Source organism: Spinacia oleracea, chromosome 6 (assembly GCF_020520425.1).
Source record: "Spinacia oleracea cultivar Varoflay chromosome 6, BTI_SOV_V1, whole genome shotgun sequence".
NCBI lineage: Eukaryota > Viridiplantae > Streptophyta > Magnoliopsida > Caryophyllales > Amaranthaceae > Spinacia > Spinacia oleracea.
The window spans coordinates 65613928-65678881 of record NC_079492.1 but is presented as its reverse complement, the minus strand read 5'-3'; the positions used below and the strand labels follow the sequence as shown (position 1 = coordinate 65678881).

The following is a 64954-nucleotide window of genomic DNA, read 5'->3' as shown; positions in this document are numbered from 1 at the left end:
ACGAGCTTTAACCTTCTCTCCAGCACTGAGGATCTCACTCTCCACCTTCTGCCTCTTGCGAACATGCTCATTTCCTCCCTTTCTGTGCCTTTTACTCTTCCCTCTCACCCTTTTAAGCAATAGCTTGAGATCTTGTTCAAATGATGAACTGTCATTGTCTTCATCAGATGAGCAGATGTGTGAATCCTCATCCAAATTATCGCTTACCTCATCAGCCTTTTGTTTCTTCTTCCTCATATCAACTTTCAATTTAGGCTTCTCCCCCTCAATTGCGCCTAGTACAGACCTCGTAGAACTCTGAAATCACAACACAACCACTGTAAGCATTTCTAATATCAAACATCTAGTCAATTGTTTTAGGGTTCAAATCAATTGTGAACCTCACCCCCCATTTTTTCCTGCCTCCCACCTCCGCTGGGAGATTGAATGGCCTCTTCATACTGGACCTCATCTCAAGATAGAAACCCTAGACAAACATGCAAACATGCAAATTACTTCACTAATCCATAATTCAATTGGGAAGTTACTTTCGACCTTTACTCCATAATTACCTTAAAATTCCCATGAAAAGCGCATGCAAAACGGATATCTTTAAATTCCTCGAATTTAATTTAGGGTTCGTATCAGAATTTAATTTAGGGTTCATATCAGAAATCGAATTTTAGGGTTTTCGATTTTAGGGTAATTTGCATATGTAAACTTACAATTTAATTAAATCAACATCAACATCATTCATTAATTTAGATGAATTGCAAGAAGGAGAGCGAAGTAGTAGGTTTGCAAAGTAATGAAATTGGAACTCATTAGACCGATACCAAAATTGCAATTATATTTTGGTATAATCAACATAAATGTGACAGAAATCAGCATAGAAGTAGACATCATTAAGCAAATTACATACCTTTGTTGATGAATTGATGAATTGCAGGACGATGGAACGAAGAACGATGAGAGAGAAAGAGGATAACGAAGGAGGAGAAAGAAGTAGATCCCCAAAATAATGAAATAGGAGAGAGAAGGAAGCAGATATTCAAAAAATTTGAAAATTCGAATTTCAAACTAAAACGGGATAACGGGGTCAAACATTATGCCGAAGTCAACCCCCCATTTCATTTTCTACCAGCCATTTTAAAGTTACCATAATACCCTTACTATCCCGTGCGAAATGATGACAACGCCCCCGCTATATGTTATTTCGCCAATAGCGGCTCTGTACCAGCACCGACTCATAACGAACAATTCTCCCTAGAAAACCACACCGTCCACTGCATAGTGCATACCAATGCTAATTATTGTACAAACTAGATTAGATCCCGTGCACGCACGGATTTTGATAATTTTTTCACAAATACTGAATATCTCCCAAACTACTACATAGTTATAACATTTTTATTTATTTTTTGGCAAGTAAGTGATAATTTTATTGCACACCAATCAACCATTTACAACAAGGCACCAGAAAGCCCAACCAGGCCAAACAGGAGCCAAAGCAACAAAAGGCTAGACACACCTAGCCAAAACAGACCCTAACCCCTAAAGGCTAGAAAACCAATCCATATCTCTATTACAAATTTTCTTGCTAAGTAAGTTTGAAATTCTACTGTTTACTTCAAACTGGATAGTGTTGACAGTGTGCTTGATAACTGGAACATGAGCATTCCAAACTGAGGAGTTCCTTGCCCTCCAAATGTGATAAACTAGGCAAGCTACTGCAGTGTACATAGTTGCCTTCTGAAATTTGTTCTTAGCATATCTGTGGATCCATTTGAGAAGTGCTGCAACTGAGTTTCTGCTGTTTTGGAACCCCAACCAGTTCATGATCTGAGTTTTACAGTGTGCACCAAAGTGACAATCAAAGAATAGATGGTTGATAGTTTCAGACATTGAACCACAAAGGGGGCAAAGGTCATCAGACCCCACCTTTAACTTATACAATATGTCTTTTGTTTTCAGCCTATCAAGCATAGTGAGCCATAGAATAAATCTGTGTTTAGGTACAGAAATTCTGTTCCACACATAATATTGCCACTGAACTTTGTCAACTTGGTGACACAGAGTAGTGTAGGTTCCTTTGATAGAGTATTTAGTTGCCCTCAACCATTGATGAGACTGGAAATGGGTGTTGCAGTAGTTCTTCACCTTGCATACAAACTTCACAACCCAACTTGCAACAACAGGGGGAATGAAGTCATCCCAATTCTTGTCTTTCACATAAACAGCATGGATCCACCTCACCCACATATTATCTTGTTTTTTAGAGACAGCCCAAGCCAACTTTCCCACTGCTGCTTGATTCCATAACAGAAGGTTTCTAAAACCCAAACCACCTTGTGCTTTTGGTAGAAAAAGCTTGTCCCAAGCCACAGGACCAGGTCTGCTATCATCATAATTCCCAAACCACAGGAAGGACATGCATATAGCATTAATTGTTTTCAGGATAGCTTTTAGGAACAGAAACATCTGATCCCAATACACAGTCACACTCATAAGGACAGTATTAACCAAAAGAGCTCTACCAGCAAAAGAGAGATGTCTGGAGCTCCAGGTTTTGATTTTAGCAGTCATCTTGTCAATAAGTGAATCACAATCACTAGCTTTTAGCTTCAAGGGGCTCACTGGAACACCTAAGTACTTGAAAGGAAGAGATCCAATCCTGAAACCAGTCATGTGAGCAAAAGAGGGGAGTTGGTGTTCTGGGATTCCACAACAGTAAAGAGAAGATTTATGGGGGTTAACCATGAGGCCTGTGGTGGTAGAGAAAACACTAAACCCATTCAGCATGAGTTGTACAGTTTCCTTCTCTCCCTTGCAGAACATGAGAAGGTCATCTGCAAAGCATAAGTGATTAAGCTTCAGATACCTACATCTAGAATGAAATCTGAAAGAGGGGTGATCTCCAACTGCTTGCATAGCTCTAAAGAAGTACTCCATACATAGAGTGAAGAGCAAGGGGGATAAAGGGTCCCCTTGTCTTAGATCTCTTCTGGGGTGAATCAGACCAGTAGGTGAGCCATTAAGGAGAATAGAATATTGGGTAGTGGTTCAACAAGTCATGATGAGGTTGATGAAGTGTTTAGGGAAGCCAATATCAAGAAGAATCTCCTCAACAAAATCCCATTCAACAGTATCATAGGCCTTTTTAAGGTCCAATATCATAAGACAGTTGGCTTGCAGTTGACTTTTTCTGTAAATCTTGACTATATCTTGGCACACAAGCACATTATGTAGGATGGATCTCCCTGACACAAATGCACCTTGATTGGGAGAGATGATATCAGGCAGAACACTACCTAGTTTTTCACATAGCAGCTTAGAAATGCACTTGTAGAGCACTGAACAGCATGCTATTGGTCTGAAATCACCAACAGAAGAAGGCACACTAACCTTTGGCACTAGGGTGATGGAGGTGACATTAATCTCTTTTAGCATTTTCCCAGTATGAAAGAAATCATTGATAGCAGCATGCATGTCATCTTTGATAATATCCCAGGTACTCTTGAAAAAATGGCTATTGAAACCATCCAAACCAGGAGCTTTAGTACTTGGAATGGCATCCAACACCCTTTTGACATCTTTCAGTGTGAAGTTGCAGTGCAGGTTGTTGACATGTTCCTCAGTAAGCCTTGGACCTTTGTCCATAATTTCCTTTTTGATGGGGGTTCTGGAATCTTGTTTTGTCATAAATAAATCTTTGTAGAACTCTAGAAAGGCCTTCTGAACACCCTCAACTGAGTTCACCCACTCTCCAGTGGAGGTTTGGATAGAATGAATGGTATTGTGTTTTCTTCTCTGCCTAATACTCTGGTAGAAGGCTATGCTATTTTCATCTCCTTGTTCAAGCCAATGAGCTTTAGAAGTTTGGTGAAGGAAAGAGAGGTGATTCTCTTTAGCAGTTCTGTAAGCAGCAACAATTGCTTTTTCTTCTGTAGCCAGCAAAGCATCTGTAGGGTCTGTGTGTAACTTGTTTTGAATATCAGCAAGCTGATGTTGCACCTGAATCTTGGTTGCTTCAATGTTACTATAACCAGATTTGTTGAGGACCCTGAGATCCTATTTTATCCATTTAAGCTTTTGGATTATCTTGAACATGGGACACCCATGGACATATTTTTGCCAGTGCTTCTCTATTATGGGGAGGAAATCAGGGGAAGAAGTCCACATGTTATAAAACCTGAAAGGTTTCTTTGACTGACAAGTGGGTAAGGTGCTCAAAATCATTGGACAATGGTCAAAAGTACCCTCTGGCAAATACATAGCTTCAGCAGTAGGGAACATGTCATCCCATGCAGTGTTGGATAACACTCTATCAATTCTAGAGAAGACTCTATTCTCCCCTTCTTGTTTGTTGTTCCATGTAAACTGTCTACCAATTGTTTTGACCTGAGTGAGGTTGCAGGTGGCCATACAGTTCCTCATTGGCTTGATATCAGCAAGTCTCATTGGTGCCCCAATTCTGCCTTCCATTTCCATGATGGAGTTAAAGTCCCCCATTACTAACCATGCTTGATGGTTTAGGTTGGAAAAAGAAGTCAAGGAGGCCCACAGGGACTCTCTCTCAGTAGGAGTATTGAAGCCATAGATGAAGGTGCAGAAGAAGCCCTTGTCAGAGCTTCTTGGGGTAACACATGTGTGAATCAGTTAACTTCCCATATGGATGATGTCTATTTGAAATACATCAGGATCCCAAGCTAGAACAATTCTACCATTGTAATGGCAGCTTAAGTTGGTGGTGAAACACCAGTTAGGACACACTGTGAGATACAGGTTACCCATTATTGGTGCTTTCACCCTTGTTTCCAGAAGGCTAAACAACTTGATGTTGTGAGATTGAATCAAATGTCTCACTGCAATTTGTTTAGAGTGTGTGTTTAGCCCTCTGACATTCCAACATAGAACTCTATCCATTAGACATACGGGATGTCACCCCCCTGTCTAATGGACTCCCATTGTTAACCTGTATCTCCCTCTCTTCATGATCATCTGCAGTTTCAGATTCAGATAGTGTTTGGAAAGAGTTAGTAATCACCACTAGCTTCAGTTGCTTGCTAATGGTCTTGCTGAACTTGGTAGCTTGAACAAACCCATCCCCTGGTAAAACATGAGGTGGAACATGGACAACACTAGGTTGAGTTGCTTTTTTCACCCAAACTCTCCTTACAGGACCAGTTTGTTTCTTATTGCAATGTTCATGGGTATGACCCATTCCCTTACACACAGAACAAGTGGTAGGCAACCAATCATAACTGACTGACTTATTGATCATGATTCCTATTTCATTCCTGAAGTGAATCACAGTAGGGAAATCTTGATCAACTTGAACTTCAATCAAGACCCTAGCAAACATCAGTTTGTCCCTATTTTTTGTGGCTTGGTCAACTTTGATCAATGACCCAAAGTTGACCCACAATCTTGCCTAGACTCTTCTCTCCCCAGTACTTAACATCCAACCCATGTAATTGTATCCAAATGGGCAGTTTCTTGATTGGTTCCTTGCAGAAATTAACATCAGCAGACCATGGTTTCACCACTAATGGTTTAGAATCAAAAAATTGAAACCCTCCCTGCAAAACTTTGGAGCAATTCTCCATTGTTGTGAATCGAACCATATAGATTCCTTTCCCCACCTGTGAAACTTTATCTACTCCATATTTCCCCCAGATTCTTCTCACATATCCCTCCATCACATTCTGGGGTGGATTAGCACCAATCACATAGCATACCACAACTGACTCCCAATAAGCAATTTCATCTTTAATGTCATCAAATTCAATTTGAACGATTGGGGGTTGATTATTAGGATCAGTATTATCATCATTGTCATTATTATGCACCTCATTGTGTTCAATCTCATTAGCACAGTCATTCAAAGAATCTAACAGAGTATGACTATTCCCGCCAATATTTGAATGTGATCGAAAATGGGTACGAACATCCTTACCGCTGTGTAATCCACTCAGCCACGCATTAAAGTCACCTTTGATCTGTGATTGTTGTTGCAAATCTCTCAGGCTTGCTTTTGGGGTCAAAATCTGATTGAAATCATCAAATTGATTTTCTGGGTTTGTCGAGTGCTCAGAGATGTCATCAGAATCCGCCATTGCAGCACCTTCAGTGAGACCGTCGCCGTCTTATTCTTAGACTTGCTTCCACCATTGTTGTGTTTCTTAGCTTGCTTGCGTGTGTTTGCCATGGCGTCGAAGGAGGAGGTCTCCTCTTCGAACCCGCACAACCGTATTTTTATTAAATTAGTTATAACATTTTTAACATACTCGTTTAATTTATTCATCTAATATGCATATTTAAAATGCTAATATGGTAATTTGACCAAAATATTGAGTAATATATTTTCCATTATTAATATAGCGATTTGACTAAAATATTACCAATTTAGAATAATTATTATTACGTCGTATCTATTATTGCCATAATTTTATAAACTAAAAAGGTAGAGAATAAATATAAAATTAAACAGATAGACTTTTTTGAAAAAGTGGTTTTTGGCGGGAAAAAACGCACCAGGAATGACACGTATTAATCCTGGTGTCTCTTTTAATATATAGTAATAGATACGATACTCCGTAGTCCGTATTACTGATTAAACTTCTCTCGAGTTAGCAGTGAGCCAGTGACTACTGAATTGGCCACAATCAAAGTTTTGGGTTCAGACGTTCAGTTTCCCGTCATTCTCTGAATTTCTCCCCAAACTCCCTCCTTTCTCTTCTCTTTCCTCATTTGCATGTCTCCATAGTTATGAAAGGTTCCTTCTTTCCCCCATTTTCTTCTATATTGGACTGCAATTCTGCAACTTCCGTCATGTCCTTCAAAGTCGAGGAAGGTATTTCTAATAATAGGTAAATTACGTTTTAGCAATGATGTATAGTATAATTGTTCTTGTAAGGAACATGATCGGAACAAAATTCTACAGAAAATGGAGGAAAGAAAGAAGTTAAGTATTATTAGTTGGTGATTTGGGATTTCTTTGGAAACCCTCATTGACTTCAAAAATCCAAACAAAGATTCTGATTCCCATTAATTAATTAATTAATTTGATTATTGATGTTTCTCATTTTTCTTATTGTAGGAGAATTCAGGGGAAAGGGAAGAAGTGGAAGCTATGGAGAGTCCATTAGGAGAATTGAGGACCCCTTTCGAGGTTTCGGATTCGCTCAGTCTTCAAGATCATGCGTTTAGTGCTGCTGTTGGAGGATTTTCAGGCTTGGTGGGTAGTTGTTCAACTTTTTAGAGTTTAGTTTCTGTACTTCGTAGTTTCATATTCATGTTGATGGATTTTCAGGCTTGGTGGGTAGTTGATGGTCTTTAAACTTTAAAGGGTTTTGAACTCTATAAGTGTGTATAGTTATTGGCCTTATTGCTATTTCTGGAACTGTTTAGAAACCTGGTCATAGTGGAAGCTAGGAATAAATGGGGTTAAGGCAGGAAAATTTATCATCAACTCATATATCCTGTGGGTTTTTTCGTTGAGCAACTGACTGCAAGTCTGCAAGTCTGCAATGGATTGAGATTTGTGATAAAAATGTGCTAGTGCAACTTAGTTAGCAACCTGTAGTGTATCGAGTGTTGACTAAGTCTATGAAGGGACATGTTTATATGCATACATATCAACATTGGGGAGTGTTCTTCACTTTTTCCCACAATACATACAATCTTTTTTAAGGGGGAGGTAGGACTTCCTTTGTTTGAGAAATTTTCTTGTTAACCAAGTTTCTCTTTATGTGTGAAGAGTATCCTAATGCAAATTTTCATTTCTACATTAACCTTTTTCTCCGTGGCTAGAGTTTCTCTAGTAACTAATTTTTTTCTAGGCTTCTAGCAGGTAGTATTATTGACAAAGTAGGTATACTGTATACGGAGTATTATTGAAAATCAGGAGTTGCTGGACCATATATCTTTTCCTGCTATGATAGTTCCCTTAGTGTAAACCTAGGAGGAATACATTGGAATGGTTTAGGCAAGAGTTTTAATGGGTTTCTTTAGCAAGCTTCAATTTTTTTCTTTTTTTACTTTGTTTTGAAGGATAACTCTTAGTCTTTTTTGTGCGTGCATGTTTGTGCATGTGAAACCGTTTATAGTAAGCAGAACTACTGCTATCAGAAGCCTGTTCTTTTTTCTTAGTGGTAAAAGACGTAGATCTGTTGTTGACTTATGATCTGCGGAAGTGGTCCTAATAGATTATGCTGGTTTGATTGTGGTTAGCAACAATCTAGCAAACTCTGTCGCTATGATGTTTCGAACCAATGGAGAGTTTGACAATAAAGAAAATAATAAAAATAGATATGTATGCAGTATGCCTATACATACTATTATTACCAAAAAAAATAGTTGCTTTTACTAAGGTAAGTCAATTGTTATAAATGCTTGGATTCCACTTTATTCCAGGATGGGTAGGTATTACACGGGAATTTACGAGAAACTTTATCAGCAAATGCTTAATATTAGGAATTAGGATCATGTCCTTTTCCTTTCATACTGTTGATATAATTGCTTGTAAGTTGACATATTGTCAAGATATGTAATCTTTTTGGAGACTAAGTAGTAAGTATGAGGTATGACAGCATCCTCGCATAAATTGCACAGTGGGAAATTGTAGAAGAACTAGTGTACTGAAAATCTAACCAACTTATCCAAAGTCTTGCAGTTTATTCCTACTTGCTTCTTGCCTGAATTATGGAGACAGTGAGATTGATTTTGGCTTTCAAATACTTTTACCCATTTGATCTGTAAAGCTAAGTATTAGGGATGCCACAACATATCTCCATAATGTTTTTAGCTCATTAGTATACCTTTTTTTTGGGCTTACCTCCATCCTCCATCCCCAAAATGAAAAGGGGTTGGAGTAGAGAACTAGAGATGTAAAAATGGATGGGGGTTATGTAATGCATGAAATACATTGCAACTGTGGTGAGACTACTGAAATTTGAAAGAAGGAAACTGTGGCCACCTTGTTCATATAAAGAAGTGTTAAGCTGCAGAACTCCTTGTGACAAAAGAATGACCATCTGTGGAAGGTTGTTAATTTATGAAATTTTTACCTAGTTTAATATACTGTACAACCTACTTGTAATTTTTATGGCCAACTCACTATTAGTGATCATCACACATATAAGATATTGCTAGTTTTTAATAAAGTTGAATCGGATCTTAATATTGTCAACTTGTAAGAAATCTTATGCTGATATGAATACAAGGGCAATCAAAATGAGACACCCCCAAGGCTGAACAACCCTTTTCAGGATAAAGGGATTGAATGTTTCATTTCTTAAATATCTGTTTGCTTCATATGGAGATCCTTGGGAGAGATATTTTGCAAAGTTGGTGTGTGTAGCTTTTAATTTTGAATTCTATAACCCCCAAATCATGGAGCATTGAATCTGTTCTGGTTTCTGTTATCTGTTCTATATTCTTTATGGCTTTGTCTAATTTGAGCTATAATCTTTTTGTCGTACACTGATCTTATTTCTATCATTTTTAAGTGGAGTCCATACAAGGTGGATTATTTTGCAATGTTCAGCAATGCTACATTTTGAGAGTGACGTACTTTTATATGCCTGTTCACAAATCGTTGAGTAAATTGCAGAAGAGGAAGTTAAAATAATTATTGCTAGTCTAATGTAGCTTAGGTTTGGTTTATTTTCTCGCCTTATTGTAAGAGTAGCTATTTGATGGATGTTTGGAACAGTTTCTACTTTCTACCCACAAAACACTGTAGTATTACTCTGAAGAGTCAAGTTTTCAAAATTCTGTAGTCTTTTTCTCTACAATCTTGGCACAACCCAGCCAAAATGACATGGCACGGAGATTTACTGAGATATTCTCACCATCACAGGACCACTGGACATTACACTCATGAAATCATATATTTGTGATAACGTGCTTTAATTACATATCCTGCTATCTTTTCATCAAGGTGTAATTGAGTGCAACGGATTAATATTTATCATCTTAAAGTTTTTGTGGTATTTATTGTTTCATTCAGGCTAGCTGGTCGGTTTGGAGGTTTTTTACTGTTATGGTGATTTATCGTTACCAAAAGAAGTGTTATTTATTGTTGTTTTTGAGCTAAGAGTAGATGATTAAATGGTTTTGTTAAGACAGTGGCAAGCCAAATTGGTATATAATTATTTTGAATTTGGGAAAAGCATCCCAATTTAATGAGGGTTTCGTTGATGCCTAATTACCCCCTCTGTCCCAGATTACTTGTTACACTTACCTTTGCACAAAGTTTTAGGTGATAAGTGGTTGTTTGGTTATCAATTGTTATTTTATTGACAAAAGATGTGATAGGAGTTAGTGGGGTATTTTTTTAATTGAATGAGAGAGTGTGTGGGGACCAAAAAAGTTTTAGTGGGAAGAGAGAGACAATATAATAATTGTGGGGTCATTTCTAATTTAGAAGTGTAACAACTAATCTGGGACGGACGAAAAAGGAAAGTGTAACAACTAATCCGGGACGGAGGGAGTAGTTAATACTGATGGGCTTTATACTTTTGCTACTGCATTTGTTTATTTGACATACCTTCTAAATTTATGCTCATTTGATAGTCTCTAGAATATTAGTAGCAGATCTGGCATTAACAATGTTGTTCTTTTAGGTTTCTGTCTTAAGGGGACAAAGAGAGTTTCTTGATCACTGACACAAGAATGATGTGAGTCGTGGATTTTCAGCACTGTTTACTTGCAAGGAACTTGTAAGGAACTGTGAGAGAAGTCCGTCCAAGTTGGTATCTGTCAGTTTGACTCAGTCCTATACGAGGTATGTTGTCTGCTTAACATTTCAAAGTATATTAAAAGGTATGTATCCATTATATGATGATATACTGGCTTATGCATTCTCGTTCTTTTTCATTTGAGTAAATGTTGCATCAGGTATGCCAAATATTCATTCTGCAAGTCTCTTACTTTGGCTTTGTGTGTAGCTATAGAAGCTAATTACAGTTTTTCTATTTCGGGAAGGGGGGGGGGGGGGGGGGGTGATTGGACTAGTGGACTTGAGCTTTGAATCACACATTATACTGACGTATGTTTCCTATATTCGCAATGTAAACCATCAGTGACTGACTATTCAAGACATGAGTTTGACATTGAATAAATTGTTGCTTAAAAGTTATCATAGTTCGTAAAAGCTCAATAATGCAAGCTTTACGTGTTTATACTTTATACTTGATGTTAAATTAAAATGATTTCCACAATGGACTTGTTTTATTGCTGAAAACACCTCACACTTTGCGTCAATTTATTTGGCTTTGTATTGTATACCATTTTGTTAATGTAATTTGAGAATAAATGTGAACTATGCGGAGACTTGTGAGCTTGTGGTAGAATAAAAATGCAGCTCCTTGTTCGTGTTCTTTTGTCATCATAGAAACAGGAACCAAAGTTCTATTGTCTATTTTATCGGTAGTAAGGTGTTATCAAACTCCGTTTTGGAGCCTTCTACCTTTTACAAGATCAATTTTTTGGATAAAGGAAACGGAAATGACAATTGCTAAATGTTGTCTTGGGTTAAGTTTTTTTTCCCTGCCTTAATGTTACAGTAGGTAGCTGTTGATGGGTAGTGCCACTTTATGATCAGTAATTCAGTAGTATTGGGATCTCTCTCCCGTAAGATCTGAAAATATTGTTGTGGTTTATTCTACTTCTTTTTATCGTTTTGGGGTTTCAGATTTAACTATGAGATCTAATAACTTTGATCACTCATGGACTTGGTGGTAAGATCAATTTGAAAAGGTGTATGGCAGACGAGCAGAAAATTACAAAATTATACGAAGTATTACTTTAAAGACCAAGGTAAAGATACCATAAAAGTATGAACAATTGACTTGGAAATCGTGACGCATTTGTTTGAATATGTTAATTGTTACATTCCATTTCATTTACGTGTTGTCTTCTCTTCATGCAACCCTATTTGAATTCGAATGTGAATCACTGTTCTTATTTTCTCGTGTATATGGAAGTAGTCAGCCAATAAATCATTGTTATTACTTATTAGGTTTTGGACTCCGTTATTTGTAGAATGTTTTTGAAGTTTTGCACTTATTAATCTATAGTAGCTGTTCTTGCTTATACATATTGGTCTGTGGTAAGTACACGGCACTGCTTCATAATCTAAAGTCTGAAATTTCTGGTTGAGGGGTGCAGCTAACACTGCTTCATAATCTAAAGTCCTTCAAGACTTCTTAGAACCAACTCGTAGTAAACTTAAGTCCTCTTACTCTGAAATACCCATGATTTAAGTTCTATAATTGCAGACCATTGTGGTCTGATGTTGTAAGACCACTATCTGATAGCTTGTTCTTAGTTCATCAAAATATTTGCTCTCTTTAAAGTCACAATAAAATATACAAGTAGTTTAAAAACATCAAAGTGTTGGAGCATATTTTCACGTAAGAAGGCCTGTGGTTATTACCTTCTGAAGATGTACATCGATCCCTTTTGATTTTTTTGACATGCTTAAAGGGTAAATTTCATTGAATCATGCTTTTTTGGTAAGAAATTTCTTGGTTCGCAATGATGATATTTGTTACCTTATCGACTTACCGTTCGCACCCCAAAGGATCTTCATAAAAGGAAGCATATCATGTCTGATTTATTTATTTTTTAAAAATACTCCGCATTTTAAATTTTGTATTTTATGTAATCAATGGGGTGCTTTAAAATTTTTAACCTTTCACATGTAAAATACCACCCACCTCAGCATGACGTGGTGGAAACTCTATGCCCTATTCCTAAACCCTAATTCATTCCCTATATATATGATGCTCACACATCTCTGAATCAGTGTGCTTCTATTGGCCATCCTTCTATCTCTCTCTTCTCTCTCTTTCTTTGGTTTTCTTTGTCATTGTTCTTCTGAGTAGCAAGTTAGCATGGCGATCCAAAAGGATCGAATTGCTTTCATGCTTGCTACCATGAAACGTCCAAGGAAGAAGAAAAGAAAGAAGAGATCTATGTTCCAACATATATCATATTGCATCAGCGATTTACCAAAATAGCCCCTAATGAACTGGAGGTATACCCATCCATCCAACTTCTCAATTGTGTTCAATTTGTACTTATGGCTTTTTTTTTTGCATGTGGTTGCATTTTAATGTTATGATGAATGCCTATATTTGTTGGTTCTTCACCTATGTGTTGCATTTGGTTACGGTACAAATTCAACCCTGCAAATTTTGACATGAAATAAGATACTTTCACAGTTAGTCTGTAATTTCTGTATGAGTTTATTGTCTGAGATTTCTTCACCCTCAGATTCACCGATTATGAATGGTTTCCTATAACTCCGTTCCACAATGATAGTTCCAATTTAGAGTTTTGACACTATTCACAATTGATTAAAGAATCTTTTAAATTCTTTTCAATATACATGAAAACACATATTCATGTGGGGTCTTGTTTGCTTCGTCTCAATGAGTCCATTAAACATATCATTTTATAATTTTTTTTACTAATGTATAATTGAAAATAAGAATGATTAAATGTCCATTGGCAAACGTGAAAAAAGAAACTGGTACATCATTATGGAACTGAGAGAATATTTGATACTGAAATGTGGGCTCTTGGGGTTTTTTTTTCCTTGAAGAAATTTCTAGTTAATATCCATTCCGATTACCGTCGTTTATTACCGTGTACCAAACAGTTGTTCATCTTACCATGTTGATTAATTTTCCTGCAGTTGTCGCCGCACTTGGATCCACTCTCCTTTCACCATGTCCAGATCCGATCTTTCAAAATTTCGTCATTGGTCGAGTGTTGAATGTTCTCTTACAAAATCAACCTGGCTGAAAACGAAACAAGATTGAGAATGAGATGGATTTGGTGGATCCCTCTGCAGACATGATCTCCTTCCTCGAGTACTCCAGTGAGATGAATGCAAGTAGTTCTTCAAAGGCCTGATCTTTGCTAAGAGTGATTTCAACTCGGCCTTGTTAACTCACCACCTGAAGTGACTACATAATTACATATGTACATGTCAGTGATTTCAACTCGGCCTTGTTAACTCACCAGCTGAAGTGTACATAACTACATATGTATATTTTTTTTTACGCAGAAATAGGAAATATATTAATAGGAGGTAACTAGGACCTCAAGAACCAGAAAGTATAGATACAAAGGTGCCAAAAGCAGCCCACAGCCAAACCCAAAAACTTGTAATCACGACTATGACTGAAACCAGGATAAAGCTTAAAATGTTTAGCAAAATACAAACGCGAAATTGGAAAATTAGAGTAGTTAGCAATATAAACACAGAACTTCAAACCCAAGTCGAAAAGGAACTCAAGGCTAGACAGCATTGACTGGGACCAACTCCTTCTCATAGGCTTCCTTTACATTAGCTGGAGGCTGAAAATGGTAGACCTTTGGAACAGTCATGATGCGTCCAATTTCAGCGAGGCCATGAGCAACTTGGTTAACATCACGTTTGACATGAAGGAGAGAAACACACCAGTTCCTCTTGAGGAGTGAAACAATATCATTGATGATAGGAGCTGGGTGATGATCTTGGTAGCCCTTTGGATTCTCTAACATGTATTTTAAAGCCGCCGCATCTATCTCCAATTCCAGATGAGTAATCTTCCTCTCCCAAGCAATCAGAAGCCCTTCCTTAACTGCAGTTAATTCCGCTGAAGCAGGACCAAGAGATTTGAAGCGAGTGGAGAAACCAATATGCCAAAGGCCTCTATCACATCTGATCACACCACCTCCTCCAGCATTGTCAATATCAATCCAGGAACCATCAGTGTTCAATTTGAAAAAAGAGACTTGAGGGGGAGCCCACTTCCTTGGTGAAGGAGGATTAGCGGAAGAGCTAGCTTCAGTTTCATCAGAAATAGACTGCACCAAAGTGTTAGAGAAAGTGTAGTCTGGCCAGAATCTATTATAAAGGCTAGCACTGCTTCCCATTTTCAGCTTAAAGACAGCATCATTTCTATAAGACCAAATGTGCCAAATTGCAATAGAAAAAATTCTTTGTCATTGATTAGACCCATTTAAATTATAAGCCACCCACTCATGCCAAGACAAGGAGTAAAATTTGATAAATTCAAGATCAAAAACTGAAGGATGATATTGAAAAAGCATAGACCAGAACGCAGAAGTACTATAGCAATCTCTAAAAAGATGTAAGTTGTCTTCATTGGAAGTGGTGCACCTGATACAGATAGGATTGAAATTCTGGATTTTAACAGCTAAAGTTTGAGCTACAGGAAGAATGGAGTGACAGACATTCCAAAGTAACATCTTATATTTGTAAGGAATGTTAATTTTCCAGAGTTTTTTCCAGCAAACATTAATAAGACAAGCATTGGAATGGGAGCTAGCAGTAGAATTATATGCTGACTTAATGGTGAAGGTTCCTTTTTTATCCAAAATCCATCTTAACGAATCCTTGGCAGCAGATAAAGTTGAGAGGGGAGTAGCCTTTATGATACTGCAAATATGAGAGGGGAGTAAATGCTGGATTCTAGTAAGATCCCAAGCGTTATTATTAATGATATGGGAAACCCTCAGGTGGGCAAGAGATTCAGGAATAACAATATTGGGAAGCTGATAAAGAGGACATTGACCAACCCAGTGATTGAACCAAAGCGAAGTGTCTTCACCATTCCCAATACTAATAATCATGCCTTTTTTAACAATTTCCCTTCCTTTGAGAATATCTTTCCAAATAGAAGAAGAGTTGGAATTTGGGAAACAGTCATTGAAATTTGAAGTTTTTAGATACCTAGAACTTAGGATTTTAACCCAAAGTTTATCAGGTTGAGTCAGGATTTTCCAACCTAATTTAGCCATAAAAGCAAGATTCCAACGTTTTAAATTTCTAATTCCCAATCCCCCCAGATTGATAGGATCACAAACTCTATCCCAACTGGTTCTTGGGATATACCTAGACCTATCCACCCTATTCCATAGGAATTTTTTGCATCTAGACTCAAGCTCTTGGATAACAGTAGCAGGGAGGATGCAAGTTTGCATTTCATATAAAGGATAAGCATTAAGAACAGATTTGATAAGTGTACATCTACCTGCCATATTGAGAAGTTTAGCCTGCCACCCCCTAATCTTAGAGGTAGTTTTATCTAAGAGGTTAAAAAAATCCTCCTTTTTAAGTCTAGTAGGGGATATATTGCAACCAAGATACTTACCAAAGGAAATAGTGTCCTTAAAGGGACACACCATACGAATAGAATTCCTAACATTGAAATTTGTTTTCTTTGGGAAGATAATGGATGATTTATCATGATTAACATTTAACCCTGATATTTTCCCAAATTCTTGTAAGCATTGAAGCATTACATCAATGTTAGTGGTGGTTGCCTTCCCAAATAGGAAAACATCATCAGCATAGAAAAGATGGGAAATAGACACCTCTTTAGATATGCGCAAAGGTTTCCAAAGTTTTCCAGAAACTCTACCTTCTATCATTTGAGAGAGTCTTTCTAAGCAAAGAACAAAAATATAAGGAGATAAAGGATCCCCTTGTCTGATTCCCCTTGAAGGAACAAAGGATTCAGTAATTTGGCCATTCCAAAGGACAGATATAGTTGCTGAAGAAATACAGCTCATAATTAGGTCAATCAGACTAGCAGGAAAATTGAACCAGATCAAGGTATCCCTAATGAAACCCCATTCCAGACTATCAAACGCTTTGCTAAGATCAATTTTTAGAGCCATACTTTTGTTCTTTTTACTAGCCTTATTGAAAATATGAGATATCTCCTTTATAATGATGATGTTTTCATCAATAGTTCTGTTCATTATAAAGCTGGATTGAAGAGGACTAATAAGATCAGGAAGAAGTGGTTTAATCCTGTTAGAAATGATTTTTGTAATCAACTTATAGATAGAATTGCAAAGACCAATAGGTCTGAATTCTTTCATACAAGAAGGGATATCAGTTTTAGGAATTAGACATAGATAGGAGTGACTAATTTCAGTAGGAATGCAGTTCGAATTGAAACAGTCTTGAACAAAATTGATGATGGATTGATTCAATTGTTTCCAGAACTTTTGAAGAAATAAGGGTTGAATTCCATCAGGCCCCGGGCTCTTAATGGGATTCATTTGAAATAAAGTTAATTTAATTTCTTCAGCAGTAGGAGCACTTGTAACTAAACTGGAGTGAATATTGTCAATGGAACAAACAGGATGAACATTCCTAAGGCTACAGATATGAGTTGAAGTGAAGATCTTTTGAAAGTAAAGTCTTGCCATAGATTTGAGTACATTCTGGTCATGGATCCAGATATCATCCTCATTTTTTAAACAAATGATTTTACTCCTAGACTTTTTAACTTTGGCAATGGTGTGGAAATATTTTGTGTTCCAGTCTGCAAATTTTCTCCAATTCAAACCTGCCTTCTGAGCCCAAATAGTTCTTTCCATGTGATAGATTTTATTGAGCTCAGCAAGGAGAGTTTTTTCGAGATCAAAAAGAAAAGGGGAGAAATGTCTTGCCAGGCTAATTTGGATACCATCAATCCTCTTCAATAATTTTTTCTTTTTTAAGGTGATGTTTCCAAAAATATTCTTATTCCAATCATGCACTTTAGATAAAAAGTTATTACGACCATTGATGAAATGCATACTTTCTTCCTTCCAACTATTAACAAAAAAATCAGGAAATGATTCATGCGAAAGCCAGATTTCTTTACAACGAAAGGGGAAGGGGCCAGGCAATTTATCATTAAAAACAGAAACAAGAACAGGGCAATGATCAACTACATATGTATATGGTCAGTGACTCACTGGGACTTTTTATGCAAGTAGGAAGGAGGGTATCATGGTCATTTTGTTGCTGTAAGTTGTTGTATCACACAGGAGAGAGAGTTTAGTGCACTGTGCTGGGTGATTTATTTATACTCTGTATGTATCATATGGATTTAAGTTAGGAGGTTTTGAGAGAAGACTGTCCTAACTTTTGTGTGATTTTCCTTTTAAAAAAAATGTATCAAGTGGATTGCAAACGAAGTTTGTGCCAAAAATATTGTGAAAAATGTAAGGTTTTGGAATGGGTTGCAAACGAAGTGTGTGCCAAAAATATTGTGAAAATGTAAGGTTTTGGAACGTTCTAACATATATACATATATTACTCCGTATTGATCTTTATTGTTTGTTAGTATTCTGTAGCTTTATTTTAGTGTATCGTTATTCGACGCCCGCGTTTTTTAAAAACGCCTGCATTTATAATAACAATAATAATAATAATAATGTTTGACTTTGTATCTCGGTTGCCCACTAATCATTTGTAAAATGTTTGACTTTGTTAGCATTTGATATAATAATAATAATAACAATAAAAATAACAATAACAACAAAAATAACAATAACAATAACAATTATTATAACAATAACAATTATTATAACAATAACTATAACAATTATTATAACAATAACAATAATAATAACAACAATATAAAAAAATAATAATAACAACAATATAAAAATAATAATAATAACAATAACAAAAAAAATTCAAAAATAAATAAATAACAATACGGAATAACAAAATAAATTCTAAAAAAGAAGAAAAATAAATAAATTAAATCGCCTTGTTCCAATGACATGGCTGTCGCGCACAGGGATTGCGCCGACGATACGACGACCGTGCAGATCTTGTGTGCGGGCGCCATGTCGCGGGGGCCATGCTTGTGCGCGGCAACCATGTGGTAGGCGAAAGGCCTGTGCGCAGTGCTCTGTTCATCGTTTTCGATTGATCAAGAAAATCTTCTATGGCGGCACTTCAAATAGTCTTTGTTGTAAGCCTTCTTTTCTCTCATGCTTTTACCTAATTTCTTATATAAATTCCATAATCCATATTTAGAGAAACAATTTGTGCAACTATATGATATTTGTATTTTGAATTACATGATATATACAAAAAAAAATATCATTTTTCATAGTTCGGTAATGAATTTGATCAAATTTGCTGTAATTTTTGGAACTGCTGTTGTTTTAGAATGATCAAAGAAGACGACTAGTAGAGTGCTTGACCGATCTGATCAATCTAACTATTGTTAAATAATACGGAGTAATTTTTTTGTTAAGATTCTTTTTGTTATTATTATTATTATTATTATTATTATTATTATTATTATTATTATTATTATTACTGTTATTTAATTTATTATTGTTATTATTATTATTATTATTGTTATTATTATTATTATTATAAAACACCAAAACGTTACAAGCTTAACAAGCTACAAAGAACAAGTGAACTACAAGAAGTTGGAGGGGAGCCGAGATACAATCTGGGCCCCCACTCCTCTAGCTATGGCGAACCCGATCCTGCTGAAAATGTGGGCAGCTGCCCGCGCCCCAATGTCCTGTGCCCTGGAGTACGCCTGGACCCGCTTCAGCAAAGAAACAGCCCCTTTCTCTAATTCCCCAAAAGAAGAGAAGGAAAAAGGAAAGAAACCGTAACCCAAAGCCCTACAACGTGCCGCATACTTATCCTGCTTCCGTTGCGCTGCAACCGCCACAACCCGACCCGGAACGAAGCCTGACAACCCCGATTGCGTCATAGGGGAAGACCCAGTCAAGTCAACACACACATCTAGACCGCCATCCCATGAGTAAAGCAAAATATCTGCAGGACGAAGTGCTCCATCACTCTCACTAGTCAGCCCAACATCAACCTCCTTGCGAGCAGAAATCCCCGACCGATAGCAAATATCCAAAAGGGTATCACGAACAACATTATGTCGATGTTTGATACCCACAATCCCAGCACAAGACACGGCATGATCCCCATAAATGTCCCCGTCGAAAACCCGAGAGCAAGCAGAACACGGCGTCGAATCATAGAACAACGGAATACCCAACCGATAGAAAAGAACCGAACGATAAGTCTTAGCGTTCATAGTCTGGCCTAAACCCGAGATGGGGACTGCCCGCAACCAAGCTGAGGAGTGATCCCCTTGCTGTGATTTCCATAGGGCAACAAGACGTGAAGATAAGGAGTAGGCGGATTCCGCATCAGCAGTAACCTTCGTGAAATATATGTCTGCCAATTTCTTCATGAGTGTGGGGGCAGCGATCTCACTAGGGCTACGCATAAGGTCGGTCCCCACGGTCCTATTGAAAAGACCAAGAGCATCATCAAAGGTCGGTCCCCGACCATCAACACCTGAAAGCCGAAGAAGCGAATCCTGCAAACCAGAAGACTGCAAACGGGATGCAAGAAAAGCATAATGGCGAACATCACCAGCTGAATAAACACCCAATCCTCCATAAGAATAAGGCAAGGTGGCAAGGCGCCATTGCCAGTCACCGAACCCAGGTCCCGAAGCAGTCACGATGCGCTCTAAAGAAGCCCGCAGAGCCACATCAAAAGATAATTGGGCCGCTTCGAAAAGATGAGGTGGACAAGTGCGCATAGCAAAGTAGAGTTTTGAAACTCCAGTACACGCACGAAGAAGCAACAACTCACACTGGGGATCATTAAGCTTGGCTACAGCATCCATCAACACAACAGTCTTCGCCACACGCTTCGAAACCAACTCCTTACAAAAAGAGGAATCCGTACTGACTGGGCCACCAAGCAACTTAACACCAAGCGCAGGACGAGCAATATCCGTAGGATAGACACCCTCTAGACGACTGCGTGGGTCCTCCGAAGGCCAGAAAACCTCCGTCTTCTCAACATTAACATGGAGACCTAAATGAGGACCCTCCTCCAAAATCAACTCCAAGACCTGTCCAACCACCAAAGTGTCACCAACGATAGTGCCATCATCCAAGTACCAAGCCTGAAGAGATAGATCAAATGAGTCTCTGATTCGACACACCAATGGATGTAGAACCAGAGAAAAAAGCAAAGGGCCGAGAGGATCCCCTTGCTGCACACCCTGACAAGACCACAAGGTATGCTCCCCATAATACAGCCGCGCTGGAGAAGAGTAGCAGAATTCAACCCAACGCGAAAGAGCAGGACAATGTAGCCGAACCTCACGCAACAAAGCCGATCGATCAACTAAATTGAACGCATTCTGAAAATCCACCAATAACATAGAGAGGCCAACATCGGCCCCACGAGCCTCAACCAACCGATTGACAGCATGGAGAATGGCCTCACCACCTGCTGGAACCCCAACTCCAAACTGAAGACCCCCAAAGTAGTTTCCTAAACGCGGACCAACCAAAGCAGCCCCGACCTTAGAAACAAGGCGCCTCCAAATAGTGCCCACAGCAATAGGCCGAATACCCCCACCAGGCTTAACAAGTGGCGTAAGAGGAGCACTAGCAATATATCCTCCAAGCTCAGCAGGACACTTTCCAACAAGAAAGAGATTAACTACCTGAGTGATAGCATCCACCAACTCATCAGAAATAGCTACAGCAGCACCACCCAAGCAATCCAAAAGGTGTTGAGCACGCAAGCCATCTCTACCGCACGAAGTACCACGCGGAAAGTCCTTAATCTGCTCCAAAACAACGGCGGAGGAAGCAGTAAGGTGATGATCAACAGGGATATCCGGTAAGGTAGGGACCGGAACGGAAGGGTGCTTTGCTTGCAAATCTGCAAGAGTAGCACCATTGTAAGGGGCAAGACCTGAGGAAGAAAGAACCCTAACGGCAGCAGTGTAGTGACCATCAGAAATCTTCCTCTTGCATTGCTTAATATTACGCTCCGCCAAATCATGGTCTTCGTCAACATCCAATAGAGGGGGAGACACGCTAGCCAATGTGTCTATGACAAGTTGCTCAGAACCACCGGGCACACCCCAAGAACGAATAGCATAGGTGATACTCTCTTCCTGTTGTCGCCGCCTAACACCGGAGGAACACTCACGATTACTTCGTGGAGAAAAAGTCTTGAGGACACAAAGAGGTAACACGAGCAACTGAACCCAACAAGCAATGTCATCTGGTCTGCAAATCACCTTATCAAGCGCCCCTTTCAGAACTCGCGAAAAACCCAAACGACATTTGGGAGGGATGGATTTCACAGAACGCAGCCGCTTAGACCATAAAGTGTTTAGAAGTGCAACATCAAAAGAAAAATGATGTTCTCGAGGCGCATCAGAAGTAGACAGCTCGGAAACAGGAGCTTGCGATTTTTGAATACCGAAGAGAGTAAAACGAATAGTACCATCCCCAGAATCAGGTGGGTCCACAAAAACCGTACTAGAACCACTGCCATGTCGACACCTGATACGAAGAGTATGCGTCTTGAAACAATCTCCACATAGCCAAATTCCCATACGACGAAAGGTCACCTCAGCCGTAGAAAAGACCTGCAAATTGGTAGTAAGGGAATGACGGGTTACATCCCGCACACCATTGCAACAATGACGATCCCGTAAGTGAGTGATCAGAGAACTCCTGACCAGACCACGCCCACCTCCATCCTGGCACCCGCTAAGACCCACAAAAGGGCAATGAAACCTCTCAACGGAACTAGCCATAGCAAAGCACTTCAACCAAAAAGTAACCACACCAAGTAACCACACCAAAACACCACTGAAACAACCAAGATCACCAGACAAACAAACTGCCAAATATCGTACACCAACCACGAAGCCTGCCACCGACAACCACACAAACAGCAACACAAACAACCGCACAAGACAACCACGTAGCCAGCCACCGACAACCACACAAATGCCACACAAACTGCCACACAAACTGCCGGCCAAAGCAGACCACCAAACTACCTACCGGCGTCAAACAAGCCGCCGACGAACCTCCTGCACCCTGCCAACACCCTGCCAAACAACGCACACCAGCCACGTAACAGAACCTCCTTCGAAACTCCACCAAACCAGATCGTCGCCCGCGAATTCACGTAAACCAGACCACCAAACACCGGTTGAAAAACCCTGCAAAACACCCTGGAAAACACCCTGAAATACCCTGCAAAACAGACCCAAACAGCACCTGAAAACCCCCTGGAAATCGCACCAAAACACCCCGTGAAAACACCTGGAAACCGCCGACGAACTCCTACACCGCCGCCGACGCACCACCTGGGAACCTCCTGCACCGCCGTCGACCGTACCTCCGAACACCGGGAACGTGGAAAGTGCCCTAAATGATCCTGCCCTAATCGCCCTGTTTGAGAGAAAACGGTTGCATTATTATTATTATTATTATTATTATTATTATTATTATTATTATTATTATTATTTATTATTATTTATTATTATTATAATAATAATTGTTGTTGTTGTTGTTGTTGTTATTATTATTATTATTGTTATTATTATTATTATTATTATTATTATTATTATTATTATTATGGGTCAACACTAAAAGGGCAAAATCGTATTTTTATGCACTAAATGCGGGCGTTTTTAGGAAAATGCGGGCGTCGTTTAAACACCCTGTATCGTTATTCGACGCCGTGTACGCTAAAATCGCTCACATTTTTAACATAAAGTACAATTTTACCCTTATAAAAATATTACCCCCTTCCTTCATTAAACAATTATAAAGCATAAATTATACAATAATAATAAAAACATAAAATAAAACATAAAACACAAATTAAATTTCATAATAAATCTGAAAATCCATACATAAACCATAAGTGAACCCAAACAAAAACATAAAAAACAGAAAAATAATATTTACATCCTGCATCCCGCACAAGGCTTTTGTGTGGAGGTCTTGGCCGCCGCGCACAGGTTGTACGCCGGCGAAACGGGCGGCGTGCACCACATCTGCACGGCCACCGTCGCCGGCGCACATCCTGTGCGCGGCTTTAGACGCCTACCTTTGGTCTCCGGCTAGAAGCGATAAGTTCGATGATGAAAAAAAACATCCACTTGGCAAACGCATTCCTGATCAAGCAACGAACATTCTAAGACTGACTAACTCATTACTACAACCCAAGTTTCTATTTATAGTAACTGCTATTTATAGTAGCTGCCTCTCTAAGTATCTGCTAAAAAGGGTAAGCTGTCAAGATAGATTTGTGTCAAAGGAATTTGAATTGCATTTCAATTAAAATTCTAAAGCATAAAGGAATTTTAGTGGCACTGCAATTAATTTCCTAGAAAATATTGAAAAACATAACGGAATTTTAATTGCATTCCAATTAAATTCTTAAAATGTCCTAAAAAATAGAAAAATGATTAAAATAGAGTTTTAGTTGGAACTAACTGAAAATAAGGATTAAAACGTAAAAGAGTTTTAAATACGGCATAAAACCGAATTAAACTCCATACAAAAGAGATAAAACGCGTGAAAAATCGATTGTGCGCAAGAAATATCTTGCGCACAGGGCCCAACGTAGCTAATACCTCGCGCAAAGAAAGTCTCACGTACCCGTTATAGTCCAACTCAAAACCAAACTCTAAAGTACATTTGGCACCAACAACGGTGCGCGAGACATTTCTCACGCATAGGTGTTGAGCACGGAAGATTTGTTGCGCCAAGATGCTTTTCAGTGATCCTCAAGTTCTGATAATTCCTATATTTTACGACACTTATTTCCTATAAATAGGGCCTTAATCGGCCGAGTGAAGGACACCAATTATTAATCTCATACTATCCCCAAGCTATAATCCTAAACCTAAGTTCTCTATACGTTCTTATAATCATCCAGTATGCTAGCTCGGTATTCTTCGTAGTCCCGCTGTAATTAACTCTTGTTAAGAGGAACTCTGCCGGTATAAGCACTCAAATAATGCCTGGATCCTGCCCAAGAGTCTGGTCAAGTCGAGGAAAGTTCGTTGCATAAAAGGAAAACGAGTAAAGCAAAGTGGTTAGTTTTCTGAGAACCGCAATATAGCAAAAAAAACTATATTGTAAAGTGTCTTAATCTGATTTATTGCTTTAATCACCATTATAAATCTGTCAAACTTAATTTTATTGTTTATAACGCCTAAAATTATATTCTTTGGACAATACGGATTATTGTTAGGTACCTTAAATCAACCTAAATCACCATTTGACTATTTTTAGTTAATATTTGTGCATTAAAATCAATTCAGATTAGTAATATAGTCTAACGCATGTCCCGTCTTCGTTACATTGAACTAGTAATGACCGCTTCATGGGCTAGTACGTGGCACTCCACATATTAGTAAATGTCCCCCAAACCCTCAATATCTACTCCGCTGGATGTATGTTGAGCGATTCCCACACCAGGAATTACAAGGGAAACTAAGGCCGTTGTGGTCAAATACGTTGAGTCTGGGTCTCACAAGCTTTTACTCACGCATCACAATAACCGGGTTTGGTCAGTTTAGTAAAACTGAATGCGCGACTCCATAAACTAGTAAAAAGAGGCAAATTTCCCACAGTTAGTCCGATTTTACTTAATATTGCTTGCCATACATCCGCGAGGAAAGAAGTACGAAAAGATCTTAAACCCGTCTTTTCCAACCCCCCTCAAAGTGGCGACTCCGTTGGGGAGTATGTTGAAATACTGGCGCAAGTAGTAAGGGGACCTAGCCCAAGAAAAACATCTACCACTACGCCGCTATATTTCCTTATTAAGTTGGGACGATTTGAAATTTCAATGTAATGATTAAATCGGACAGAACCACACTGAATTCTGGCTTCCTTGGCATGTTTCATCTCGGAAGTTGGGACTAAGGACACCTACTAGCCCTGGGGGTGCATGCGCGTCGGATGTTGTCCACTCGGCACTCCGCATCGTAGCACATCCACGCAAATCAAATCACTTATCTCATAGGTCCATTCTCGATACGCGCCACTCCAGCGTTTATGGGATAGGCCTTGATAAAATTCGGCATGAACCCGACTACTTTGACAAAGAGCCTGTCGGGGAGTTGGCGATAGGTTTGGTACCTTTTGACACCAAAGCCTATTTTTGACCATAGATACTTACATAAAACTAAATGCGTATATTTGAATTCCGCAAAATCATGTTCGTCGTTAGTTCCATGTAGAAATTATGTGCTATTTGCGAAACTAATTAACCAGACGCAAAGTTTAAAGTCAACGATATTATAAATATTAATAAAAATTCTTAAAACGTTGAAAAATAAATAGTTAGCTACGAATCGATTAATAACGAAATTAATCAGCCTATGACCGAAACTGTGCGCAAAAATTCTTCCACGCCAGTCTGGTCAGCGCAAAAGAGCTCCAACGCGCATAAGATGACACAAGAATTCTCTTACGCAGGGACCATACTTCTGATGCACAAGAAATAAAAGTGAGCCTGCAAGTACGCGTGAGAATTCACTCACGCAAGCAGGCCAGTGCAACACAACTCTTGCGCACAGTGCTTTGCGCGAAAAACCTTTTGCGCACAGCACTGCGCGCAAGATGTCATTAACGCTTACTTTATTTTTCCAAAATTAAATTTGTATGTTTACGGAGTCAAAAAAAATATGTCCGTGCAACTAATTCAAACGACCAAAACGCATTCTCTCTAAACGATATGTTGGTTTAGTTAAAAATGTCCATAAAAAAGAGAGTGCAAATTCCAAATTGCGCCAAAGGCATTTTTATGGAATTATGTTAATCGAACGAGTCATGAAATTAATCCAAATAGCATTTACAAATTTTCCCAAAGGCTAATACGCACAAATTATACTTTCGTGCTGGAATGCTGAACGTTTGAGTGCACATACGCTCAAGCAAAGGGCCTAATTCAGTAAAATATAAAGCTACGGAGAAATTGGAATGACTAAAAAATAATGTATCAATAAGCAGAAAAAGACCTGCCGGCGCAAGATCCTTCTTGCGCCCAACAGACCAGCGCAACTGTATTCCTGTGCCTATCATCTAGGCGTGAGAATTTTGTTGCGCCTTGATGCTCCTTTTGTGCACTGACTTCTTAAAACATGCACAATAAATAAAATCGATGTAGGTAGTTATTAGTTTCTTAATAACACTAATGTGCGGCCTAATATCGTCATGCTAAGACCATTTTCAACGTTCAATAAAATAATTTCGACGTTCACAAAGCAAAGAAATAAAGGAAAGTTTTTGAAAACCATTTTCAATAGAAAGAATCCCGAGTCTAGACTAAGTTCTGCCCAAATACAATATAAAATCCTAAATTTAGCCTGTCTTATACATAGGACCGGTTCTGCAAGCCAACGACTATCGCGTCTCGAATCCTTAACCCCAGTGCAAGAGTCAGTAATACCAATTTCAGTTCATCATTCTCCTTTTCTAGGGTCTCCTGTCTTCCAACCTCAATTTGATCCTACTCTAACTGTAGTCATGTCGCTCGAAGATGTGCAAGCACAGCTGGAAAAAAATGGTTGTCGCTATGGAGCATTTACGCTTGGAAAATCTATCCTTGGCAGCCCTGTAAGTAAAAAATGAGCTAGATAACGAAAAGAAGATCGAGAAAATGGTGTTTCAACAAACCATGGGGAGAAAACACTTCTCACTCGATTCAAAACCCCTTTCTGGAAAACTACCAGAAAAGTTCAACTCATCGGACTTACCAAAGTTTAAGGCGACGGATAACCCCCGTAACAACCTCTTAAGATTTTTAAATGCCATGAACCTCAAAGGTGTGTACAAGTCAATGTACTTACCCGCCTTCCCCATACCAACTCCACTTTGATGGTTTTATCACCAGGACCCCAAAACCTTCCTCACTTGGAAGGATTTTGTTAACATCTTCATCCAACAATACTCATCTAACATGGACTGCCAAGTAACCATGCGCAAGTTAGAAGTTCTTTCTCAAAAGAAGAACGAAGGTTTCACAACCTACTTCTCCCTATGGAGAGACCAGGCGGCCCAGTTAATCCAAAGGCCCCGTGAATCCGAGTTAGTCCAAAAGTTCATTGACAACTTGGACCCTGCATACAAACAACACGTTAGATACTTGGGGTTGGATTCATTCAAGAGAATTTATGACGTAGGTATCAAGATAGAGGATGACCTCTTCAAGAGCACCAAACCTAACGCTGCTAAGCCCAATTACGCGCCTAGAAATAACGCGTACAAAAAGGGTGAATCTTCCAAGCTGCATAAAGTTTACGCCATTGAGGAAAATCCTCCTCAAAAGGTCGTCAAGAGATGGATCAGAGATAGAAAGTTCGCCCCACTCGGGTCGAATCTTACTCAAGCCTATGAAAGGCTAGTCTCCCAAGGGAAAATGGCTCTGACCTGACCAACGCGTGACCCCGCAGCCAAGAATAAATTATGGGTTGATGGCGCCTACTGCAAATATCACAGAGGCAACGGTCACGACACTGAGGAATGCAGAAAATTAAGCATACAATCCAAGACATGATATAGGACGGAATAATCCCTCTACCTAACTCTAGAAAACCTAGCAACAACAAGAGTCCCTTAGGCTCTTGTCACATTTCCTTAGACTACACTGAGAGTGCAACATTTGACCCCACGCTCTACATAACGCCTCAAGGTGAGCCTCTCGTTAAGCTACCCACTTTAGGCAGTGCTAGCGAAATATGGTTTTGACATCCCAATTAGGGGGCATCCTCCGAAAGCTTCAGATTTGACATCCTTTTTCAAATCATCCGCAAAAAAAGTATGGTTTCAACAACAACCATGGCCATCGTAGAATAACGACACTCCGTCTGGCTAACAATTGGGATCAGTCTAATATCTCCCCCACATGATATCGTTATTGTGGAACAAGTAGCAGTTCAACAAACAAAAGCAAAGTGCCCGCATATTAAATTTCATATTTGTTATGTTATTTGTGGGGACACTACAACGTTTAATGAGTTTATTGAGATTGACATTCTTCTCTCCTAATATATCGTTAACCGCATCATCATCTAAACCAAAAAACTTCCCTATTGTAGCCCTACCCTCTTCAGCCGTGGCAGGTATGACAGGAATATCATTAACAGGGTAACCAAGTATCGCAGCAAATTCATCAGGCAGAGGCACTATCTCATTACTTCTAAAAACAAAGACATGAAGATCAGAACCCCGAAAATTCAGAGCAGCATGGAGAAAAACAAAGTCAATTTTTATCTGTTGCAATCCTAAAAATGCATCTAGATTATATTCCTTTAGCAGAGCATTCTATATGGGGCTAAGTGCACGTAACCACTTCCCTACAACAGATTTAAGAGACATAGCAAAAGCAGACATGGAAAACTAAAAATTGGGGGCTTAAGATTACTCAAATAATAAAGTAAGGCAAATAAGCAAGCAAAGGTGAAGAATAAGGAGCACATCCAGTCGGTATTTATACAGCCGAGCCAAAGTACATCCTAAACCAATTCGAGAAAGAAAGAATTCGAATACGCTAAAACTATGAATTTGAATCTATGGAAACTAAAGACATGCACAAGGAAGGATTAGCGCCTGAAATCAAGCGCTAGATTATTCTAAAGCCTACGCAGCCGCGCGAAAGATATCTTGCGCCCATTAAATCAGTTTCCTTGTTGGATTCACAGGATGGCCGGGATTAATTGGAATTGTTTCAAATATTTCCAATACAAGCTCTTGTATAAGTTCGAGTAATCTAAGGAAATTTTGGATTGTATATGATGCCCAAGTTTAGTAGGATTCGGGTTTTTTTTTTTAAAAAAAAAAAGGTTTTCGGATTGTTTCTAAAAACTTCTCTCTGAGTTAATAATTAAGCATTGACTTTAAAAAAAATTAAATAAGCGTCTGTCATTTCATGTTATTGTCATAAAATTAACCTTTATATTTTTTTGATTAAATAAAGCAAGTCAAGGCCCACGAAGATAGGCCCAGGTTTTCGCAAAATTGTGATTTCAGTCAGACAAATAATTGAAGCATAAATACGGAAAGTAAAGGATCGCTGCATACGTATGTCTGACGAATAAATACACATACGAAAGCATGAGGTCCAGTTTGCGTTTGCAGAATGCGTTTGTTTGGGCACGATTTAGTCCCAGAAACCAAATACCGTCCCATATTTCGCGAGTTCTCTGAAAACTCCCATCGTTCTACTGCAACGAACATGCATGACCATATATCTGTTCGCACAACTTGATCATTGCTCAAAAAAGACAGTGAATATGGAAATAAATGCAAGCCAAGAAATGGGAAAGAAATGATCCAGGAAGCTACAAGAAATGTTGAACAAAGCAGCATCAAAAAATCTTGCGTTGCAAGACTCACAATGAAAATCAGGCCACTTAGCCGACATTTAACTGCAAAATAACCGTCAAATTTTACAATTTCCCTCCCGCGGAAAGAGTAACGATTTTCCAAAATGATAATTTATTCAAAAAGTAATAATAAAATCGTGGGCCCACCAACAGGCCACGACCTCTCAGGAAGCAATCGTGATCCACTAACCGGTCATGACTCCGATCATTTATCAATATCTCTTATTTCTAAAAAATAATGAATATTCTCAAAAGTTATTTCAAAAGGTTTTCAAATTTTCCGAGAGTTTTCCACTTCTAAAAAGAGAGAGTCAAAATCGAATTTCAAAAAAATAGAAAAAAGTATTTCGCTTTCTTTCTCAAAAATCAGGACATTTAGTAAAGTTTTATGCTTTCTTTCTCAAAAATAAGGACATTTAAGTAAAGTTTTCCGCTTTCTATCTCAAAAAGCAGGACATTTAAGTAAAGTTTTCCGCTTTCTTTCTCAAAAACCAGGACATTTAAGTAAAGTTTTCCGCTTTCGTTCTCAAAAAGCATGACATTCAAATTTTCAATCTTTCCCAGTTTTAAAATAAGTCTATCAAGTTTTCGAAAAGCTCTGCTTTTATCTGAACACCTCCAATGACATTGTGAGGAGGTACAAGTTCAGTCGACAAAGTATCCAATGACTCGCGAGGAGAAATATTGGTATTCCTAATGATAACCCTTAAGTCAAATGTTATCACTCGGGGGATCGTGAGACCCCTTCATCCGAATCGATTTCCCAAAATTGGATTCACTAGATGCACTCGGTGTAACAATACTTTGATCTTTGTCTTGAACAGACTCGATCAAAGTGGGGGCTAACTATAGATGCCTACATTTGGTCTCCGGCTAGAAGCGATAAGTTCGATGATAAAACAAAACATTCACTTGGAAAACGCATTCCTGATCAAGCAACGAAAATTCTAAGACTGACTGGATCATTACTCAAACCCAAGTTTCTATTTATAGTAACTACTATTTATAGTAGCCGTCTCTCTTAGTGTCTGCTAAAAATGGTAAACCGTCAAGGTAGATTTGTGTCTAAGGAATTTTAATTGCATTCCAATTAAAATTCTAAACCATAAAGGAATTTTAGTTGCACTCCAATTAATTGCTAAAAAATATTGAAAAGCATAAGGGAATTTTAATTGCGCTCCAAATAAATTCCTAAAGTCCTAAAAAATAGAAAAAGAATTCAAATAGAGTTTTAGTTAGAAATAAATGAAAATAAGGATTACAACATAAAAGAGTTTTAAATACGACATAAAACCGAATTAAACTCCATAAAAAAGAGATAAAACGCGTGGAAAGTCGATTGTGCGCAAGAATTCTCTTGTGCACAGGGCCCAGCGCAGCTAATCCCTCGCGCAAAGAAAGTCTCACGTACCTAGTATAATCCAACTCAAAACCAAAATCTAAAGTATATATGGCGCAAACAACGGTGCGCGAGACATTTCTCACGCATAGGTGTACGCGAAAGATTTGTCGCGCCAAGATGCTTTTCAGTGGTCCTCAAATTCTGATAATTCCTATCTTTTACGACACTTATTTCCTATAAATAGGGCCTTAATCAGCCGAGTAAAGGACACCAATTATTAATCTCATACTATGCCCAAGCTATAAGCCTAAACTTAAGTTCTCTCTACGTTCTTATAATCATCCCGTAAACTCGGTATTCTTCGTAATTCCGCGGTAATTAACTCTTGTTAAGCGGAACTCTGTCGGTATAAGCACTCAAACCAAGCCTGGATCCTTCCCAAGTGTCTGGTCAAGTCGAGGAAAGTTCGTTGCATAAAAGGAAAGAGAGCAAAGCCAAGTGGTTAGTTTTCTGAGAACCGCAATATAGCCAAAAATATATTGTAAAGTCTCTTAATCTGATTTATTTCTTTAATCACCATTATAAATCTGTCAAACTTAATTTTATTGTTTATAATACCTAAAAATATATTCTTTAGACAATAAGGATTATTGTTAGGTACTTTAAATCAACCTAAATCACCATTTTACTATTGTTAGTTAATATTTGTGCATTAAAAGCAATCCAGATTAGTAATATAGTCTAACGCATGTCCCGTCTTCGTTACATTGAACTAGTAATGACTGCTACATGGGCTAGTACGTGGCACTCCACGTATTAGTAAATGTCCCCCGAACCCTCAATATCTACTCTGATGGATGTATGTTAAGCGTTTCCCATACTAGGAATCAAAAGGGAACCTAAGGCCGTTGTGGTAAATAAGTTGGCCTGGGTCTCACAAGCTTTTGCTCACGCATCACAATAACCGGGTTTTGTCAGTTTAGTAAAACTGAATGGCGACTCCATAAACTAGTAAAAAGACGCAAATTTCCCACAGTTAGTCCAATTTTACTTAATATTGCTTGCCACACATCTGCGAGGGAAGAAGTAGGAAAAGATCCTAAACCCGTCTTTTACGACCCCCCTCACAACGGCGGTCAAGACTCCCACTCAAAAACCGTGCGCCATCAACAAAAATTCAAATAAAATATCATTAGTTTACCTTCTGCGACAACGCTCATGGAGGAAAAGGCAGTGCCATCGATGAAGGCCTCTTATTTGGAGCCATTATCCTAGCCCATTCGTTGTAAGAAACTTCGACGAGAAATAGAGAGGGGAGGTGCTTCTTTGATTTATGTCAACCGTTTTCTTATGTTAATTCTGGCAAATTGTGGCGCAGAGAGTTTGAGCAGAAGGGAAATCGCTGCACAGAGTGGGGCGGCGCAGAAAATTTCTGGGTGTGAATAAGGGAAGAAGGAATACAAAGAGGGGATGAGCTGCGAAGGAAAACACGAGTAGAGGAGCTGCAGAGGAGGGGAGGGTGGCGCATGATTTATGGGTGGCCGGAATGGGTGGCTGGCGTTCTAAAAGCAGAGGGGAGGGATGAGCAGAGGTGAGGGAGGAAGGGTGAAGGGGGATGGGGGTGAATTGTTCTATAAGGGTAAACTCATACTTTAACATAATAAGTGAGGGTGTTATTAATGAATTAGGGCGTCGAATAAAACCCCCCTAAATATATACTCCGTATAAAATTAGAACTAAAAACTCATCGCAACCATTTAATCAAACACATCATCTCCTCATCGATCTCACCCCACCATCCTAGAAAAATAACAGTAATTTAGTAATTTACCCGTCATAAATGACTATCTCTTTTTACTCTAATTTTTGTTCTCTCTCTCTCTCTCTCTCTCTCTCTCTCTCTCTCTCTCTCTCTCTCTCTCTCTCTTCCTCCCGTTTTCTCTCTCCTTCCTCAGATCCTCATCTTCGATCTTCGAGTTCTTCGATCATCGATCATCTTCGATTCTCGATTTTACTTTGCGATTCCTTCTTGCATTTTCATCTTTTTCAATTTGCACGGGTATTTTTTTCCGTGTTTTTACACAGTTTTTGTGTTTTAATTATGGCTTGGACTTTTTGTTCGATTTAATGGATTTAATTTTTTCTTGTTACAAATTTTGTTCGGTTGTTTTTAGTACTTTCAGTTTTTTTGGTCAAATTAAGTTCCTTATGAAAGAAATAATGCCCTTGGTCCAAGTTTGCATTTAATGCATTTAATGCTAAGTCTAATAAATGCGGTTCAGTATTAATTAACAAGTTAATAATTTAATGAGATCAAGTGATCTGAATGTCTAGCTAGAGACCGCTTCAGTTCAAGTGGAATTAATAATATTAATCCACAGCTAGCTTACTCTTGACTGAACCCGTAGGGTAACACAAATAGTGCGTGAACGGATCAAGTATTTAAGTGAATATAATATTCATTAATTACTCTATTTATAGTCATTCAGAAATGATGGATCTAGGTTCCAGTGGGAGCTAAAACCATCAAAAAGCAAAAGGGAATATTTGCCGGAAATGGAGATAGTGTCGGAAACGGAAATATGGTTCATGACGGAAATATAACTATTATCCAAGTCGAAGATATTGCCGGAAACGGAAATATTGTTCGTATCGAAAAATATTATCGGAAATAGAAATATTGTCGGAATCGGAAATATTGCCGGAAACGGAAATATTACCGGAATCGGAAATATTGTCGAAATCGGAAAATAATGTCGAAATCAGAAATACTATCGGAAACGTAAATATTGTTCGAATCGAAAATAAATTACGGAATCGGAAAACGAATCAGAAGTGCGACGAGCTTGCGAGACGCAAGGCCTAACGGCTAGCAAGCCCGCACAAAGCAGCTTGCTTGGGCCAAGCAAAACACAGCAGCGCCCAACAATGGCCCGCGTGCTGTAAGCTTGGGCGCCAAGCCACGAGCAACGACTTGGGCCTAAAGTTACACGCTGAAAGGGCTGGTGTAGACACCTACTTTTGTCCCCATTCCCGAAAGGGAAGGTTCGATGATGAAAGCATAAATCTCCACTTGACAACGCATCTCCTATAAAATAACGAATCTCAATTCCCCTTTTCATTTTACCCGAAACCTGCTATTTATAGAAACCTGCTATTTATGGAAACATGCTAAAAATAGTAACTGTCGTAATGGGTAGTTGTTGAAAGTGGCAAGTCATAAAAGATAGAAACCTGTCAGAATTAGGTGTTGCACTCCAACATAAATCCTAAATGAGATAGAGATTACGAGAGTATCCTATTCCTAAAATGATTCGAAAATAAGAGTCACGTATTAATTAAAATCCTAACGAGCCTAGAGTTCGTAACGGGCCCAGACGCATTCCGTCACAAGGTTAATACACACTAAAAGACTCGATTAAGTCTCAAACACTCCGGATTCTAGGAAACCGAATCTGACTAAGAAAACAACCCAGATCCTATTTTCAACGCCTGGCTATGGGCGCCGAAATCTTCGGCGCCCAGGCCTGGGCGCTGAAATTACCTGGGACGTGTTCTTTCCTAATTCCCCGTGGATTAGAGCTCTACAATTCTATCTTTCCACGAACTCTTTTCTATAAATATAGCCAAGTTCGACGTGAAAAAAAAACACAACACACAATTATTATTCTGAGTATTGACTCTAAACCCCTAAGCCTAAGCCTCACGCTGCAAAACTAATCACGCGTTCTGTCGCAATCGATCCATAAATCGAACAGAACGTATCCTGTTCCATAACTTGAGATTCGTTAAATAAAAGGAGAAATAGCAAAGTCAAAGTGGTTAGTTTTCTGAGAACCGTGACGCAACTCTCAAGGGTGCGTCGTAATGCGTCCCTTTTCCATGGTTTAATTGCTTTCCTCGCCTTTTATGAACTGTTAAACTAACTAAATTTGATTGTTCTATCACGCCTAATAAAGATAATATGTTGGGAAATTGAAAATAGGGTCTGGGCTGTTTTCTTAGTCAGATTCGGATTCCTAAAATCCGGAGTGTTTGAGATTTAATTGAGTCTTTTAGTGCGTATTAACCTTGTGATGGAATGCGTCTGGGCTCGTTACGAACTCTAGGCTCGTTAGGATTTTAATTAATATATGCGTGACTCTTATTTTCGAATCATATTAGGAATAGGATTCTCTCGCAATTTCTATGTCATTTAGGATTTATGTTGGAGTGCAACACCTAATTCTGACAGGTTTCTATCTTTTATGATTTGCCACTTTTAACAACTACCCATTACGGCAGTTACTATTTTTAGCAGGTTTCCATAAATAGCAGGTTTCAGGTGAAATGAAAAGGGGAATTGAGATTCATTATTTTATAGGAGATGCGTTGTCAAGTGGAGATTTATGTTCTCATCATCGAACCTTACCTTTCGGGAATGGGGACAAAAGTAGGTGTCTACAGTTAGCCCCTACTTTGACTGAGTCTTGGAGTAAGACGATGGTCAAAGTATTAGACGGAGTGCGTCTCACAAGTCATGGTGACCTGTTTTTGCGAGGGTCTCACGAGCCCCCGAGTGATAACATTTGACTTAAGGGTCAACACTTGAAATGTCGACATATCCCTCACGTGTCATTGGGATTTGTCAACGGATAGTATAGAATACTCCCTCACTTTGTCATTGGAAGTATCTAAAGAGGCGTAGAAACTCCCTCACTTTGTTATTGGGAGTAGCTACAGATGTTTTCGAAATCAAAGCTATAAAGTGTAATTGGGCCTGGCCAAGCCCAATCACGAGGTAAAAATGTTTTTAAAGATTCTCATTTTCAGGGTTAGCTAAACTAGAAAACCCCCTTGTTTTTATGGGACGTAAAAGGAAGGAAAATCCAGCACATCGTTCTTTTTGGAAAAATAACGGAAAACCATTATTTTAAATTTTGGAAAAAAAGGGAAAGCTACTCACATTGTTCTTTTTTGGAAAAACGGAAAACCAATCTTTGGAAAAAGGGAAGCTACTCACATCGTTCTTTTTTGGAAAAAACGGAAAACCAATATTTGGAAAAAGGGGAAGCTACTCACATCGTTCTTTGTTGGAAAAAGCGGAAAACCAATCTTTGGAAAAAAGGGGAAGCTACTCACATCGTTCTTTTTTGGAAAAAACGGAAAACCAATCTTTGGAAAAAGGGGAAGCTACTCACATCGTTCTTTTTTGGAAAAACGGAAAACCAGAAAAAGTTATCGCTGCAGTGATTAAGGACCTGCGCGGTTAGTGACGCAGTCCCCGCCGGCTAAAGATGGCGAGCCTGTCCGCTAAGGGTGGACACCCCGTCCGATAGAAGTGGACGAATCTGTTTTTGAAATTTGAAAATAAGGACCTACGCGGTTTTGTGACGTAGACCCCGCCGGCTAAAGATGGCGAACCTGTCCGCTAAGGGTGGACACCCCGTCCGATAGAAGTGGACGAATCTGTTTTGAAATTTGTTTGTGTTTATTTTTTGAAAATGAGGACCTACGTGGTTTGCGCCGTAGACCCCGCCGGCTGAAGATGGCGAGCCTGTTTCATTTTGAATTTTGAAAATTTTATTTTTGGAAAACTGAGGATCTGCGCGGCTAGTGATGCAGACCCCGCCCGCTGAGGGTGGACGTCCCTGAATTCGTTTTTCGTTTTGGAACTCGCGTGGTTCGTGACGTGATCTTGCCAACTGAGATGGGCAAGTTTCCTATTTTTTCATCGTGATTTCTTTTTTTTGAGAATTTCTTTTGTTCATTCTTGCAAGAGAGAATTCTTTCGAGGGATGCTCGAATTCAGTTGTAACCTGAACGTGGGTTGACAACGGGTTTAGACGGACCTTTGTCTTGCGACCATCTGCTTTCGTGGTTTTGAGCTAGTCTTTATGGCTCGATTTTTGCCACACTTGGTCTTTGATCAGAGGACCATGTACAAGTGTCAACGACGACCCTTTTCTGGGGTCAAACATGTTATTTTGAGATCATCCAAACATGGGACGGCGTATAGCGTAGTCCGGGAATGTGATTTCGATTGCGCACTCTTTGTTGGAGTATACTTTTCGCGAGCCCTCAAGCACTTGGGCTTTTGTTGGTCATTTTTCGCAAACTTCATAACGTCTTTTCATCATGTTTGGGGTCGTGCTCGTATGTGCGAGCGACCTTTCATAGTGGTGTGCTATTTTGGCGAAGTCATGGGGCGACAAGGTTTAATATCATCCGGTTTATCCTGGCCTGGATTAACCTTTTGACAGACAAACATTTTTATTTGAGAAACCAACGACGTAACAACATTTTTTGGTGTTTCGAAGAATGACCTTGATATTTCATATTTGTTTTGAAAAGTGTACATATATGTTCCTTGAGACAAGTCTAAGTTTCGACCAAGTTTTACTATTGCTATTTGGGAGCTTAAAGGTGCTTTTGGGCTTGATCTTAATTGCAATAGGGCCTCGTGTCTAGCAACACGGTTTTAAGTCTTATCCTGTTCCGCGTTTTGTGAAATCTGGGCCTTGGGCTGCATTTTCGGCGCCCAAGGTTGGGCGTTAATTATTTCGGCGCCCAGTTTCGGGCGCTGAAAGTCCTTTCCTGGCGAATTTTGACTTTCGGATTTCTTAACGCGTTTCCGAATGGGATCAGGGTGTCACTTGATGCGTTCAGCTATATATAGGGGCTAGATACGTCCCTATTTTCCATCACTCTTAATTTCCTTTTTCTTTGCTGCGTTTTAGTTACTCCTTGCTTTCATCATGTCGATTCCTACTTTCTCACTCCAACGGGCTGTTAGGCGTTGGCTACGGGCCCTTACTCCTACAGAAAAGGCTTTGTTGAAAGAATACCACTTAGAGGCACTTTTAGGCTTACAACAAATTAACATTTACTATAATTTTCTGCACGCAGCCCTAAGCTTTTGGGATTCCGATCATCATGTTTTTGTCTTTCGGGGCAACAAAATATGTCCTTTGCCAGATGAATTTGCTGCGATCCTTGGTTATCCTACTAATGCTACCCCTGCCACTCCTAGCACTATTGAAGAGAGTAAAACAACCATAGGGGCTTTCCTAGGGCTAGATGCTAACATGCTTGCTGAAATTGTTGTAGGTGATGAGGTTAATTTGGCAAAACTTGTAAAATACCACTTTAGGCCTAGTAAGAATATGACCGAACAGAAATATTCGAGCCCTTGTATTTTGCTTGTTGAATCATTATTTGCTGTTGAAAAACAATGGTGAGTTCGTTGACATAAGGTTGATCCCCTTGATTAGCCAGATGGAAAGTTGCTATTCTATTATGCCGTTGGTTGTTGCCGAGACTTTGCTGAGTGCGGATGAGCTGAAGAAGGACGCCAAATCTGAATATTTTAAGGGAAGCCCCCTATTACTGCAGGTAATCGATTTTTTTTTCTTTGCGCACGTATACGTTTTTTTGCATATATATTTTTTATTCGTCCTGCCTTGGGGCTGAGTTTCAGCGCCCAGGGCTGGGCGCTAGAATTATCGGCGCCTGGTCCTGGGCGTTGAAACTGCGCCCCAGGAACCGTTTTCTTTTTATTATTATTTTTGATCGTACCCGTTTTTTGCAGATTTGGCTCGTGGAACGACTTAGGCTCTTGGAAACTCCTGCCGATCCTAAACATTATCGCCCTATAGCCTTGGGTAACCGAAAATATTTGCACCGAGGCCAGGACGAGGCCGAGTGGGCCTCCTTTTTTACTCATGGTATCTGTTCTATTAAGTGGGTGGTACCGTGGTGGGGTTTGACTACTATGACGGGGGGTTTTGATGTATCGGTTTATGTTTCCTTGTTGGGGCTATCTCGACCCACTTATATTTTCCCTTACCGAGTCATGCGTCAATACGGTTTAAGGCAGACTATCCCCTTTTCTGATACGGTACCACCTAAAGTAGCGGCCTTTTCACAAGCACGGGTTCAAGCGTGGGCTAAGTAATATGATGGTCTCCCGCGTTGGGCCGTAGCTACAAATGGCTTTGTGGGTCTTTCTGAAAACTACAAGTTGTGGATGAGCTCCGATGATAAGGCTGTGAGGACCGAGGCTCGAAATGGGGAGCCGACTGAGCTTTTGATACCTCGCATTCGGGTCAGATATGAGGGCCGTGATTCTGCCAATCCTCGTACCCATGGTATTAAGACTGTGAAAGCTCGTCCTGATCGAAAACGAAAGGAAGTTCCTCCCCGTTCCAGTTCTAGGCGTAAAAAGGTGCCTAACATGAAGGGGCTTGCTGTTGTTAAAAGAAGTGCAGGCTCCCGCGGAGATCTTTGCCGGAACAATGTATGGGTTAGGAAGGCTCAGCCGCCTGTAGAAACAGTGGCTAGTCTAGTTGATGATAATAATTCTTCTCCCACCATTGTCTGTGCCCTTGAGGCTGAGCGGGCTAAAACCGAGAATGTTTCTGAAGCCTTGGCATCTTTGGAAGTTAGTGTCCAGGAGCCGGTTCTTATGGAGATTGATATAGGGGCAGCGCAGAAGACTGTGGGGGTGGATCCTGCGAACATTGCCCTCTACAAGACTTTATTTGATGATCCGGAAGAACTAGAGTAGTGTAGTTCTTGCTAGGTGTAGGTGCCCTTTATTTTTTTCAGTTGTGTTTGTTTTTTCATTTCTTAGCACTTTGTTTTCCTTCTTATTATTTTTCAATAAAGTCGTACTTTAGTTTCATTTTCATTTTTGTTTCTCCTCTTTTTTATATTTTTATATGTCTAATACTTTTGCACAATTTATATATGTTTTTTTTTATTGGACCGAATCCTTGGTAAGGATTGCCTACGTATCTTGTCAGAATCAGGTCGCGCGTAGTTCTAGCTGGAATAAATTCTAAGATGCCGGATTTTAATAGATATGCCCTGAGGTGGAAGCATATTACTTAACCGGTCAAATGAGTGAAGTATTATCATTATTTTCGTCTGCCGTTTTTTTTTTGCCGTAAGTCGCGTAAAAAATGAAATTCGGCTATTGTTTGCATGGCTATATTTTTTTGGTGAGCCTATTTGGATACGTGCTGTACCCCCCAAGTGTTCGTCATTTTTCCGTTATGTGCGGATAAAATGACGAGCACTTCTAAAAAATTTAGGCAGGCAGAGAGTTTCAACGCCCAGGCTGGGGCGTCAAAGATTTCAGCGCCCAGCCCTGGGCGCTGAAAATGATTTCTGGCGGTCGTTTTTGACGCTTTGCTTCACGTGTTCTTGCATTTATTTCTTTTTTCTTCGTTTTAGTGCTTTGCTTTTTACTTGTATAAAAATTGATTTTGAGGCTATTTCGGAGGCTTTTTTGACTGTTAGCGTGAGACGCATTTTTGTCCGGATTAATTTTTTCTATTCGTGGCTCGAAACGATTTTGAAAATGGGGTTAGGGTGCGGGAGTTATGAAGATCTTTGTGTAGGCTTTTGAGGTGGGTTGAGGTGCGTGTCGTTTTTGAAGGGTATGGTGGGGTTACGTTTTATTAATTCCCCTTTTTAAGCAACATTTGCATTTGTTTTGGATTTTGATTTCCTTCGATTTCTTTGGGTTGCATGGATTGACTTTTATGATGACACTGGTTGACCTTTATGTTTTGGGGATATGAAGGGGATGGTGCGGTTTATTTTGTGGGTTTCGGGAATTGGTTCCCATGGCACTATTTCAAGACCGAGTGGGCCTCGTTTGTTGGGCCTAGAGTGGGCCGCCTCTTTATTTTTGTATTTTGCAAGTACATTTGGTGCTTACTTAGTGTTAGAATAGAATTTTTAGGAGAAATATTACGCCTTTATTAATTTGGAAAGTAAGGAAAACACACTGAAATAAAATTGACCTATATTCTAAGGGGTTTTAGGACCATCTAAAGTCTTTATTATAATTTTTTTACCAATCTAAAGAACTACTAGGCGCTTTTTACTACGGTGCTCTATGTGGCTCAAGCCTTGGGTTTAGTCTCGTAAATTAAACTTTGGTCCTTCATCGGTGCTCATCTTGAATTCTATTCCTTTTGCATTGACCCACTGATATGTCTTCACCCATCCGTTCTCGATCTCTTCTAGTGTTGATGCAGGAGCGATTAACCGGGTTGGATCGAAACCTTCATCTTGTAAAGCTAGGGTAGTCATCACAGTCTCGTCCTCCATAGGCCTCGATTCGTTAAACAATGTCCATAGAGCCTGGTCGTCCAATATTTCAGCTGTTTTAGTCTTGGTGAGGTGGGGTGCCTCATCCAAGGTGTGGCAGTCATGGAAGATTTCAAATCCTGGTTTTAGCAAGCCATCCTGAACGAAGGGTTCAGGGAAATCACAGCATGGGTGTCCTTCTCCTTCCCGAACGAACATCCCGTTAAGGGTTCTTTGATACGGGGGAAGGAGGGTGGTTTATTTGGCCTTGTTAAGGCGTAGCCTAGACAGGCGGTCAACAATATCTTCCTCCGTTGGTTCATAGCCTAAGCCAAAGGGAGTAGATTTGTTGGGTAAAGGATGGAATGTGCATTCCTTCTTCCTTATGCCTAATGGGGTTCCAGGGAAATAACCTTGAGCTAACAGCATTCTAGGGATGACTCGGGATGCGTGCGGGTCTAGGAATGTTGGATCATAGTCTTCGATGAACTGGATTGCTTCTTCCATTTGAAACCCGTAAAGGTCGTCTGCAGTTTCGGCCGTTCCAACCTTAGTACAACTGACGTCGAGAGGAGGGGCGCGGATTTCTAGTATTACCCCGTTATGGTTAAGTTTAACCATTTGGTGCAAGGTAGAAGACACACCTCCTAAGTCATGGAGCCAAGGTCTCCCTAAGAGGAGGTTGAAAGTGGGCTTGATGTCGATTATTTGAAACTCCGTGGTGCGTGCCACAGGCCCGGTTTGTATGGTAAGGTTGATTTTTCCCAATACAGGCCTTCGGGAGTTATCATAAGCTCGTACCCCTTGCGTGGAGGTTTGGAAGTCATCGTTTCCTAGCCCCAAGCAATGGGCGGTTCGCAATGGGCAAACATTAACCGCTGAACCGTTATCTACGAGCGCTAGGGGGATGTTTTGTCCTTTGCATCCAACTACTAGATAGAGGGCTTTATTGTGAGCACCCCCCTCTTTGGGCAAGTCTTTGTCCGTGAAAACTATGGCCTTTTCTCCGGCATCTCTCGTGACGTGGTTAACCAATGAGTCAGGTGTGATATCTGTAGGTACTGAGATGAGGTCGAGTGAGCGAATAAGCTTCTCGCGATGTTCCTTTGAAGTACACATGAGATCCCATATGGTAATTTCGGCTTTAGTTCTTTTTAGTTGTTTCAAGAGAGGATTTTCAATGACTTCCGCGATGGTGGTGTGCCGTCCATTCTCAGGAGTTTGCCTAACTGGGATATCGTCCATAGGAGGTGGGCGAATATCCGACTGGTATATTCTTCCGGATCGGGTGAGGTTGTCAACCTCGGGCTCCTTAGGGGTGGTGTCAATGAGAGCATACCCGGGCCAAGTTTCAGTAAAGAGGTCCTGGCCCGACACTTGAGATAGGTAAATATCTTCAGCCTCATCATCCCACACACCGCACACTTCTCTCTCGATTCGATCCACAGGGACCACAGCGAGTGGTGTACCTTGTGCTGTAATGTACACCGTAGGGTCAAAGTTCTCATTTTCTGGTTGGTCGAGAGAGATGTGACAAGAGCCGAGTGGGCTCTTGTTGTTGTTGGGTTTGCCAACGTTAGGGAGAGGTATCACTTCATCCTCTATCATGTCTTGGATTGTATTTTTTAGGTTCCAGCAGTTTTCAGTGTCATGTCCATTTCCTTGATGGAATTCGCAATAAGTACCTTCGACCCAATATTTGCTCTTGACAGGAGGGTCACGGGTGGGGCCTATAGGTCTCAACTTTCCTTGATTGGTTAGTCTTTCGAAGGCTTGTACCAAAGTCGACCCGAGTGGGGCAAACTTTCGGTCTCGAACCCATCTTCCAGGGCTTCTTCGGGCGGGAGTCTCTTCTACGGCATGGACTTCTTGGGCTTGAGATGTGTTGCCCCTGTTGTAGGTGTTGCTTTTGTATGCGGGTTTACTTGGTATTGTTTTTGCGAGATCATCCTCGATCTTTATTCCCACATCATAAACTCTTTTGAAAGTGTCAAGTCCCAGGTATCTAAGGTGTTGTCTGTAAGCCAGGTCCAGGTTGTCAATGAATTTTTGGACCAATTCTGTTTCAGGAGGCCTATTGATTAGTTGGGCCGCCTGATCCCTCCATCTAGCAAAGTAGGTTGTGAAACCCTCATTTTTCTTTTGGGAGAGAACTTCCAGCTCGTGCATGGTGACTTGAAAATCCATGTTCGACGAGTATTGCTTGATGAAGACATTGACAAAGTCTTCCAAAGTGGGGAAGAGCTTAGGGTCCTGGTGATAGTACCATTTGAACGGCACAGGTTCCAAGGACAAAGGAAAGGCAGGTAAATACATGGACTTGTCCACGCCTTTCAAGTTCGTGGCATTCACAAAGCTCAATAGATGATCACGGGGATTGTCCGTAGCTTTAAACTTTGGTAAGTCAGATGAAATAAACTTTTCTGGTAGTTTGCCAGGAAAAGGTTCAGGATCGAGGGAGAAGTACTTGCTCCCCATGGTTTGCTGTAGGACCATTTTTTCAATCCTCTTCTCGTTATCGAGGTCATTTTTGGCTTGTACAGCAGCTAAGGCTTCGTTTTCCATTTTCAGTTGGCCCATGAGTTGGGTCATTTGAGCCATCTGGTCTCGCAATTCTTCGATGGACATGTTTGAGGGTGTGAATCGAGGTTGGGGAAGCGGAGATCCTTGAAATAAGGGATGACGGATGGAGCTTGGAGTCGCTAAACCTGGTGTTGGCGATGTATCTTCGAGACGCACTAACCGTTGATTTCCTGATCGGCACCAAGTGGCAGGACCAGTCCTATGCATAAGATAAGCTAAAGTTTAGGCCCCAAAGTTTCAAGTATTACTTAGTCTAGACTTCGACTCTCTCTATTGGTTTTTTACTCTTTCTTTTGTTGGTACACTTTTGGTTTTTCTTTTGGTCATTCTTTGGATTTTCGAAACACTTGCCCGTGTGACATTCATAATTATTAGCATGTTCGATTTTGGTGCCGAGCATTGTCGTCGTAGGAGGCCTAACAACGACGCAAAGAGTTATTCTTTTTTATGAGTCGCTTTTAGAATCGAGTGCTTTTCTTACGCCCTCGCAGCAATTTTTTTTACGAACGGTTTTTTTGCTACGTGTTTTCTTTTTCGCGGGCACCGAGGCTGCTGCGCCTGACCAGAAGGCCAAGCAGCAACTTCAGGGCCCAGCGTCGGGCGTGAGAAATTCTGGCGCCCAGCCAGGGGCGTTGAAAATGCGTCCCTGGCTGGTTCTCGTTTTCTGTTTGCATCTACTTTTGTTTATGCGACTTCGATTTTGCGTGCTTGCCTAATAACGTCCTTTACGCGTTGTGCAGCGTTTGTGGGATTCGTTACAGGCCATCCCGAGCGTCGCTTATTTTTGTGGCGATCGTTCGGGTTTGCGGAACACGTATTTCGGTGTAACTCTTTGGCAAATTGGTTTATGAATGTTTGGGCAATTTTTAAGGTCGTTGGTTTTTCTAGGATAGTTTGTCACACACAATCTTATATTTCGCTACACATAACTAACATTCCATCATGAGGCAATAATAATATGTCATGTAGTTTATGATAGGCTTCTATGGGTAGTATTTGCGCCTGGCTTGGTACCGCTTCTATCGCAGATCCAACACATGCCCCGGTCGAGGTAGTGCCTTCAACAGACGAATTTCGCCCAAGAGGCCAATCACGATGTAAGCCAAGGGGGCATGCACCAATGAGAGGGACCTAATGGGCGAGCGATTGGGTATGGGACGGGTGTACTGCTAGCGAAAGTGCCGAGTGGACAACATTCAAAGCGTATGCACCCCCCGGTTGGCGATGGGTATCCTTAGTCCCAACTCCCGAGATGAAACATCAAGGGAGCCAAGATTCGTTATGCGGTTCTGTCCATTCACATTAATATGCTGATTTTCAGGTAGTCCCAACTTGATGGGGAAAAAAACGCGGGGTAGGATCGTTTCACCCTTCGGCTATTTTGATTACCTACGAGCACGAGTATTTCCTTCACTGTCCCCAGTGGAGTCGCCACAGTGAGGGGGTCGAAAAAGCACAAGGCTAATGCGTGACCTTGTCCCTCGTGGGTGTGACGTTTCTTTTTGTCAAATTAAGTGTAATTGGATTTCCTGTGAGTTTACACCCAATTGACTAGTAATATAGGAGTCGCCATTCAGTTTTTAACGACAATGAGAAAAAGTGACAAAACCCGGTTATCGTGACATAAAGGGAGTGCAATTATGTTTGACCACGACGGCCGTAGGTTCCCTTGTGATCCCTGGTGTGGGGATCTCTCAACATACACCCGCAAGGTAGAGATTGAGGGTTCGGGGGACTGTAACTACCGAGAGGAGTACTCCCTCTTCGATAACTCCAGAGGCAGGATATCCTTACTAGCTCAGCATAAATAATTGAAGGGACATGCGTTAACTATTAAACTACTTTGAGTTGATTTTAACAATATGCAACATATAGTACTAGATCGAACGCGATTATCTGATTTAGATTGTTTTAAGGGACCTAGCATGATAATCCAATTTCCCAACATATTATCTTTATTAGGCGTGATCGAACAATCAGTTTTAATTAGTTTAACAGTTCATAAAAGGGCGAGGAAAGAAATTAAATCATAGAAAAGGGACACATTACGACGCACCCTTGAGATGTGCGTCACGGTTCTCAGAAAACTAACAACTTTGACTTTGCTTTTTCTCCTTTTATTTAACGAATCTCAAGTTATGGGACAGGATACGTTCTGTTCGATTTATGGATTTCGGCGCCCAGAACCAGAACCAGAAGATTTCGGCGCCCAGAACCAGGCGTTGAAAATAGGGTTTGGGCTGTTTTCTTAGTCAGATTCGGATTCCTAAAATCCGGAGTGTTTGAGATTTAATTGAGTCTTTTAGTGCGTATTAACCTTGTGACGGAATGCGTCTGGGCCCGTTACGAACTCTAGGCTCGTTAGGATTTTAATTAATGCGTGACTCTTATTTTCGAATCATATTAGGAATAGGATTCTCTCGCAATTTCTATCTCATTTAGGATTTATGTTGGAGTGCAACACCTAATTCTGACAGGTTTCTATCTTTTATGACTTGCCACTTTTAACAACTACCCATTACGGCAGTTACTATTTTTAGCAAGTTTCCATAAATAGCAGGTTTCGGGTGAAATGAAAAGGGGAATTGAGATTCGTTATTTTATAGGAAATGCGTTGTCAAGTGGAGATTTATGTTCTCATCATCGAACCTTCCCTTTCGGGAATGGGGACAAAAGTAGGTGTCTACAGTTTGTGATCACAATTTATATAAAATACAAAATACATTAAATATGTGAGTTTACCGAGTGCATAAAACCTTAGAGAATATTCTAGTTGGTTGAATCTAAAGAAGATCCGAAGGTGCTGTGGACTATCTACGGAGGGGAGAAATTTAGAGCCCTGTACTTGTTCGGTTCGAGAGAAGCTAGGGAAGGCACGCATCATATAGTATGTATACTAAATTATGCTAATTGACTATGTGGTAATTAATTTGGATTCCTGGATTTATGGTTTTCTGGCATGAATTATATTGTTCATAACCTTACAGTGGTATCACAAGCCTCTAATAATTGCATAATCTATTATAGTTAACATGGATTAAATTTTATAAATTTGCAAAGAATTAAAGTGGAGATTAATTTCGTGGATGTAATTAATTGACAAAATTGAAATTTTGTTGATTTGCAAGAATGGATTACACATTGGTTGCAAATTGGTTTTAAGGATAAAAACCATCAAACATAGAATTGTGTCTTCACACAAAGCTAGATTAGTTTCTAAAGGTTACAAGCAAATTCACGACGGATTGTGTTGAAACCTCATGCATAATGGTAATGCTCAAGTCTATAAATCAAGCAATGATTGCATATTGGCACATATGGCAATTGGATGACAAAACGTATTCCTCAACCAAATACTGTAAGAAACTATGTACATGAACTGTGATAGGATTTGTGGATCCAAATAATGCTTGAAATGAATGCTAGCTTATGAAATCATTGTATGGATTTAAGCAAGCAATTAGGAATTGGAACTATATTTTAGTGAAGCTAATAAGTATTTTAGTTTCATAAAATATACATGAATATTATAAATATATAAGAAGTTTAGTGGGAGTGCGTAAAACTTAATTGGTCCTATGCGTATCACACATATCTCTCTATTGCAAAATAACATTCAAATGCTAATGACTTAGATTTGAAAATTATTTATGAATGGTGGACCAAGGGGAAACTTAGTAAATACTGGGTACTAAGATCTATTTACAATGATCTTAGAATATTGTTTTAGATTAAATAATGGGATTTACTAAATCAAACATTAAAGACTCCATTGTAGATATTTGACCCATATGAATAAATCTGAGTAATGAATGTTTAGACTATGTAAAGCATATACTAAGTTAAACGTCAAAGAATCTAGATGAGATTCTTCACCTACATTATATATTAAAGAAATTAGCTAGATTCAGTATCTACTGAAACTGAATAAGCCAAAATTTGATGGATAGAACTCAATTGAGAATAATTTATCATGTATGATATAATATGAGGATCGCCAAAAAATGTATCGTGTGATTTTAGGCATGACGAACACATACCAATCTCTATTGGTCTAAGTAAAGATCAAGTAGATTGAGATCAAGAAAAACTTATGGTACTTGAAAAGGTACATAGGATTAGTTTTTTTATTCAAGGAAATGAAGATATGCTAAATATTGATGTTACACGCATAAACACTGGCAAAGAATCAAGAAATATCTCTTTGGAGTTAACCATTGGTAAGGATGAGCTACGATGCATCGTGTTTTGAAATGGCAACATGGATTGAAGGCCATGAGTTGTTGCATGGGAAATTAAATATTAATTTCTATGTTCTAAGATACAGATGGAAAGTCATCCACATATCTATGAACTGCTTGGATAAGCAAATCCAAACAAAGCATCACTAGCAACCTATACAGTTGAAGTTAAAGTACTTATTGCCTAAGAAGCAATAAAACTAAGCTATTTATTTTAAAGAGTTCTTCACTGAACCCTGGGTGGATCACATGTCTGCTGACTTGATGGTTCTTCATTGCAAAATGCGTAGAACCACTATTGAAGCGAGAAAGACTAGATCACATAATAAAACTCAAAAGATCTTATCATCCTATATCGAAAGTGTAACAGCCCTGATTTTTAGCAGCTTTCAATTTGGTGTTAAAGTATATTTACTAGCTAAATTTCATTCTTAAACCACTCTTAAAATAAATTAAAGAATTGGGATTTTAAGTTTTTTATTCTAAAATAATTTACTTAACATTTCTATTTTAAATCGAATTAACAATTTGTTTTAACAATTTACTTTCCTGAATGAATAAAAGTTTTAAAATTTAAAAAAAATTGGTATGGAATTTTTAATTTATTTTATTTTATTTAAGTGATTATGATTATTTATATTTTAGCTTAAAGAAAAAAGAGGAAATAAAGTAAGTTGCTAATAAAATCATGCCAAATTATTCCTTCCTATTTTTAAAATGTGTCATCTATAGTAAAAGTCAGCATCTCCTTTGTGAAAAGGAATCACTCTAGAAAAATCTGGAGACCCTTATTCCTCTTATTTTCTCAGTCTCACTCCACTCCTTGTCTTCATTTTCGGCTCTCCATACACGACCTTCCTCTCCTCATTACTTTGGTCTTCGACCTCTCTCTCTTCCTCACTCCACCGCCGCTCCGCGCAGCACTGCACCGAGCCCCTGCTCCTCCGCGTCTTCTTTACACCGGTCATCGCCTTTGTTGTTGTTATTGCTGACTCTGATTCTCTCTCCTTGGTCCTCTCGCATATCTTGCCGCCGCCGACGGTGGTCACGAATCCACCATCAACATCACTCCATTATCAATTGGTAATATATCTAACCCTTTCCCTTGGTGATTGGATTAATTTAAAACCCCAATTTGCAAACCCTAACTCAATTAATTTTCTCTCTCATCTACTGTGGTGGTGCTGCCCTCTTCACCGCTGTTGGTGATGATGTTGATCTTACCCATTGGTGTTTTCCACTCCCTGCTCCTCTCCTCGGTCTCTATTTTTCCTCTTGGTCCTCGACCACCTCTGGTCTCGAGCGCCGCCCAACTCTGGGTCGCCGGGGTTGTTGCTAGCAATGTTGTGGTTGTTGTTGATTCTTGTCGTTGATGCTTGTCGTTGTTGTCTTCCTTCCTGCCTCTCCAATTTACTTGAGGGTATAATTCCAAATTCAATGAAATTTCATCTATTTTAGTTATCCTAATTCAATTGTAAAGCTTTATGGAAATAATTTCTTATTGACTTATTATTTTGATTTCATTAAAATGATTTTTGGTTATGGAATTAAGTAGGTATTTGATATAATATTTGGGAAATTCAGATTAATGTTTCGTGATACAAAGAAGGGTTCTTAAGAAGATATGTTTGAGTTTTCCAAAATTAATTTATTTAATCAAATAAGTATTTCAATTATGATTTTAATCTTAATCCATGTCGAGCAATCTATGACATACTAATTATGGAATTAAGTTTTCGAAAATCGTTGAAGGTTTCAAAAAGAATTCAATTAAGGTCATGGGTAAATTAGAATGAAATTCCAAAAGGTTAATTTGGAAGATTTCAAAGAGAAATTGACTTAGTTTAGTTCGATTTAGATGAATGAGTATTAATTCATGTCTTTTGTGTTGGAGGTAAATTGTTGCAAGGTGAATAAAGAGAATAAAGTTATGGAGTAAAGTGGAGAGAGATGATTAAATATGTATCTCTTGGAGTTCATATGCATCGGTAATTCAAGGTACATTGTCCAACCATTTTCAACGTTTGAAATAATATTTGAGTTTAAGTATTATTTATTAATATATGTATGTATGGAATTGAAATGTGCCTTGCAAATTGAATTGTGCTTTAGAAATTGAATCGTATTTGGCAAATTAAATTGAATTGCATTTTGCATATCGAATTGTGTTTTTCGAATTGAAATATGTTTTGCAAATTGTTTGTAATGTATTAAGAATCTTTATTCTTTTGAATGATTATTTGTGCCGACTGAGAATTCAAGTGAGAAATAGTTTTGGTTGAAAGGTCGAGTGATTAGATAATTGAGTTGATCAAGGGTCCTTGAGGATTGAATTTGGGAACAAACTAGTGTCATGGTGAATCGTGATATATGCAAATGAGTCAAAAGGCTAAGGGTATCTTAAATAAGAGTGAATCATAAATTGGAACCGTTATTGATTAAGCAAAAATCATGTGCAAGATGGGAGTATTCTAACTCGAGTTCCTAAGGTATTAAGGTTTGAATGATAAAATTTATGAGAAATTCAAAACTAAAATTTAGAATAATCAAAGGCATGGTCAAAAATGATTTTGAAAGAGCTGATTTCCAAGGACGAGATATATTTCAAATTTTATTAAGTTATATTCTCTTTGGAATTCCTGAAATCAAACGTTTTTCGTTTCTTAAGATTGTGAGTTATAAGTTAAACTGATTTTTTTAAAAATAACTATAAAGATCTTCACTTAACATAGCCATAATTAAGATATAATATGTTACGAGCGTGTTTTCTTAAAGAAAATGATTTTTATAAATAAAGATAGTGCTTTCAAATAAGCTTCACAAAACAAATTTTTGATATAAACGATGCTATAATGCTTTATAAGAACGATTTTGTTATAAAGAACATTGAAACGATTTGAATTTCCAACTAAACTAAGATGATTAATTATGAAAATAGTATATATAAAAAAAACTAATAGCTATTTCCTTATTCGTTAAGATTGTTTTAACATAAATATTCTATTAAATGTTTTATAAATACATTTCAGGCACTCTAAGCTTGCCTAAACTTAAAATTTTATAACCGAATCATACTTCGAGTCTATTCAATTATTCATTGGAGTCTCAAATAGATTTATGTTAAGAATGTTACCCTTTTGAGGTCAAATTATGAGTTTATTGGTTAAGAAGTTTAGTCAGAGGAACAAATCATTAAGAGTGAAATTATGGGTTAACTAGATCTTTACAGTGTGAGTAATGTAAGTGCAAAGAGTCAACGAGTCTTGAGTTGATAATGGAATCGGGTAAAGATTTATATAAGATAGAAGCTGAGTTGAAATATAATGAGGAAGAAGTTAATTCATGATTTAGGGATTGTAACTTAAGTTTGATATCAAACCTTAAATTGGTAATAAAATGCTTAAGTAGGGGAAAGTAGCCGAGTATGTGTGGCGTAGTGCTCACATGCATCGGTGATGAAAAACATTGGAAGCGAGTTCTACTTCAGTAGACTCGTGGTAAATGGGCTTGACCCATATCTGGAAGCGAGTGCTACATCAGTAGACTCGTGGTAAGCGGGCTTGACCCGTAGTTCGGCGGGATAGACCCGTTAAAGCGGCTTGGCCGTAAAGCGAGTGCTACAAAAGTAGACTCGTAGAAGCGGGATAGACCCGTAGTTAGGGACATGTCCTAGTTAAGTCTTGCAAGCGTATGTTCATCAGGAGGGTGACGACCCACACCGTATAGAGACAGCTGGTCGTGCTGACCCCTCTTTATTCGTGTTCACTTTCCCCAACTGAAAACTAATATGTTGAAATAAATTATCTCTTTCGCATTGAATTATGAAATTATACCAAATGTGCATTGTGAGTTTGAATTGTGTTTGTGAGCATGTTTTGTAGCAAAGCTATAAGACTTTGGTAACATTGTGGCAATGAGTTTCGTATTAAGCTATGAATAAATAAATGTTATGAGTAAAGGACTTATAGAGTTATGATTGGAAATGAATAAGAGTACGACAATAACTAGAGTAATAAGCTGCGAGTTAAATTATTGAGGTGATTGTGAATTTGGGAATCATGCGGCATATTAAGGAAAGTCTGAAGTTATTGTGAGCAAAAACTATTGTATTGTTTTCAAATATTTTGTTGAATAATAAGGATTTCTTGAAATGGTTTTTAAAGAAATTATAACGTTTCATCAAGCAATTGTTTTCCCAAGTGCGTTTAAGAATCGAAGTTGCTTTCCAAAGAAAAATATAAAATTAGAAACAAAATTATGTTGAGCCACCTAACAAATGCATTTCAGGTTGGACATGTGTACTCAGATTTCCGCTGACTTTGTTCTATGAACCTGCCCTGGTGGGGGCAGTGTTAACAAGTTTTGCAGGAAGCAAAGATCCAGTCTAGTTCAAGGTTCAAGGTGCCTAAAGTTCTCCAAAGGTCTCATTTGGCTCAAGGAGAGGTTATGAATTCACTAAGGTGTAATTAAGTCATTGCAGAACTTATTGTGGCTTGTATTATTCCTTATAAGAGGTTTCTAGTTCATAATTTATGGATTCTTAATCCTTGTCAAGTTCGAAATTAAGTTAGACAGTATTTTGAGTTAAGTTGTTCAATTCAAGGTTAAGTGTGCTAGCTTATTAAGTGAGGGTTGTTGCAGTGACACCCTGGTGGTGTTTTGGAATATGTTATATGTTGGAATGATGTAATTGAAGTAGGTGAAAAAAGTTATGACGTAATTTCCTAAGCAATGTTTTAGGTTGTCCATATTTAGGGGAAGTGCTGCCGATTTTTTTTTTTTTATAATTAGTTAAGTTTAAGATTTTTAATTAGTGTCTTTGAGATAGGCTAAGCCGTAATTAAATCTTTGAAGTTGTTTGAAAAGTCAGTTTGTTTAGTAGGTTTTAATTGTAACTTGCAAGCAGCTCGTCAAGGGCGGGCGGCTACAGAAAGGCATTCGATGAAAAGGATATTAAGATTGGCAAAGCATGATAACTAAACCTATACAACAAGTGAGATAAAACACTCACATTGTGGCACTGGAAGTCAAACATAGTTTTGAATTTCATCAATTGTTTTAAGGATGGGTTCGAGGCCCATGGTTGTAAAATATTCAGGTTAAACATTTATCATATATGAAATGTATTTTCATATTCCATTTAATCTTGGTTTAGTATTAAATGATGAGTCTTTTCAATTTGATAATATATTCAAGATGGACTGTCAAGACCCGTCCTGTGACTAAGAAATGTCTATCAAGTGAACTTGAATGTCAAAATTTGAAAATGGTCCATAGTTAGAAGTTTTCTATAAAGGTGGACGCATAGAAAATGCTAGACGACTAGAATGAAAGATAACTAGTAGTTCTGTTTCTTAAGCTATGTGAACATCGAAATTTCGCAATAATTTGCATAGATACTTACTTGATAAGATTAGTATCGGACAGACATATGAAACTTTACTGTAAGAGATGAAAATTTGTCATAAGTAAATTTTATTATCTTATTAGACACTAATCCTCAATACCTGAGTGATTTGATATTACTTGTTTGAGAACTGGTTACTTTGACGTTGTCAAACGTCGCACCGTAAAAGGAGACTATAACGGCAACGCTCGGGAAATCACCTATCAAACGAAGTCTAACCTCAAGATCACAAGATTAGGATTGTCCTCCCATAAATCAGGATGAGATGCCAAAATTTGTACAAGGCCACTCGGAGAGCTAGAAACTATAAAATGCATGGTCGTGCTCAGATGAATCATAGGCTATGATTATCTGTTTCTTTGACCAGTTGAACTTTGACACCTAGAAGTACCTCTGGACATAATAAGGATGACTACTTTTACCTTATGTTCATGAGCAGGCATCGAGCAACAAAGGCATTAGGAAATGCGCATTTGTCCCTAAGGACAAGTGGGAGATTGAAGGAAATAATGACCTTGGTCCAAGTTTGCATTTAATGCTAAGTCTAATAAATGTGGTTCAGTATTAATTAACAAGTTAATAATTCAGTGATATTAAGTGATCTGAATGCCTAGCTAGAGGACACTTCAGTTCAAGTGGAATTAATATATTAATCCACAACTTACTCTTGACTGAAACCGTAAGGTCACACAAATAGTGCGTGAAAGGATCAAGTATTTAAGTAAATATAATATTCATTAAGTACTCTATTTATGGTCATTCGGAAATGATGGATCTTAGTTCCAATGGGAGGTAGAACCATCAAAAGGGTAAAAGGGAATATTTTCCGGAAATGAAGATATTGCCGGAAACGGAAATATGGTTCATGACGGAAATATAAATATCATCCAAGTCGAAGATATTGCCGGAAACGGAAATATGGTTCGTATCGGAAAATATTATCGGAAATAGAAATATTGTTGGAATCGGAAAATATTGTTGGAATCGGAAATATTATCGGAAACGTAAATATTGTTCGAATCGGAAATAAATTCCGGAATTGGAAAACGAATAGGAAGCGCGACGAGCGACTGCTCGACGAGCGAGCTTGCGAGACGCAAGGCCCAGCGCAAGCGCCAGGCCCAACGCCTAGCAAGACCGCACAGAGCAGCTCGCTTGGGCCGAGCAAAACGCAGCAGCGCCCAGCAATGGGCCGCGTGCTGTAAGCTTGGGCGCCAAGCCATGAGCAACGACGTGGGCCTCGAGCCACACGCTGCAAGGGCTGGGTCGATTGCTTGTGCGCTAAGCAAGCCTTGGGCGCCAAGCTAGTTGCGCGACAAGTAGCTTGGCCCTCATGCTATTGTTTTCCTAATCCTATAATAATTAGATTTCTAGGATAGATCTAAATAATTAGTGTTTGATTATCCCTTGAGTTCTAATAATAATAATTAACTAGAGTCCTAATGGATTTAGTTAATTGATTCCTAGTAGGATATTATTCTTCCCCTTTTCCACCTTATATTTGTGGTTCATGATCACAATTTATATACAACACACAATACATTAAATTCAAGGGAGAATTTAATATTTGTTGAATTTAATATTTGCCTATCACCTTTATGAGTTTCCCGATTGCATAAAACCTTAGAGAATATTCTATTTGGTTGAATCTAAGGCAGAGTCGAACGTGCCGTGGATTATCTACGGAGGGGCGAGATTTGGAATCATGCACTTGTTCTTGTTCGGTTCGAGAGCAGTTAGGGAAGGCACGCATCATATAGTATGTATACTAAATTATGCTAATTGACTATGTGGCTATTAATTTGGATTCCTGACTTTATGGCTGTTCCGCATGAATTATATTGTTCATAACCTTACAGCTTGAACAAGTAACGGAATGAAATTTGACTTTTTTCTAATAAATTAGATTTTTTATAATTCTTTTTTTTTCTCTACTTAATTATTTTTGTCCAAGTTAGTGTTTTGTTTTTAATAATAGTTTTACACTGTGTTTGGGAACTCTAGTTTAATGAGGAAAAGTGTGTAAAATTGTGGAAATAGGAGAATTCCTTAATTTTAGCTTGTTTGGTAATTTAAATGGAAAAGTGGGGAAAATGAAATGTGTGGAAATGTGTGGAAATCAACTAGTTATATTTTGCGTGTTTTATTTTCCACATTTTCCACTCAAATGTGATGGAAAAACTGTGGAAATGTGTAAAACAAAATTAAAGAATGAAAAATATGTGATATTCCAATTTCCCCAGTTTTCCATAATAATTAGCCGAACAAATTAAAATTTAGAGATTTCTACATATTTCTTCAGATTTAATTTCCTACAGATTTCCATAGTTATACTTTTCCTACCAAATACAGTGTTATTGTTTATGATTTTCAACGAATTTAATACTCACTTCGTCACTATTTATTCTTTACTTTTTCATGATTAGGATTGTACACGAAAATGATCCTTGTGTTGATTGAACCAAACTTGTCAAATCTTTCTAAATAAGTGCTTCGTTCCATTACCCGAGTCTCTATGCGGTTTCCAGTCCTAGTCTTATCTCGGGTCATTTGGTCTTTCCAAACCGGACCCATAAACCGTTTTGGTGGTGACTCTGTCGGAATTCAATATTTATTAGCCGGAGGGGCAATTTCTAACGCATTTTGCATAAATTGAATTCCGGTTTTCAATATGTCCAAACTGATTAGTCACTAGTTCAAACTTAGATTTTAGCTCCCCTTGGGGGTGGGATTGTCAAAAATCAAGCCAAATCTAATAGTCGGACTTTTCTATAAATCGGCTAAGTTTAGGACTTTAGCGTTTTCCAAATAGGATTCGTCAAATTCCCAAAACTTTCATTACGAAATTTTAAAATATAATTAATACAAAATACGAGAGAAAGAAACTCAAAAACAGCCCCCTACATGATCCCTGATGTGAAGATCGCTCAATGTACATCCGTAGAGTAGGGATTGAGAGTTCAAGGGACATTTACTAATACGGTGAGTGCCCAACATTAGCCCATGCGGCGGTCCTTACTAGTTCAGTGCAGCGACGAAAGGGGCATGTGTTAGGCTACATTACTAATCTAAGTTAATTTTAATGCACAAGTATTAAATAAACAAAGTCAACAGAGTGATTTAGATAGATTTAAGGTGCTTCACAATACCGATTTGTTCAGAGATTATCTTATTAGGCATGTTCAATAAAAGATTATGTGAACAATTTTCGGGTGCTAGTAAATCTATCCACGCATTTTTCTAAATTCTCCAGGTTTATTCCGAATTCTATGTACGTTCACGGTTTTATCTCTTCTACAAGACTAGTTGGAGTGCAACTCTTATCTTTTTCAAGGGATTAATTATAGTGCAACCTGATCTCCTTGAATATCTATCTTATACAGTTACTATACTCGGTAGCTGTTTAGAATGGTAGTTACTATAAATAGAAGTTACTATAAATGAAAATATGGATTATGAGATCGCTTCAGTCAGTTGTAAGATGTTTTTTGCTTGTTCAGGAAAGCGCTGACATGTAGTGTTTGGTTTCATCATTGAATTTACCGCTTCTGGCCAGGGGTTAAATGTAGGCGTCTACACCTCCAGAGAGAGAAAAACCCTAAGAGTATGTGAATAATATTCACCATAGCCAAAATACCTTGAGAAAGTGCTAAGCTAACTGAATCAAGGCGGATCCACGTGCTGGTGGGCGATTGTAGATGAACTACACTTGGAGTTCTTGATCGTGTTTTTGTGGCTAGTGGAAGTACACACTACGAAAGTAAGTTACTTTTATCTATGCTTTAACATGTGCTTCTGGATTGGTGATTGTTTCCGATTTATTAATTTGATTAACATTAAATTCCAACAGTTCGAATCGGAAATATTTTCGAAATCGGAAAACGGATTGGAAACACGAAGCTCGATCCATGAGTCGGAAGCACGGGCCAAGAGTCGCGTGCTTCGCAGCTTATGCACGAGGCAAGCCCACGAGCTGGCCGCAAGACAGGACCATGAGCGAGCCACGAGCAGCAGGCCAACGCGCGCAAGGGATAGGCAAGCTACAGGCAAGCGCGTGTCAGCACATCGCCAAACATCAGCCCGCAGCACAACGCTACGCACATCGCTATCTTGAGGGGGGTGTTAAAAATATTCATCAATACCTAGTATTTAAAAAACACAACCACTACTCTTATAAAGCCATGTGGCTACCTTCCAAAAAGAAAAACAACTCCCCATGGCTCACCATATTAACTCAAACACGCAGGATTAAGTAGGAAAAAAAACTCAGCCAAAACCTAGCCCAACTTGGAGATACGTTTACCGCGCCCTTTCATCTCTCCAATCTCCATTACTGTCATCTCAGCTTCATCCTCCTCGCCATTACTCATCATCAATTCCAAATTGATGAGGTCTACCTTTCGATTTACGACCATTGAATATCTATCAACTTGAATTCTATCTTCAATTCGATCCCACCATCGCAAAACACTCACAAAAGCTTCAATTCGACCTCGAACCAGAATCAAACTCCAAAATCACCTTCAATTCGATCCCATCATCTTCTCCCTAACTTTAATTATAAATTAATTTCCCTCAAAAACATTAGCAATTTCTTAAATCATGTCGGTTACGGGTTGTTTGCACAAACAGTCATTGACATTCCATCTCTCATCTCTTAATCCGATCCTAACTCTATTTAAGTTAGGTTTTCCATGAGTAATGATACGACCAAGAGCTACATAGATGTATGTTTCCGTTTTTTGAATTTGTGAGTTCAATTTCCAATTTTGAATTCAAAATATGGCAACAAGTTGTTTAATTTCAAATTTTAATTCAGAAAATTCATACAGATGCGTATTGGTTTAATTTCCAATTTTGAATTGCTGTATTTTTGTTAGTAGGTATAGATTTCCACTTTCCAGGTTTCAAATTGATGTGGTTATATATTGTTGTATTTTGTTGATATAAAAAAGGTAGATGAATGAAAGATGAGTGAGCCAATGGGTATAATGGGTCTGCAAAAGAGGGTTTATTGTATGGGTTTTCTTAGTTGTTTAATTTGTAGGAGATGATTTCTTTTTCAGTGTACAAAATAGAATTGAGAGTCCCCTCTGCTCAACAGAAAAAAGGAACCGTGGAAGAATTATATGGAAAACAGGAATGGGTAATAATGGAAGGAGTAGCAGTAGTGATACCATGTAAAAAAAAAGAGAAAAGAAGGTAATGGAATGCGTAGCAGTAGTGATACCATGTCTCAAATAGGCCATGTATTTTGTCCAGCTTCTATCAATCTTAGAATGTATTACAAATTAGTGGATGTAAGTAGCCGATAAAGTTTAAAATATCTTGACACTCGATAAATACGTCTAACGTATTTAATTCTCTTTTACATGGTCCTTAATCTATAATTCCACATACTTAAAAGGTATTCTCGTATTTTGATAAACTTTGAAAATTATATGTAGGTAGATTTTGTTGATCTCAGTGGTCCTGATATGAAAGTAGTTGAGTAATATATTAAGTGAGGCGAGGAGAATAGTTACTGATAGTCTAAGCTGCCAATACTAAAAGAAGTTACTTAGAAAAGGACATGCGATAATATACTCCATACTAGAGCACATGGCACATGGCACATGGCAAATTCATACAAAGATTCATTGTAATTGAGTCACAAATTATCTAATTACAACTTAATAATCCGTGATAGTGTGATACTAAACTATTTCAAGTGTAGAATGGTCGTTCTCCTCAAGTCTCAAGATAATCATAAAGTTCCAAAATACGTAGTAACTACTCTGTATGAAATATTTATCAAGCTTACGATAACAAAGGATATATACAAGAGCTAACTGGTATTAAGGTCTTTCATGTTGAAACAGATGAAAAAATAACAACGAAATAACAAGGAAAGGAGATACTCAAAGAAATAAAAACAGGAGGGCAGCCAAACAAAAAACACAAAAACAGTAGGTAATGACTTACCAAAACCCAAATCATTATTACACATGTACTATTTATAAATGTTATACTAACATGTTAATAAAATACAACAAGGCCATCACAACAGAGGAGATACCTACAACAAGCACATCCCCAACTGCAACTCAAGACCTAATCCAGCTAACGGACGAGGGAACAAACTCCTAAAGATGAGCAAACTTCATACGGCTCTTGTGCATTGCATGGGTTCTTCATTTAAAGGGGATACTACTCCATACTCTTATATATTTTAAAACCATGTTAAGAGGTGCAGATTTCTGAGTTTTATTTACTGTATTGCCCTTTTAGGTTTTGTACTTCAAAAAAATGAGAAATAAAATAAAAGTTGCTATTTTTAATAATAAATGTCGCAGTTCCAGAAAAGTAGGTGCAAAGTGTGCAAAGTGTGGGTATTATAGGGGATTAAATAAGTATTACTGGTAAGAGAAAAGTTATTCATAGTGTCTACTGCCATTAAAGATGTTATTGTGCAGTAATCGTGACCTCATCAAATCTTGATGATGAGGTATAAGTTGCATAAACAAAGTGGACAGTTGTACTACGAGGAAGTACAAGCGCATATCAGATACTCCCTCCGTCCCGGAATACTCGACCCGGTTTGACCGGCACAGAGTTTAAGGGACTTGAATTGACTTATTTAATTTAATAGGTAGTAATTGATAGTGGGGTATTATTTTAATGTAGTTAGTGGGAGGTGGGTTAAGAGGTGGGGTTGGGAGAGAGTAGGGGTTGAATTTTTAATTATTTTTTGTATGGAGTAGGGGTAGGTGGGTTAATAGAGGTGGAGTGAGAAATAATATAATATTGTTAGAATATTTCCATTTTTAGAAACAGGTCAAGTATTAAGGGACGGCCCGATAAGGAAAACAGGTCAAGTATTCCGGGACGGAGGGAGTATGTATGGGCAAATACATATCAGAATAAAAGACAAAATAGGAAAAAGGACAAAAAAGAAATTAAATGGTACTTTTTTTTTACAGAATGGTACTTTTTTTAACATGAATGGTACTTCCTTTTTTGTCTTTTAGCTATTTGTCTTTTAGTTGATATGTGTGTTGCCACACATATCAGATATGCGAAAAAACAACCTCGTTGTACTACACCAATTAACAAAAGAATTGGAAATGCTCATGGTTTTAGCAAGTAAAGAAATCAGTTACATTTGTTGCATCTTTCAGTACTTACAGGATTTAAATGTAGATGCAAACCAAACAAAACTAAAAACAAACACTCACCAACCACCCAAAAAATAAAGAAATAAACCACACAATTATATATATCAAAAATCCTAAGACTAACCCGTGCCTTGCACGGGTCAAACGACTAGTTTGTATCAATAGAGTTTACTTAAGTTGCTTCCTCTTGTAAACTATAAATATGCCATCATCAATAATATGATACTCAAGCAATTAAGCCTTTAACCTAAATTTAACAGAAATCATTCCTAAGATTTAAGTTGGCCACTAATGGAAAGTCAATGTATAGTTGATGTCAACTAATCCGTTATAATCATGAATCAATCATGCATGATGCGTCGTCGGTACAAATTTAGTTGTTTATCAATCGGTCTTTTTTAATACTTTTAATTTAATTTGGATCTAATTTATTTTAAAGATCGAAGTGACGATTATTGGAGTACGTTTGTTATGAGTTGCCTTGTCTTACATTTCTAAGGGTTGATTTTGTCTTGGGCATTTGATAAAGCAAGCATTATTGTATTCATGTTAACGTTTCACCGAGCAAAATTGAGTTCATGTTAATTTTTTGAACTTTTCTTAACTGAATTTATCTGAACTAAACTGAATTTCTCTGAAGTTATGAACTTATTTTGTCTGAAATAAATCAAACAAAACATAACCTAATTTTATTTGAAATAGAAATTAATTAAAAATACTTTTCTTTCAAAATTAGATGTAGACAAGATTCGTTCTCATATCTTTAGGGCATATTAGATGGGTTGAGTATAACAATTACAAAGGACATTATGGCTAATCCTCTCTTTGAACATAGAGCAATAAAAATAACTATGGCTAATCATGAATCGCATTTGTTGACAGAGAGGATTAGCCATAGTCTGACTCAATCATCAGTCGCATTTTCAAATGGGTTGAGTATAACAATTACAAAGGATATTATGTAGAAAATATTCGATCTCATATCTTTAGAGCATATTAGCTGCACCCGAATGCACTGTACACTTTTTCACATATTCTTCTTAATGTAAGGAGAAAATGTTATAGGGACCACCAATGAGCATAAAAATACCATTAAATGCACGGTGCACCCGAGTGCACCTAATAATTTTCACTATATTTTGGGTACCATCACTAAGACTTTACCAACCACTCTAATTAAGAAAATGTAACTTGACTAATGATTGTATACGATAATTAATCATATATGAAAGTCTTTACGATCATAATGGAGATGTCACTACAAAATTATGCATCAATTAGAGATGGATTTTGAGACGGATACAATAAACGTCTCAAACTTGAGACGAGTTACTAAAACTTGGTCTCTAAATTAAAATTGAGATGAAATTGTATATAGTGTTTCAAAAATTCCGTCTCAAGTTTGTAATGTATTCGCAAAAATTCCGTCTCAAATTTTTTTGAGACGCCCTCTATAGAGACGCCCTATTTATGTCTCAAATCCGTCTCTAAGCATCATTTTGAGACGGATTTGGACTATATAGAGACGAAATTCCTCGTCTGTATAAAATGATTATTTTGTAGTGTGTGGATTAATAAATTGGTAATTAGGTAGTATAAATAGAGGACATTGGGAGTTCCAAGTTTTCATCTCATCCCAACACATTACATCCTCATTAAATATCAAGTAAAAAAGTTTGATAATCCATCAATTTTCCATCCATGAAGAAGCATTCCATTTCATTTATTTTTAAGTTGGCTCTGCTCATAATATTTCTGGTGATGATATTAGGTATGTTTTTTCATTCTCTAGTTTTTTTTCTAAATTATTACCTCGGGGTATATTTATGTACATGTAATGTGTAATCTTAGGAAGAAAAAAGAAATATTACGACAACTCATTAGTACCATTAATTATAATTGAAAATTTTCCATCTAGTATAAGAATCGAGAGGCAAGATTGGTTATCTTAATTAGCTCAAAGTTTGGACGTTGATCCTAGAGAAAACTTGGCTTATAATACGAAACAATTATAATTATGCCTTTTTATGTCTTTTTATCAACTAATTTACGTCTTATCTATAACTATCACTAAAACAATAACCGATGAGGTCATCACTGTCCATAATGCAGCCTTATAAGAAAAAAAAATCCTCCAAAATCTAAAGATAACGGCATTAAAATTCTATGTTTTTTGCATAAAATTAATTATTAAGATGGGTTAAAATTTAATTTTCACGTTTTACAAATCTATTACAATATACTAAAAGAGAAACAAGGAATGACACGTGTCAATTTCTGGTGTGATTTTTTTCCGTCAAAAACCCTTTCCTAAAAAAAATATTTACTTTATTCTATTTTTATTTTCTCTCCTTTTGTATAAATGTATATAAATAGAAAAAATTATAGGATGATAAATATGACATTATTAGACAACTTTGGTAATATTTAGTCAGATAGTAATATCAATAATAAAAAATATTTTTACTCAATATTTTGTTCATATTAAGCATATCAAATATTTAATTTGGTCAAATCATCATATTAAACATATAAAATATGTAATACGTAATAGAGAGAAAATTGTATAATACATGATAAAATGAGTATGTTCGAGATTTTTTAATTACACAATAGATTTAAGGGATAAATATTTCAGTTGAAAAAGATGGTCCATTAATACTTTTCAAATAACTGTGCGTGCACGAGACCTAATCTAGTTCTAAAATAAATCTTGCACCACCACTCTCCGATCTCTCTTGCTTCCTTATTATTGGAAATTTAGATTATCATTATTATCTTATGATCTTCTACCTTCCGTTCTTGCTCTTTTTTTAAAAAAATCAAAATGTATAAATTGCATTTATCTATTATAGGTTATATTGTTTTTATTATATAACTTTATTATTTGTAATTTTCATTAATTAATCTATTCTTTGTTATAAAACGGAGTATACTACAAATACATAAATCGGCAACTTTTGTGTAAGACCGCCTCACCGGAAAGACCACTTTGGTTGCTTAACTAATTGGTTCCATTTCTTAACTAATTGGTTACATTGCTTAATTAGTTGATTCAATTGCTTAACTAATTAATTCATTTGCTTAACTAATTGGTTTCGGTGCTTAACTAATTAGTTTAAGTACTTAACTAATTGATTCCATTGCTTAATGTATATGATATCAAGGTGGTCTTTTGTATAAGACCACCTTATAGAAAAGTTTGTATACATAAATTGAGAAAAATGTTTCAATAAATCAAGTATTGCACGGGCCTAACCTAGTTCACATATATATACATATATACAGCTCCATCGTCCACCGAGGCGTGTATAGCAACTGGGGAAGAAGGGTGCGTATTAAACTCCGAATGTTGTTCTCACTACTGCAACTGGTGGCATTTTAATCCTGCGTGGGGACATTGCGAATAATTTCATGCTATTTGTTTAATTGTTGTTAAAAAAAATTGTGGATCCTTGTTTCTAAAATGTGATTGTTGTTTAATTTTCTCATTGTTCTTATGTTTACGTTCCTTATTACATACGTGGTACTACGCGTCTATACATGTAGTGAGTTGTGTGTTTTAAGTTTCGAATAAAGGTCTTGTTTCACCCGCGTTATTTTCTGAATACCATTAATTGACATTACACATTTGATTAATTTTACGTACTTTTTTTTCCCCTATGTACGTTAAAATCTATTAACGAAAAGTAAACTCAGTACAATAACTAGTCCCGACCTCATATGTATAGTAAGTAAATTAAAATTGTTGTGTAGGGGGTGATTTTTCCCTACCGGCTGAGTTTTCGAGAAAAACGTATTTGAAATGCAATTTTAGTGACTGAGCCAAATTCGTCTGAAAATGACTAAGTGACCATTTGGTTCGCTGAACTAGAATGAGTTGGAATGAAGTCTCATATCAGAGGGGTATGGATTCTATTTCCCATGCCAATCTGGAATTGTTTGATTTGATCCTGTAATGAATTTTATCTCCTATTCATACTGTTTGGTTTATTCTTGGAATGGATTCTTTATTCATTTTATTGAATATATTTCTTATATATACTTAAAAATAGACTAATAACTAGTAATATATCATCATCAAATTTGAAAACTACAATGCCAAATAACCA

General features: G+C 38.2%; 1 protein-coding gene and 2 long non-coding RNA genes across 6 annotated transcripts; all 3 read left to right on the top strand.

The window, feature by feature from the left end:
• The first annotated feature begins 6616 nt into the window (after window positions 1-6616).
• On the top strand, window positions 6617-18123 carry LOC110776631 (uncharacterized). Of its 2 annotated transcripts, none has more exons than XR_008923686.1 (4): window positions 6617-6851; window positions 7082-7219; window positions 10611-13027; window positions 13691-18123. It is a non-coding gene; the product is annotated as an uncharacterized lncRNA (long non-coding RNA). The 2 variants fall into 2 exon arrangements; XR_008923687.1 differs by having other exon boundaries at window positions 6632-6851; window positions 10611-10771.
• Window positions 18124-18451: 328 nt separating this feature from the next.
• Window positions 18452-40173, top strand: LOC130463741 (uncharacterized). 2 transcript variants are annotated; one of them, XM_056832965.1, is made up of 3 exons: window positions 18452-18773; window positions 38629-38745; window positions 38942-40173. In XM_056832965.1, the coding sequence occupies exon 3, from the start codon at window positions 39380-39382 to the stop codon at window positions 39917-39919; it is 540 nt and encodes a 179-aa protein (XP_056688943.1). In that variant the 5' UTR covers window positions 18452-18773; window positions 38629-38745; window positions 38942-39379; the 3' UTR covers window positions 39920-40173. The 2 variants fall into 2 exon arrangements, with proteins under 2 accessions (XP_056688943.1, XP_056688942.1); XM_056832964.1 differs by having other exon boundaries at window positions 38625-38745.
• A 7807-nt stretch (window positions 40174-47980) lies between these two features.
• Window positions 47981-53006, top strand: LOC110776990 (uncharacterized). Of its 2 annotated transcripts, XR_002530296.2 has the most exons (3): window positions 49016-49698; window positions 50173-50276; window positions 52629-53006. It is a non-coding gene; the product is annotated as an uncharacterized lncRNA (long non-coding RNA). The 2 variants fall into 2 exon arrangements; XR_008923880.1 differs by having other exon boundaries at window positions 47981-50276.
• Window positions 53007-64954: the final 11948 nt, after the last annotated feature.

Coding starts and splice junctions, on each gene's coding strand:
- LOC130463741 (XM_056832965.1), top strand. CDS start 39,380: ATGAGCTCCGATGATAAGGCTGTGAGGACCGAGGCTCGAAATGGGGAG.